Source organism: Macrotis lagotis, chromosome 5 (assembly GCF_037893015.1).
Source record: "Macrotis lagotis isolate mMagLag1 chromosome 5, bilby.v1.9.chrom.fasta, whole genome shotgun sequence".
NCBI classification, from domain to species: Eukaryota; Metazoa; Chordata; class Mammalia; order Peramelemorphia; family Peramelidae; genus Macrotis; species Macrotis lagotis.
Genome location: NC_133662.1, coordinates 124,430,153 through 124,502,241, shown reverse-complemented (window position 1 = coordinate 124,502,241; position 72,089 = coordinate 124,430,153). Strand labels below are relative to the sequence as shown.

The 72,089-nt window shown below is 33.3% G+C and overlaps 1 long non-coding RNA gene across 1 annotated transcript; it reads right to left on the bottom strand.

Moving 5' to 3' along the window:
* Window positions 1-54,301: 54,301 nt before the first annotated feature.
* On the bottom strand, window positions 54,302-71,834 carry LOC141489872 (uncharacterized). Its single transcript, XR_012469015.1, has 3 exons — window positions 71,658-71,834; window positions 63,476-63,541; window positions 54,302-54,530 (listed from the first exon to the last, which is right to left on the bottom strand). It is a non-coding gene; the product is annotated as an uncharacterized LOC141489872 (long non-coding RNA).
* Between the last annotated feature and the right edge of the window lie 255 nt (window positions 71,835-72,089).

Below are 72,089 nucleotides of genomic sequence, written 5' to 3'. Positions count from 1 at the left end.
CATTGTATCCAATTCTTTTCAAATTCCATTTCAAGTTTTAAAATCTGAACTATCTTTACTGTGCAACTTAAAAATAATAGGTCTAAAAAAAGTCCTGCAAAATAGATAACCTTCCCCCACAACAACAAAAACCCCACAAACTTCCAAGAATGATTCCATCTAACAGTTATCTTTTCCCCCATTACATCCTATTATACTGATAATCTCTCATTACCTTTCAGTTTAATCTTTGATTATTCTCTAATCTTCTTGGGCATGTTGTTTTTGCCTCATCAGGAAGATTCTAGGATCCTTGAAAATAAATATCACATCTTCAACTTTATATGTTATTTGCTATAAAAATTTTTAGAATTCATATTGAGCACAAGCAAAGGGACCTGCAGTTGAAGCTATTACTATTGAGGAAGATAAGCAGATAGAGAAATATGATGAACTCCATTATTAAACTCTATTAAATCAATATATGGATGATAATCTATAATAAAAGCACAATGGATGCATGAGAAGAAGCATGAGATATATAAATATCTATAATATCTATATCTATACCTAATCTAATCTATATCTATATCTCCACATCTATCTCTATATCTATCTCTATCTCCATCAAAACTATATCTATATCTATCTATCTATATATGTATGTATATATATGTATAAATATAAACATGAGTCAGGATCAAGAAACAAAAATGATTAAAGGATTGAAAACCATCCAAATCATCATAAATAGTCATATTAAAACATTGTTGATGGGTTTAAGAATTGGTCCAACCATTCTGAATTCAATTTGGAATGATGAACAGAAATGCTAAAATGTTTGGACCCTTTGACCCAGAGATTCTACTGCTATGCAGTAAGGGAGATAAATGACAAAGAGAAATGTTATATACAGTAAAGACAATAAAAGGAAAGAGAACAAATAAGGCAGACTACTAGACCATATCAAGTAAAGATCCCTGCTAGAGACAACATAATTTTGAAGTCATTAAGGCATCAATCTTCAAGGTATAAAATAAAACGATAATTGTGGGTAAGATATCACAGGAGCAGCTAGGTGGCATAGTGAACAGATTTTCCAGCCCTAGGGAAGACATGAGTTCAAAGCTGACATCAGATACTTGATACTTACTAGCTGTGTAACTATTGCCCCACAAAATTAAAAAACATCAATAACTGAAACATCAATTCTGAAAAAAAAGCTATTTGAAGATATTAATAATAACTAATATCACTTTCTATTTGCTTTTACTATGAAATATTTGTGTGAATTAGACATATATGATCTGAATGCATTTTCAATGCAAATATAAGAAAGAACAAGGCAGGCTTCTGTAAACAGGATCATAAAATTGAATACATCTTTACAGCAACACAATTAGCTGAGAATAACATCCCACTTTTCTTATTGCTTATTGGTTCCAAGATAGTATTTGATCAAGTGAAGTGTCAACTGATAGGTTCTCTTTCAAGAAATTATCTTCCATTGGCATGTTAAAATTATTCCAAAAATTCCAAATAATCAAACTGCCTTTAGATGGTAGTATATTTCACCTCACTGTAAACAAAGGATGGATGGCAATCTCTTAGATATGATGTAGAGGTGATCCTTTTCAGGTATAAATGATCTCTGAGAGCTCCTTCAACGATTTCATTCTATGATTCTGTGAAGATTTATTGAAAATATAAAAAAAGATAATTCTGGTGATCATTTTATTAGTAGTATCAAGTAAAATATATAATAATTCAGAGAAATATTTAATGAGAAAATGTCTTTGCTATTATCAAAGAAGATAACCAGTGCAAATTCCAAATGATAGTTGATGGATAATGAGATCTTCCTGAAGCTCTTAGCTTTAAATTATTTTGTTCTGAATATAACAAACTTTGGAACATGAAATATCTTCTGAATGAGATCCACAACATTTTAAAAATTCTTGGATTAGTGACTTACATAAAAAATCCTAATGTACAGACTAAATGAAAAAGAACCCCTGAAACTCAATAATACAATCTTTGATAAATCAAATAACATAAACAAGTTAGAAAGAGCTATTCATCTCTGATGAAATATACCATATGAAATAATGCTCCAGATCATTAATAAGAAGTGAAACACAAAATAATCCTGAGGTTTTAATCTTATATCCTGCAATTTGACAAAGAGGAGAAAAAATAGAAATAGTCAATGTCGGAAGTGTTCTTGAAAGATAATTCAGTAATACATTATTGATGGAGCTAAAAACAAAAAAATTGGATAACATTTTGAAATTGTGCAAATAAAGTGATTCAAATCTCCATGTCCTTTGATCCAGAGATTTCATTGTTAGATTTATATCCTCAAGGAAGTTATTGTTTAAAAGAAAACTCCTAGAATGAGTGAGCTTTCATTTGCATCAGAAATGGCTCAGAGCAGAAATAACATACACACTCAATAGGGTATAGAAATCTATCTTACCCTAGAAATAAAAAAAGGAGAGGAAAGGGAAGGGAGAAAGGGCACAGGGGGAGAGAGGAGGGTGTAGGTGATAGAAGAGAGGGAAGATTGCAGGAGAGGGTAATCAAGATCAAGTAATTACGTATAACAATATAATATATAATATAACAATATAATATAAAAAGGGAAACTGGAAGCCCTTAAAAACAACGGCTTTTTGAGGAGGAACAGGGTGAAAGGGGAGAGAGAAAATAGAAAAATTGGAAATGGTGAAGAATAGAATGGAGGGAAATACAGTTAGCATTAGTAACTGGGGGTGGGGGGAGGATATTGAAGCATCTTCTCTGACAGACTTAGGATAAAGATTGTGATTCATCCCAGAGTGGAGCTAATGTTAACTGAACAAAGACAAAGTACATTTTTTTCTCTCCCTTTATTTTTCTTGAGGTTTCTCTTGCTGTATGGAGGGAAGAGTGACTACACTTACTTTTGCAAGACAAGTGTAGTAAGTAGTAAATGATAATGTAGTAAAGATAAATGTAGTAAATGTAGTAAAGATAAATAGATAAATAAATTTAAAAAATAAAAAAGAAGAAAGCCCTCATATAAACCAAAATATTTGGAGTAGTACTTTTTTTCTGATAGAAAAGAAATATAAAAAAAAAGTCCATTGATTGAGAACTGACTAAATAAATGAATATTCATGAATATAATGGAATAACATCCTGCTGAAAGAAATTACAATGTGACCTATACAAAGAAGTATGTAAAGTTTTATCTGATTTTGTAGAATGAAGTAAAGTCAAGAAATTAGTATATACTGTTTACAATTTACACTGACTACAACAATATTAATGGAAAGTATAAACACAATTTTTAAAAAATTCTAAAATTACAAATAACAGCCATGGGTCCAAAGAAGAAATATGAGAAAATATTTCCTTCTCCTTCCTTTAAAAAGAGGGAAGTCCAAAGTATGCTGCATTGTAATATTTTCAGCTTTTTTCCAATTGAATTAACCAATGTTTCTGTTTTTTTTCCTGTTCTTTTCCTTTTTTACTAAAAATTGGGAGAAATCTAGATATCAATAAAAATTTATTTTATAAAAAACAAATGTCTAGTAGATGAATACTATTTTGTCTTGTTTTTATGGACAACCCACTGAGCTATTCTATCACTATACATATGTGTGTATGTGTATAATATAGTAAATATGATAGGCAATAAATAACTTTTTAAAACAGCAGAATGGTTAGTCATATGGTAGGGGTATTTTGTTTACTGGGAGACCCTTACATAGAAGAAATCACAAGTTGATACTGATTTCTACATCTATTACTAATATTGTGTAACTGCTAACTATTGAATACCATAATTTGAGAATAAAAATTGCAGGCCATAAAAAGGGCCTTAGAGAAGAATATTCATATGTCAGAAATGGCAAAAAAGGAGATCATCCATCAATAGGCTATTCATGTAATGAAAGTTAGAAAATATGAACACCTTGCATGCTGCATTGATACCTTTATAATAGTAAGAATTTTTAAAAATACTAGAGGAAGGCTCTGAGACTATTGAAGGGATATCAACTTATAAAACATTCAAAGGGAGATAGGAACAAGATTATATAGAATGAAACATAATTAAGTTGGATTCTATACCATTAGAGAAATACTCTACTCCTTTTGGGTTGCAAAAGTAATTTTTGACTCAGTAAAGCAAAACGTAATCCTATAGGTTTTCCTTCAGTCAGATAACCTCTAATGGGAGAATTAAAAATCATATGAAATTCCTTGATAGATAAAACAAAAATAACATTGGCAATCATTTTAGTATTACTAAGCAAAACATAAAAGAGTAGTCATAGATTTCCTGCTACAAGATTCAAATGGAAAAGAGATTCCATATAAATGATAAAATACCCTCAAATAGTATTATATGTAGTAGGCATTAAGCTGTTTGCAGCAAACACTTGGATATGACAGTATCTCTTCAGTGACATTCACAGCTACTCAAAAGAGATTGGCATAATAGTCCAAAAAAGAAAGGAGGAGATGAAAATATCTTCTTGTTCAAACTATGGCATGCAATTATTTGAATGCATGGCACTTTGAATTAGTCCATCAATATAGAAATCTGTTTTATTGATGCTGATTGATTGAATAATTAGATAGTGATTGAATATTGTCAAAGAGCTTGGCCAAGAATTCAAGAGGAGGAAAAAAGCATATTAAGCATTTAGAGAGAACTACTTTTAATGACTCCAAATCTTTCTAACACTAAAATGGATCTCTCTTTCACATTAAAATGTTCTTGCTGTTGAATGGTTTCAAATCATGGAATACCACAATTTGCAAAAAAATCAAAACTATGGATAATCCACAATAACCAACAGAGAAATGCATGATGAACACAGCCTAGCACCAATGATACTTTGGTTAGAAGTAATATTAAGCATATCCATCAGAAATGATTGATTGATTATATTTCAAAAGGAAGGGATGGTAGCTGGATAGCCTAGTGCTACAATGATACTCAATAAATTTTAAAGTCCTATAGGATGTCTTCCAGTACACTAGTTTGATCCAAGAACAAGAATAGTATGGGAAGAAAAGCCTTTATTAGAATGGAGTATGCACAATTTTACAAAGTACTCATTAATGAATTCAAAGATACATTGAATTTAATTATAACACCAGGAGAGGAAAAAAAGGAATTTAAAGGGAGATTATTTGCATTCAAGCTAAGAAATATTAGGAAATTGATGAAGGAACTGGAAGTGGAAATGAACATTGAAATCACTGAGAAAGAATGTTTCACTAACATAGGTGTTTTTCCCAACTTACCCTAAATTGCTATTGCTTCAAATGATCTTTCTTGTGCAAGGGGAAATAACTTCCAATCAAATAGGCAAATAGAACTTCCAACTTTTGTCTGGCTGTCATAGATAAAAAGGAGAAAGCACAAAGTAGAAATACAGCTTGTTCCAAGGTTCTAATAAGTCCTGTGATTCCCAGATGGCAAGTTGGCAAAACAAAGCCTGGACAAATCCGCAACAAAGAACAGTATCAATTATGAGTAAAATGGTCTACAAAAGGCCCCTACAGATCTATGATTGACTTCAAACACTAGCTCAGAATACCCTTTAGTAAAACACTTAAACATTGCCTATTTCTTTTTCTACTTTTCAACTAATTCTGTTTTCATTTTCATTGTTTCATTTCAATCACTGACTCATCAAGAAAGAAACTTTATGTCTAATGTCAACATTATTCTAAAGTAAATTGGATAATTCAAATTTGCCCTTTCCCAAGGTTCACCTTGATGCCTTTCCCTTCCAGCTCAGAAAGTGTAAATCAGGTTCAAATAATGAAACCTGCCTCTAAACTACACAGAACAATGACACTGAAGTCTCAAGACACAGGATCAGTATAATTGCTTCTTTTAAAATGGGCTGTCTTTTAGAGATAAGGTGTACTTAATGTTCATGAAATAGGAAAGTACCCCTTGTGAAGCCATAATAAATTGGAATAGTCCCAAAACTTCTCTCCTGGGGTCACTGCTCATCTACCATTTATAAATACAATCATAAGATACCTACAAGACAAAACAGCAGGCCATTATGGCCATCTGCTCAAATATATAGCATATGAAGTACTACTCTCTAGTCTCATCACAACATGATTCCATTCCCCTTTCTAGTCCTTAAAAAAATTAAACTTTTTGTCATTTTTAGGAGTGACAGTCACTAGAAACATTTTTTCAAGTTGTACATTTATGTACAGTCTCAACTCTGTGTTATTATTAAAGAAAGAAAACATGAAATGTCAGTAATGGCTCTTTGAGGTGGTTGTAATAGTCATAGCAGCAACAATAGCAGCAGTTTCAGGAGCTCTTCGCCCAGAAACAGTAGGGAGGGTCAGACAACTAGTCAAAAAAGAAATTGTAAAGGACCTTTTATTGACACTGGGTATAGCTAATGCTAATTGGCAAATTTAATGACCATACACAACTCTGGATCAAAAATTCCACAATGGAGAGGAGCTCTTGTGACCAGTCACAAATGAACATGAGCCCTGATTACCATTTCAAGGCCAAGAGGAATGTTACCAGTTGTGGCTACAGGGGAGTCAAGGACCTGGTCACTGTTTCAGGACCAACTAGAAAGATACTATTTGCAGCTGCTTGGGCCCTTCCTGGGTTAGGACCAGGGTGCAGACCAGAAGAGCAGTATCTCATTTCACAACAACCTGGAAGAATCAAAGGATTGCAAAGGTACCTCTGAAAACATCTGAAAATAACACAAAATATGTTTAAAATTTGGTACAACATCCTTATATTCTCAGGTCAGCAGTTCACCTTTAACATAAAATTCAAAGTTAGGAAATAAGCTGGAAAAAATAATCAAATAACAACAAATGAACTTAACCTTAAAAATGTATTTTTAACATTTTTAAAACATATTTTAATATATTTATATCTCCAAAGGTACATAAAGATATAAACTCAGAAGAAGAGAACAATATGAAAATAGCTACAATCAAAACAACAAAGTAAAATGGAAGACCCAATATGAGCAAGAATTCTGGAAAGAGTTCTGAACAAAATCTCAAAGAATATTAGAGCTAAACTCCAGAGCTCCCAAGAAAAGGAGAAAATATTGTAAGCATTCAGAAATATATATGTGTGTATGTGTATGTATGTGTTTATATAACACACACATACTCACAAACACACACACACACACACACACACACACACACACACACACACACACATTGTTGAGTTTATATCTTATCCAAAAGGGAAATAGGAGAGGAAAGGAATAAAATATATGGTACACAGGGGAGATGAGAAAAGGGAAAGTTCAGTAAGGGAGGCAGTGAGCAGAAGCAAGACAGAATTTTGAGCAACAATAAAAAGAGACAGTAAGATAAACAGAAAAATATAGGTTGGAGGGAGATTCACAGTAACCATAACTGTGAGTATGAATGCAATAAATTCTTCCATTAGGTGAAGTAGATAGCAAAATAGATTATAAACCAGAATTCAACAAAATGATTTTTTTATACTTGAAAATGAAATACACACATAATTAAAATAAAAGGTTGAAATAGACTGGAGTTTAAAAAAAGTCAGGGATTATAATCATGATCTTAGACAAAACAAAAACTAAACAAGATAATCAGGGAAACTACATTTAATTAAAAGGTACCATAGAAAATGATGTAATATCAAAAATGTATTAAAGCAGGTTTCTTAGATAACAGCATTATTTCTCAATTTATAAAAATAAGAGTCGATTCCCCAATTAATAAATTATCAAAAGAAATCAATAGGAAGTTTTCAGAAGATGAAATCAAACCTATCTATAGTCATATGAAAAAATGTTCCAAATGAATATTGATTAGAAAAAGTTACCTCATACCTATCAGAAATGATAGGAAGACATGAGGGAAAATAGATTTGCTTATATGCTATTGGGAGATTTGAAAGCTCATTCAAACATTCTGAAGAACAATTTGGAACTATATCCAACATGCTCTGAAACTGTGCATACCCTTTAATTCAGCTTTACCACCACTAAATCTTAACAAAGATATCAAAGAAAAAAAAGCACTTATATGAACAAAAATATTTATAGTAGTTCTTCATGGGACAAAGAAATAGAAATTGAGGGGATACTTGTCAATTGAAGATTGCTTAAACAAGTTGTGACATACGATAGTGATGGAATACTATTTTGCTATGAGAAATGTCAAGGAGGGGAGTCATTTCAGAAAAAAAGCATGACAAGATCTGTAAGAACTGATATATTGTTATACCAGTTGATATATATTGTTAGTGATCAATAGAAATTTATTATTAGTGAAAAGAACTGGAAGATCATTGTGCACAATATTAGCAATATTGTGATGCTGATTGATTATTAATGACTTGGCTACTCTGATCAATACAATGCTCCAATATAAAATTACAAATGAATCATGATGAAAAAATTGCTATCCACCCCCCAGAGAGATAACTGAAAAACTCTGAGTCCAAATTGAAGCACAATTTTCTCACTTTATTTTCTTACTTCTTTGAAATATGAATAATATGGAAATATGTTTTACATAATTGACATCATATATTGGTTGCTTTCTCCATGAGTGTGGGAAGAATATAGGGAACTTGGAACTCAAAATTTAAGAAGAAAATAATGTTAAAATTAATAAATGATAAAAGATTTTCAATTGAACTTGCAAATTCTTGGGTGTCATTGTCATATTTTACAAATGCGCATAAAGCAATTAAAATCAATTTCCCATAGTTGCCACATTTTAGGTTGAATTCATTACTGATTCCTCTTCTGATGCATTAGAGAGTACTACATTTTTTGAGTAGCACTAGATATTTTGGTTCATTATAAAAAGAATATTCTTTCTGTGGAGACTAAGATTCATCCGTTGAAATATCGGCATTTTTTCTTTTGATCATGAATTAAGAGCTGAAAAGGATGTGATTTCACCTAGTCTAAACTGCTCATTTTACATATAAGAAAATTGAGATGCCCCCCAAAAAATATGTGCCCATGGTCACATGTGTATTATTTGCTAAAATGCATGTTCTGAGGTATGAATGCCTCACAGGCTCTAGATTTCATAAGTAAGAGATGCCTGCATTTTTCTAGTTCTGCACCATAGACGATAATGGTGCTGTTTCTACCATTCTTCCCTCATCAACAAAGCCCTAAAATGTTTTCTTTTTGTTACTTCCATTATAAAGCTTAGATTGCAGTCTTTGCAGAAGTACTATCATTCTTTTCGAAGAAGACAGCTGCTCGACAATAAAAGAAAAACAACCCCCCAGTTTACATTTCTGTAATTCCTTATACATTTTGATCTCTCTCAAAGCAAACATAATTCAAAACCAAACTAATTTACAGTTTCCATTACAACGAAAAAGGTAGTTAGGAAAGGTTTGTTGATTCATACTCATGATATAAAGTTAAAAAAGTAAGTCACAGACAGTGCTTTCTAATGGTTTTTGGCAGAATGTTGAAGAATTTTAGTTATAGAAATCCAGTATTTAGAACCTGACAACCATCATAGCCCTGTGGATTGCAGGGAGCTATGCTTCCTACCAAAAACCAGCTTCTGTGGTTTCCAGGATGATTGCTAGCTCAAGTTTGGAACATAACTTTTGAAAACTAGTATATGTAAGTGGGCAGAAATTCCACAACTGGTTTATAAAACACATCAACACAAAGAACCACAATACCTATGCTTCAAATGAGCAACAAAGAAAAAAAAGGAAGTAAGAGAACTTTGAAAAGAAGAGAAGGGAACATAAAAGATTCTTAGACATAAACTGTTGAAACCAAAATTAGAAACATTAAATCTATACTTACGTTCTCAGTTCATTTCACAAATTTCTTTAAAGGAAAGCTGTAGTCCATTGCCTCAATTCCCCTTTTCCTATTCTTATCGAACTGTGTCTAATTCTAACTTTCTTTCTCTGTTAAATAATCAATACTGATTTCTCCTCAGGGTTAGTGGTCTCCATTTAACCATAAGCAGCTTTGTCCCCTTATTCTTTCCTTGTTCTAGTTATTTAATTCCTTTAATCATCCCTTCCAGCAGCAAATCCCTGCAGTTTTTTTTTTTAACCACTGCTACTTCACTACTATGTACTTCTTCCATTTTACTGTAATTTTCTGGAAATGAGATACCCCCAACAGAAGTATTATTTATTATTCCAATTGTGATCACATCCCTGCTCTACAAAGAGACACAGTGTTACTTCTTGTTTCCTAATGGGATGCTTTTACAGGTGGAGTCTGGACGTAATAGTATTCCTACAGTCTCATTTCTAATTTGTTTCTCTATTCCCACAAGTCTTTCAGACATTACTATTTTCAGCTTGTTCTTTACCAAGGAATATCTTCATTCTAATTATTTTACCCAGATGTATTAGCTTATGTGATTTCAAGCTTAATTTTGACTTCTTATTCATTACTCATGTTTTTTTCTGTCTCCAGTACATTGTGTTTAGATTTTTCCTGTCCTGGTCAGTTTAGGACTATTAGGAAAGTTCGTTCATTTATTAATGCCTTTTTCTTTCTTTCAATGTGTCACCATACCCAACTTTCTGTCCCTAGAAATAGTAACCTGCTTTTGCAGAGCTACTTCACAAACATGTATGGGGTTTTTAACAGATCTCAGTTTATCTTTAACAGCTGTTACAAACATCACTTAAATTTAATTGTGAGCATAAGCCTTAAGAGAGCTCCTTCCCTAGTCAATATCAAGCTTAAGTTATTCTCTCCCTATTAAATACAGGATATAACGTAAAAAAGTCCACGAACTCCCTCCACTATGGAAATTTAACTGTTCTTATGCTTGGATAAAAGGAAATTCTGTTCATAAATAAGTGAAGAAACGGTTGGCCCTCCAGAAAACCAATACTCATTAAAATGCATAAACCTGTCTACACATGCCAGAGAAGCTGAAATTTGTATAATTTAATATTTTGAAAGGACCTTGGTTTCATTAATCTAGTTGCTCTCAATATCAACTAGAATTATACTGCTTCATTTTTCCTCACCTTATAAAGTTTTCTTCTATTTCTTTCCATAAATGTATCATAGATATTTTGCCCAAAGTGCTAAAGACTTTCCTCTGTTTAATATCCTTGGTAACACAGTGTTTCATGATTCTTTGGATTCTTTATAATTCTGACTTCCCTTAGATTCTGTTGCTCCATCATATGCAGTCATATGGTATCTCTCAGAAGACACTAATACTAAGTAAACACTGTGTGAGTCAATTAAATATTATACACAAATCTTATTCTCAAGAAACTATGCAATGTTATATAATATCAACAGAACTATGGAACTAGAGTCCACAAAGAGGGCATAAACCAGTTATGTTTTATTGTGGTTAGGCCACATTCAAAATAGTGTATTTAGCTCTCAGTATTACATTTAGGAAGTTACAATGAGATGTTAAAGCATTTACCAGGATCATAGACTCATAGATTTAGAGTTAAAAGCAATCTAAGATAATCAGAATGGTTTAAGAACTTGAAACCATATCACAAAAGAATCAGTTGAGATTTTTCGCCTGAGTGGAGAAAACTTATGAAAAGTACATGACCAACATCTTCAGAGACTGAAAAGAACTTCAAAAGTATTACATTGTATAATTCTTAAGAATAAAGTGTATTTAATAATCTATTTTTGTATAAGTAATTAGAACAATATCTAATGCAATATATTTGTTTAATAGATTTTTATTGAACTGAATTGGATGAAATTAAAAATCTGGATTTACTCCAACGGGTACTCTTCAATCTAGTGATATTGGGTCTCTTAGCCTTTCCATTAATAAGCACTCCATCTCTCAGTTCTGGATATTTTTCCAGACTATTCCCCATTCTTATACCATTCCAACTGTTTACCGCCCATCTTCTTTTAAGTCTCAACTAAAATTCTAATTTTTACAGAGAGTTTTCCCCAAATTCTCTTAATTCCAGGGTCTTCTTTATATTAATTATCTCTATTTGGCCAGTAAGCAGTTTGTTTTGTGTTTTTTCTTTCCATACTGTCTCCTCAATTAAATTGTTAGCTCTTTGATGGCAGGGATTGTTATTTTCCTCTTTTTGTATACTTTTTGTATTTTTATAGCATAGTAATGATACACAATAGATGCTCAATAAATATTTATTAATTTAGTGATAGACCCTATCCTCAAGGATACTTTCTATTAGAGAAGCTAATATATATATGTGTGTGTGTGTGTGTGTGTGTGTGTGTGTGTGTGTATAGTAGTGAGTTGATCCTGAACAAGGCTGTTGTGCTAGTAGTTTAGATTGAATACTAAAATGTAATGACTCCTAGGTCAATCAAAAGACCTAGGGCTTGTTTTAGAGTGTTTTTTAGTAATTTTTCAGTCAAGTCCAATTCTTTGTGAAGCTTTTTTTCTTGACAAAGATACTAAAGCCATTTTCCATTTCTTTCTCTAGCTAATTTTATTGATGGGGAAACAAAAGTAAGCATAAATAAGTGATTTGCTCAAGGTCACACATCTAGTGAGTATCTGACGTCAGATTTAAACTCAAGATGAGAAGTCTTCCTGACTCCAAGTCCAGCACTCTAGCCATTCTGCCACCTAGTCACCCAAAAGGAGCCATAATATAAAAATAATACTCAACAAGAATATGGCATTCAGTATTCAGTAAAGTTGGGTATACCCCACCCCAGATATTGTGATGCTCATATGATACAAATACCAATTATTGTTATTATATTTTAAAATTGTCATTAATATTAGCCTACAATAACCAGGTTTCCACTGTGGTAATAGTTTCATTACTTTCGTTACTGTGCTTAACAATGTAGAACATTATAGGAATGGAACATTGCTGATGAATGTTTAACAACCAGAATGTCTGAAAATAAGTTTTTAGAATTAATCTTCATTTTCAGCACTTTGTTAAGACTATACTATCAAGAAACCAATAAGTCCATTTATAATTTGAAGTAATTGTTGAAATTTGAGATTTAAATGCTTATTCTGAAAATTTTACAATCTTTCTCAAGACTATTAGAATGGCTCAAGCACACTCCCGCCCCTCCCCCCACATTCTTTCTGAAACGGCTCTCTTCAGCAATGTAATTGGTGTTTACTACATTGTCCTTAAGATGTCTGTCAAGTTTCAACAAATAGATTCCACATAGGACTTCTTTTTATGCTCCTAAGGAAACAGAAAGTTATGGAGTCCACCAGGAAGCTATGTCAACAGTCTTTTTAACTTGAACCCAGATCCCTGAGCTATTCATGTTTTAGGGATACTTTCCTTGCTTTTAGGATGAATAAAAGAATCAACTAAATAAGTATAGAACTTAACAAGGGGAACAGATTATGTTAATTGTTGTAGATACAAATAAAAAAGTTCCTGCTCGCAAGGGGCTCACTTACTAATGGAGGGGACAACACATTTGGAAGGTAACACCTGCAAATCAAATGGAAATGTCTCATGGTCCTTACAATGTAATGTCAAAGCAAATATCAATTCCTATTTAATAGCATTTACACTAGAAAAATAATTTTGGTTTGTGATGTCAAAATATCTGACAGTACTTAACATTATAATTACAGAAATTTCTTATTTTGAAGCTGTGGCTGTAGTACCTGCAGGAGCAGTTGCCTGGCTGCATCTCCAAAGGGGTTATTTTTGCGTAGTGATGGAGGCAAGCATTAGGTTGCTTTCCAAAGGCACTTGAATTCAGAATTTGGGGGCATTTTCTATCAGAGTCTAAGAAGGAATGACAGTCAAGAGATGGTGGTATGACTTTGCCTGGCACATGATGCTTCTTGAGAAATGACATAAGTTGTAACATTCACTAATTGATTCACCTGAAGGCATTTGGAGGCACATTTTTCTCCTCTTTACTTTTTGGGAAAGTGTTACTTTGTCTTCTTCCTCTTCCATGTACTCTATGTATGGTCATTGCCAGTAAGATTCTGGTCAAAGTCCTCCTTAATCAGCTGATCTTTAGAAAATCATCATTTGCACAACTAGTATAGCTTTAAAAAAGGCTTACAAATATTCAAAATAGTGCTAGTTGCCCAATAATGCCAGAAGAAATTACAAAAGCAGACCAGAGGTCTGTGTAACATTCATTAATATAATTAAAATCTTTGAGGGATTGTGGAAAATCATAACAAAATTTGTTTGGTCAAAACATTCATCAGTATTATACACCTGTTTCATGACATCATGAGTTCTAGATAATGCTCTCAAGCTTTCTCAATGAATTGAAGCAAGGCTATGTGATTATTATTAACATTATTATTGTTATCTCATTCTTATTAACATGATGTTTTCAGTGACACTTTCAGTTGCCTTCAATGATCAAGATCAACTACTACACTGATGGTAAATTATTTAATTTGAAAAGACTACAAGCCATGACTAAAGTAAAGGAAGAATTGGTTCATTATTTTTTGTTTGCAAGTGATCATTCACTCAATGCAGCCTTCCAAACTAAGATGTACCAGAGTATAGCTTGATTTGTTGCTGCTTGTGCTAATTTTGGCCTAACAATTAATATCCAAGAAAAGAAAGGTTCAACACCAGCCAGAATAACACCATTCATATGTGGAACCACTGGTTACAACAAATGGAGAAATATTTAATACTGTGGATAAGCTCATTTAGCCTGGCAGTATACTTTCCTGAGATGTACAAATAGATGAGGTTGACACATGTATTGCCAGGGCAAGGTCAGTATTTAGGGAGGCTCTGGAAAACAGTGTGGAAGAGAAGAAGTATTAGATTGACTACCAAACTGAAAGTCTATAGATATGTTGAGCTGATCTCTTTTTGGCATACCTGTTGTACTTGAACAGTATAGCAGTGCCATACCAGGAAACTGAATTGCTTCCATTTGAATTGTCTTAGGAAGAATCTGAAGATCATCTGTTTAGATAAGATATTGGATACTAAGATCTTTTTTTGAATCTTGCCAGGGATTCAAACTCTACTACTGAGAGCACAACTCCAATGTGTTTGTCATTCAGCCCAAATACCAAACACATGCTTATCTAATAAATTTATAAAGAGCTCACATCAAGTCAGTGCTCACACAGAGTTCAGAAGTTATACAAGGATACTTCACTGTCTCTCTCTGAAGTATTCTGGCATTGACTGTAAGACATGGAAGACACTGGCATGAGACGATCTAGTATCTTGTGCCCACATCAAAGAAGACAAAAAAGATGGGTTCTATGAGCAAAGCAAAATTTTAATGATTCAAAGAAAATGTGAAATGTACAAATTTAGAGAAATCTCCATCCCAAATCAAACTGTATTTAAATCTCCCGAGCTCATATTGGTTGGATCATTCAGTCATACATACTTTTAATTAACCCTAATAACCATATAACCTAATAACCATAATGTCATATGGGTACTCTTTGAATATGAAGAATAAAAACAAATAAACTTGCCTCTTGGATCTCCCTCAGAGCCTTTCTGCTTTAACTAGGTTGACTTGTCTGCCTTGACTATAGCCATTGATAGGAATGACTGACAAGAGTTGCTTACCAAGATAATGGCTATGAAGGTTGAACTGAATGTTAGATAATTATCTGAGGAATAATAAGATCTTTTCTAAACTACTTTGGGACCTTAGGCCATCAAAGGCATATATTCAAGAGAAAAGTAGTCATTAAAAGTAGATGATGCCAGACAAAAGATCATGAGAGAAAAATATTTTTTGCTGAACAGAAAGAACAATAATTTTAAAAACCTTTCTAATCACTGAAATTATTTACAACTGAAATGGGCTGCCTCAATGTGTAGTGAGATCATAATTTCTGGAGATTTTCAAATAGAAATAGGGTGACCCCTTGTGAAGGTTGAATTTGAACACACTACTACTACTACTACTACTACTACTACTACTACTACTGTATATGTACAGAATGAATGTGATTACCTCTAAATCCCTTTTGACTTTGATTGACTGTGATATTCTAGCACTGTATGGGAAATAATAACAAGGAGGATTATTTAAATATACACAAAATCATTAATTTAGTGCTGGAAAAATATTTGGCAAGGATCATCTAACACACTGCCTTCATTTTGCAGATGAGGAAAGCAGAAATTGAAGCTCAGAGAGATAAAGACCACCTAGGAAGTAGAGCCTCAGGTCTTCTAATTCAGTGTCCCAAATCCTTTCCACTGTTCATCTGTAAAGGTGAATGGAAGAGGAGGAAGATGAATGCATTGCTTTCAAAGACAGTTTAAGAGAAAAAAATGTGCCTTTACATGGTTTGCTATAAACTCCATCTGAATCAATTAATTCGAAAGAGTATTTGTGGATAACACAAAAAAGATAGTAAATACAAAGTGAAATAAATTTCCTCTTTTTTAATTTTAATCCATTTTTATCACTGACAACAGAGAAACCAACTCATCTGGATTACATTGCTTTCATATCTGTGTGGCAGAATTGTAATGACACCCAAGAGGCAGAAAGTGAACAGGGGCATTTGGACCTAAATAAACAAATACAACACAAATCCGTTTTGAAAGTGACAGAATTTTGAAGGTTCTCATGGATCAGTTACTAAAAAATTTCAAAAAGTAGGAGATCCCAAAAGAAAAAATAAGATATTGATTTTCTTGAATGGTGAAGATAACAGAAACTACTGACGTGTAGAATTATCTTCTCATCTCTACAAAATCTTTTTTGAAAGTGAACTAGGGGCAGCTAGGTGGCGTAGTGGATAAAGCACCAGCCCTGGAGTCAGGAGTACCTGGGTTCAAATCAGACCTCAGACACTTAATAATTACCTAGCTGAGTGGCCTTGGGCAAGCCACTTAACCTCATTGCCTTGCAAAAACTAAAAAAAAAAAATTAAAAAAAAGAAATTGAACTAAACAAGCTTGCATTCTGGACAATGGGAATCTGAGAAGGAAAACAGGAACAGATATTCTTTTAAATCTGATTTTCTATAATAGATCATATTAATACAATTTACAGACAATTGATTGCAAGATAAGATCCCACTCTGTTCATTGTCTGCAGACAATTGTCAACTCTAAAAGTCATTTGACTTGATAAAGAAAAATGAAACATCTGAGACTCTTTTCATATAAAAAGCATCTCAGGCAAATATTTATAAATTACAAGTGTTTATGAATGACAGAACTAGAAAACTAGGAATTTACATCATAGAATAAAAATCAGGAAGACATATATCTATATGTTTATTTAGCTATTCCCCAGTGACATAGAAGTTAATCTGCACTAAGTCCAAATAGAGAGTGTTCCTATTAATCATCAAGTATTTGATGTTCCCGTTTATTGTTGACATGGATTATCCTAGCTTCTGGAACATTAAAAGATGTAGAAGTCCACAGAAATTCATAGGAGAACTATCCACCTCAGATAAAAAAGATGGATGAAAATATTATTTTCCTAGACTATGACAATCAACCAGACCATCAATTCATACAGTTAAATCATTAATATGCACATCTCAATAAACATCTGAGATATACAGCTTAACACAATTAAAATAATTGAAATGGATAACAATTGGAAAATTGCTAATTTTTCATTAATATCAAATTACTCGGTGAAAAATAGAGCTTTTAACAATAATGTGAAATTAGTATCATGGATTTAGAACTAAAAGGAATCTAAGTAGTCAAAAATCTTTAGGGATTCTATGAGATTGTGAGTTAGAGAACACTATGGCTAAATTAATTAATTAAGTTAATTAAAAGTGCAAATACTGAAAAGAAACTAAACTAAACTAAAAGAGAAGGAAGAAAATGAGCATTCATATAGCCTGGTAGGTTCTTGTTATTCCTTATCTAAGAAGTCCAAAATGATATCACTATATTAGAGACAAGTTACAGTGTGTCCAACTCTGGTTGATCAAGGCAGTATGAGCTCCACAAGCTCTACCACAGGTCTGACACAAAGAGTCCAGTTCAACCCTGGGGTGGTTACACTAACCTTACTTACTTACATGTTTCCTTTGAGGTACTACAATTCTGCCTTGCTCATAGAGTATAGCACCCATGCTGGGTACACCTGTGCCAGTGTCTCCCAGGTTGCACAATCATTTCTAAAGTTCTTAAGAGAGATTTTCAGAATGTCCCTGACACACTTCTTCTGACCCCACCCCTGTCTTGAGCACTTGGCCTGTGAGAGTTCTCCATAAAAATAGGCTTTTTGGCAATCATACATATGACAATGTTACCAGTCCATCGTAGCTGCATTCTCCATAGTAAAACTTGAATATTTGGTAGTTTAGCTTGAGAAAGGACTGTAGTGTCTGGTGTCTTCTCCTTATTTTCCAGATTTAATTTAAATGAAAGTGATTCAGTTTCCTGACATGGCACTAGCAGACTGTCCAGGTTTCACAGATATATAGCAATGAGGTGAGCACAATAGCTCTGTAGACCTTCAGTTTGGTAGTCAGTCTATCACCTCTTTTCTCCCACATTTTCTTTCAGAGCCTCCTAAATACTGAGCCAGCTCTGGCAATGAGAGTGTCAATGTCATTGCTGTGCCTCCCTGAAAAGGACACTGCCAAGGTAAATGAACTTGTCCACAGTACTCAAAGCTTCTCCACTTTCTGCAACCAGTGATTCCATATATGGATGGTATAGTACTGACTAATGGAGCACTTGTGTTTTCGTGGCATTAATTGTTAGACCCCAACAATCTCTGTCCAGTGGCCAAATATAAATCAAGATGACTAGAGATGCTCCTGAATGTGAGGCAATCAGGGTTAAGTGACTTGCCCAGGGTCATATAACTAGTAAGAGTGAAGTATCTGAGTCTGGATGAAAATTCTTGTCAACCTGACTCCAAGGACAGTGCTCTATCCACTGCATCACCCAGTTGCCCATGGAAGATCACTAATATTTTAGATGGACCATCTATTGAGAATTAGTTGAAAGACATGAAGAAGATTCATATAACAGAGAACAGTTACAATCTGCTTCAGGAGAGAAATTAGTCATATAGATGAAATCATGGATCTATTATAATGCTATCATTTGCTTATGTATGACAAATCAAGGGAATGTGCAATTGCCAAAAACTTAAACTAGAGTTCTATCATAGAGGTATATATAATAGGAATTTGAATAAATAGGTTACTGTGATTTTTAAAACATACAGAGAGAGAGAGAGAGAGAGAGAGAGAGAGAGAGAGAGAGAGAGAGAGAGAGAGAGAGGATAGAACACCAGCCCTGCAATCAGAAGGGCCTGACTTCAAATATGACCTTAGACACTAAATAGCTATATGACCCTGGACAAGTCATTTAACTTTGCTTCTAAAAAAAATCTATAAGCATATGGGGGAGTTGCCTACTAGTTAACTTAGGTCTTATACCTTTTAGAGAATCTAGATTCTTTCATTTGCATCCCTTCTTCTAATATATATCTTTGCAAAAATATTTCTAATTGTCTTTATTTTCATACTTAATATCAGGCCTCTTTTTTCTTTTCTCTTTTCTTTTTTTTATTTGTGCTACCAATAATCTTTCTCAGTGTTCCAGTGGTTGCTACTCCTATTCATTCTCTCATTATATAAGTGAATCCCTCAAGTGTAAACTGAATATTTCTTTTTTTAACATTCTTCTTGCTCAAAATCTACAATTCAGTGTATTTAATTATGTTAATTCCTACAATATTTTACTTGAGCTTGGAATCCTTTGTTCCATTTTTTATGTTGAATTGCTTGTTTTCATAAAATCAAGTTCCTTTTTTGAAAGATGTTTCTTATCTTACATATCTTTCACATAACTCTTTTCCTTGCCACTTCCACTGCTGCCACCCTGACCAGGCCCTCATTATCCTTAAATGACTACTATAATTTTATATTTTATGGTGTCTTACAAATCTAATAAAAAGTGCTTTTAAGTAAAAAATAAAAAAATAAAAGATTCCAAGAGAGGATGGAAGATTTGCTGAAGTAAAGAGAGAAGAAAACTGCTTATTTTTATCTACCAACCTAAATACCATAAATAACATAGGAAGAAGGATAGCAGTCAACACAACAAATTGTTCACAGAAAACAAGAGGTAAAACACAAGAAAAATACCCTTGACATCTTAAGGCAATAAATGTAACTCCAGGGGTATAACTGAGAATGAGTGGAGATGAGACTCAAAATTGTGTCATAGCTTTGGTAAACTGTTCATAAAGATTATAAATGAAAGGTTTCATCCAAGTCATGCTAGCCATAAAATTACCTTGAAGACATTAAGAAATTGTGCCAAATGAAGCATTAGATCAACATATAAAATAGATGACTGAAAAGAAATCCTCAAGGATAAAAAATATATAAAATGGTAAATAACCAAGTTACTGGTCCATCATCACCACTTGGATCTGGGATTGCACTTGAGTGGCAAAAAACTGAGAGGCTATTATCAAACAGTTTGATATCCACCCCATATAGGGCTGTACTAAGAGCCCCAAAGCTATATTCTCAGCTCATAATTTATTTTCCTTTATGAAATTGGTTTCAAAGAGAAATGGTACAAAAGCTGTTAAAAGTTAGGGCTGCCAGTTGCCCTACTCCAAACCGACTGAAAGTGCTCCACAATTGCCAGCAACTTTTATCTTTCATCTTAAGCCCTACACTAACCCTCACTGGACATGCCAATATATCTTAAAATGCAAAACTAAGAAAAGTTTGGAATGGGAAACAAGGTAGGAAGGATTCATTCATCTGAAGCAAAAAATGATGAAAAAATATAAATTCAAGAAAACCTACTATAATGAGGAAGCTGTGGACTTAAAAACCCTAGGACAAACCTTGAGAAGAAAAGGTAAATTCTAAATTTCTTACAAGATGAAGCTTACAAAACAGACTAGATTAGCTGCAAAGATTCCAAGAGTAGATGGAAGATTTACTAAAGAAAGTCCAATTCTAAAAAAACAAAAATTAAAAAAGTGAATACAGAGTTAAAACAAAAGCTAGAAAATAATGCCAAAATAATAGGAGCATAAAAATAAAATAATAGTACAAGATTCTAGTTTTTTCATAATTTTTTGAAATTTTCAATTTCACTAATTCTTCTGTAATTTTTTTACTATCTCTTCTTTCATCTTTATTTTAGGTTTGTTCATTTTTCTGGCTTTCTAATTTTAAAAAAATCACATTCAGTTCAGGAGTCATCTCTTTTTCTAACTGTTGTATATACTTCTAAAGATAGGATTGGTTCTTTAAGAGTTGCTCTAACTGTATCTCAAAACTTTGTATATATTGCCTCATCATCATTATTGTCTTTCAATTACTAGTTGTTCTTATAATTTATTGACCTACTTATTATTTGGAATTTCATTTTTTAGAATTTAGATTTTTTTTTTGCAAGGCAATGGGGTTAAGTGGCTTGCCCAAGGCCACACAGCTAGGTAATTATTAAGTGTCTGAGGTCAGACTTGAATTCAGGTACTCCTGACTCCAGGGCCGGTGCTCTATCCATTGCGCCACCTAGCTGCCCCGGAATTTCATTTTTTAAAATCACCATTTGAATCTGTCTTATTTACAATGCCTAAACTGATTTCAATTTTGATTGTGTTACTGCCTACAAAATAAGTATTGGCTATTCTTGTCTTTATAATTATTGACAGCATCTCTGTACCCCAATACAAAGCTAATTTTTGAGAAATATTTATATTCTCTAGCGATTCCATTTAGAAGAAGCCACAAGTTTTAGGCTGCAGTTTATCTGTATATTTCCTTGATATCTGACCCAGCAGAAGCCCAGAAGAGTCCTTTAATTTGCTGCTGCTTGTGCCATAACAAGACAACAAAACATCCAGGATACAGCTTAAATGCAAAGAATTCAGAGTATGAAAGGACTATTGTGGTGTGGAATGGTCAAGAACAACACCATAAAGGAACATTTTTTTCAAATAATAAGTGAATTTGCATAGAAAAGATGAAAGGAGGAGGGTAATCAAGATTGGAAAGTAAAATAAAAAGACAAGCAAGAAAAATAAGCATCTTCTTAAGGGAGAATGAATAAAGATGTTCCTGTCTAGAAAAAAATAAATAAAAATATAGCAGAGATAAAGTAGAAAAGGCAATTTGGCATTAATTCATATATAGCCTTGCTTTAGTCTATGGAATTTATCTTAAAGGTATTGGACAGAAATGGAAGGTTTTTACAGAGATTACTTTATGAGTAGTATTAAATATAAAGATAAGAAAGAATTATAATCAAGAAGATTAATTAAGAAATTAACAAGCATGACTAATCACTTCAATTTAGAAGATATTTTTTATTTTGCTATAAACAAAATTATTTTGTTATTTTTCATTAGTTATTGTTATAATGAAATTTGATTATTTTTCAGTTCCTAATCCTTGAGTTCTTTGTCCTTCCTCAGGTACTTTTCCTCAGTCTTTCTAATACTACATATTGAGTGCACCTTCATATTGAGCTCTTTTCTATCTTAATCTTCTTTGGCTTAAGTTGCTTCCTTTAATTCAGTTTCTTTCCTTTTACTTCCAAAGCCAACCACATTTCCTTCACATATCCATCTAATGATTCATCTTAAATCCTTATTCTACCTCAACCTTTTTCCACACACACACACATACACACACACAGAGAGAGAGAGAGAGAGAGAGAGAGAGAGAGAGAGAGAAAGAGATAAAAAAAATCCTTCGGAAGCCAAAAAAAAAAGTAGATTAAAAATATTAATGGAGGGGCGGCTAGGTGGAGCAGTGGATAGAGCACCGGCCCTGGAGTCAGGAGTATCTGAGTTCAAATCCAGCCTCAGACACTTAACAATTACCTAGCTGTATGGCCTTGGGCAAGCCACTTAAACCCATTTGCCTTGGGAAAAAACCTTTAAAAAAAGTAATAATGGATAAACTAAACAAAGAAAATCAATGACTTAAAAATGGAACCTGAAAAATAACAGCAAGCACACAATGAAGAAGAGCATAAAGGAGAAAATTCAGTATACAAGAATTATAATGGAAAAAAGATCAACAAAATTAGAAAAAATATAAATTAGCCAAAATACAAATTTGTGGAAAAAAGGGTCCTAAAAATAAACTAAGGGTCAATGACCTCTAAAAGAAAAATAAATCATGTTGAATTAAAAAGTTTCAATATTACTTTTCAAGAAATCATTTTTAAAACATTTGGAAAGATTGAAACCAAGGAATGAAGAACATATGACATTACCTGAGAGCAACTCCAGTATTAACTTACCCAGAAATATTGTGGCAAAATAAGTGAACTTTTGCTGAGAGACAGGAATTAGAAGTGAATTATTAACTAAGGAAAAGTGATCATAATAATCCAGGAAAACTCATCAGTAAGGGAAGTATAAGGAAAAGTTAGAATACAATAAAAATCAAAAAAAGTCCTGTCAAAAATAATTTATCTTGCCAAGTATCATTAATTATTATTAGAATAGAGAGCATTGGCAGTCTTAGAATTGAAATCACAGTAGAACAAAACAAAAATATCCTTTAGCAAGTAAAGTAAGCTTAAAAGTTTTAAGAGCTAAACAATCTATCTATAGTTTAACTTACTTCAAGTCTCATGGTAGAGATGGGGGAATGCCTTCAGGAAATACAGACTCTAGGATTTGATTTTCAAAAGTAATATATTCAAGAACAAAAGAAAATGAGAATAAAATCATAATGCTTTGAATTAAGAAAAAATGAACCTATGATGTCACATATGAAGGTCACTTAAATATAAAGGCTTCTGATAGAATTGAGACTTAGATATATAATGAATCCCATCTTCATATGGGATGGACAGGGGAAGCTTTACAAACATACACACACACACACGCGCACACACACACACACACACACACACACACACACACACACACTCAATAAAATTAAATTAGCAAGTAGATGGAATTGAAAGTGGGAAGATCTATAACCAAACTTAAGGCTAGTGGATCACAAAGTTTGAAAAACAAAAACAAATAAATCCGTTATAATTTTGGAAGCCTTTTCTGTAAGCTGATGTGAATTACAGTCAAAATTAGTAATTTGGATCTAGGCAAGGAAAAGATAGGAAAGAGATTGAGACTGCATTATAACAAAGTATCTAAAATTCACATATCTTGGGTTTATTTTTTGTTTTTTTAAAATAAAAGGAGATATTTTATGACAAGATTTAAAGATGCAAGTGCAAAATTACAAATTATCACATACATGGATAGAAATGGGGTGAAACCATCTATAAAATGAAGAATGATAGAATGGATAGGAAACAAACCCCAATCATTTACTTTATACAAGAAAATATCTTTTAAGTATATAAATTTATACAGAGTTTAAAATGAAAGACTGGAACAGAATATATTATAACTGAACAGATTTCAAAAAAGTAGGAATGAAAATTGTGATCTCAGATAAAGCAAAGTGTAAAAAGATGTCAAGACAGAAAACAGGAAAGTCATATGATACTTAAAAGTATCATAAATGATGAAATAGTATCATTATTACTTTCTCACACACACATAAACACACACACACACACACACACACACATTTACCCACATAAACTGGATGACAAAATCTAAAGACCCAAAAGAAACCTCTATTTAATTGTAAAACCTAGGTAGAAAGAAAACAATCACAGAATATTTTCAAAGGCCTCTTTCAAACTTGGAAGATCTAAAAAAGAGTTAGATAATAAATTAATGGAAAAACTTACTGAATGTTAGAAAATCTAGATATTATAAACCTATTGTAATTACTTAAAGAGAATTTAAAGATATATGCTTATTACCGATAGAATATAGCACTTTTATATAAATCAATCACCTAAATAAAAGGTTGCCTTTCTTTATAGCTAGATTCAAAAAGACAAAAAAAATTAAAGACAACATTTAAGGTAAATAATTTTTTTACAATAAATTTGTGAGAACAATCAAAGGGACATGAATTTAAATAGAGACCAAATAATTCCATAAATAATAATTCAATCAAAGAACAAATTACAAAATGATAACAATAAAAAAATAAGCTAAAAGTAATGGAACAAAACTAAAATAGCCTTAGAGGAGAATTTCTATCTTTGAGTATGTTAACAAATATATGAAGAAAAAATATTTTTTAAAAGAAAACAAGAAATTCAACAAATTGTCAATACCCAAATGAATTTCAAGAGGAGAAAATTTGAAATTCAAGTAAAAGATAGGTAAATTTTTTAAAATATTGTTGATCCAAGAGTTGTTTTTTAAGACTAAAATAATGTGAAAGATAATAGATCATTTAATTTGAATGAAAATCAAATTATTTAACATTTTAGATAAAGAAAAATAGTTTTAAAAGTTATAAGTACTTCTATTTTCAATTATATTATATGTTCAACAAAATAGAAATTTTAAATTAGACTGAGGTAGCAATAGCATCTATTATGAAGGCTAGAATGGTATTACTTCAATGAGGTTAAGAGAATGCCTTCAAAATTTGATTGGTCCAAAACAAAGAGTATAAAAATGCCAGTTTATAGAGAGTTGATGGTTGTGAGACTATTTTTCTATGATGACTTTTCACTCAAAGAATTGGAACTTGCTTTTTAGTAAATTTTTTAAAAATCTTTTTGCGTAAATTTATTTTTATTAAATTTTAGCTTTTCATTGCATGCAAATCCAGAAACTAAATCATTCAACTTGTCTTGAATAAGTCTGATTCATAACAAAGATGAATGGAAATTTACAAAAATATAAAATACCTGAATACAGAAATAGAGAAAACAAACAACTCAAAATCAGAAAGAGAAATTTAGCAAGAAATGAATTATTTTTTTAAAAATTCCATTCTAGATGGATTTACTAATATACATAAGTCAAGGATTTAGAAGAAAAAGAAGATCTGGTATATTTTTAAATACTTGTAATTTCATTAGTATGGGGAGTTCCCAGAAACCAAATGCCTTTTACCAGTTAATATATTTCACAACTATTTAGCAGTTGGAAATTTAGAAAGTTTATAATTCTTAAAATTAGAAAGCTACCAAGGTCATTTAGATGTTAAATGACTTCTTCAATGTCACACAGTCTATGGCATAGGTAGGATTAGGATCCAGTTCTTTCTGGCTCCTAGGCTACTTCTCATTAGGAACATAATAAATAGTTAAGTTTGTTGAATGGAATTGAATTGAAGATACAAAAAAAGTAAAAGATATGCATTTAGTTGTATAAGCAAAATTAAATGCCAGAAACTGGGGAAAAATTAATGAGAGGAAATAACTCTTAAAAACTCTAGGTTTTAGTATTCAAAAATTACCTTCAAGGAAATAAAAAGAAGATGAAAGAGAAATATATTTGAACCTCTGAATGCCACAAGTGAAAGGCACTTCAATATAGGGGGCTTCTGGTAGAAAGAGACTGAAAAATATAATAAATCCATCTTTTATTAAGTTTGTGGTATGGTGGTTGTGCTGTTCATGGTGGTGGTGGTGAAGTGTGTGTGTGTGTGTGTGTGTGTGTGCACGTGCTGTGTGCATTTTCCTTATTTCATTTTTTTGACTCAAGGCACTTTTGATAAATTTGCAGAAAAAATATAATTGTAATAGCTCAAAGATGATGAGGACAACAGAGTTAGAGCAACAGAAATAGAAAGGAACAGATAAGTACAATAGAAAATAGGGCATAATTTTCAGATCAATCTGAGACCATATTTTAACACATATCTTTCTGATGCCAGTAGTAATGCACTATCTATTCTACCACTTAACATGAGAGTCCTAGCATGTGACAATACCCCCCACATATTGAGTATATTTGTCGATATATGTTATGTGGTCTAGGTTATTTGTAGGTGGGCACTTAGTAATGGGGAAAATCTAATATCACTAGTGATCTTCCTCTTCCACTTTAATAAATTCCTTTGCTAAAGAACTAAATCTTCTGACCATAAAGAGGAAGCACATACAGAAGTCTTTATTACAGTTTATTGGTATATACCCACAGAGCTACCCTCAAGACCCTGTGAGAAGTAGCAGCCGTGCTTCTAAGGATAAAAACAATCAATGATCATATCATTTGCATAGGTGACCATTAAAAGGTGAATTACATAAATTGAAAGAATACTAAAATAAAAGCAAAAAAAAAAGAGAAAAAAGAGAACCTGACTTGGAACCAGCAAAGAAATGAAAATGTAATGAAATGAATGTAAATGTAAAGAAATGAAAATATAAAAGAAATTTTAAAAGTTCTTTCATTTTAAAGGATTATCAATTGTTGCTTTGCTGTTAGATATAGCGAATATGTTAATTAATTTTGCAGAACTGCTTTTATTATACAAGACAATGCTTTCTGGAATGGAGAACAGAATGGAGGTATAAAATATATGGAGAATGGTATATGTGGAAATGACTGACAAGAGAATAGAGAAGAGGGTTTATTTTTTAAAAATTTATTAATTTTTTTTAATGTAACATCATGACATTTGCAGATATCCCACCTTCTTCTTATCCTCCAATTTCTGCATATCAGTGAGGACATTTTAGAGTACATAAAAAAGGGGACCACATAAATTTTAGAAATGGCTCATGGGATTTGCATTCACATTTGATACACAATGTTTCTCATGTAGGAATTTCTATTTTGGGTTTGTTTTTCTTTTAATAAATTTTTCTTCAATAATATTATGAATTGCATGCTGGAGAAGTTCATCTCAGTAGCTAAGGTGAAGAATGGGAAGAGACTGCATAAATTTTTCCAGGTGGAAAGTTTCCTTGGGTAGAAATTAAAAGTCAAGAAGAGAAAAAAAATTTCAAAGTGGATGCAGGCTTTTTTTTCCAAAGCATAACATGATTTCAGTTTTATCTTAAGATTATTACTCAAGGACTTCTGGACAAGATGGTGAAGAGAAGCTACAAAAACAACATGTACCTCAAGGTCTGTCTTCAGAGATCAGGGGTGTGGTTAATGCAGAACATTGCCAGCCAGTGGGGGAGGGGTGAGAGCCAGACTAATCTAAGATCAGCCACAGGGGCTTTCACTGTGGTAACCATTTTACTCTGAGAAACAACAAGAGAATGGAGGTGTAGCTGTGGGACAGTCTGGGACTTACTGGAAGGGCTGGAGCGTAGGTTCCAGCCTCTATCACCACCTACTGACCGGGAGGAGGTATTACATCCAGTGAGAAATGCCTCCAACACCCCACCCCACTAGCCACTCAGTGAGCAAAGCATCCAGCACCCCCTACTGGCCATCTGGATATATTACACTCAGTGAGTAAATCCTCTAGGGAGCTCAATACCAAACCTCTGTGAACCAGTTCCAGCTCTGACACAAGATCTTAGGAAAATGAAGAAAGGCCAGCAGAAAGGGGGGGCATGGAAAAAAAATGCTAGAAGGAAAAGACTCTAATTCAGAGAGACGTACAACCCTTGAGGAGAATATGATCTGGTCTCCAGCATAGAAGGATTTTCTTGAAGAAATGAGGAAGGCGTTTAAAAATCAATTGGAAATTTTGGGAAAAGAAACCCAAGAGAAAATTAATACCTTACAACTCTGAAAACAAATCTTTGGAAAATACAATTGGAAAAATGCAAAAAGAAAATAATTCTCTCAAAACTTCAAATGATCAAAGGGAAACCTCTTACAAAAATAAAAATGACCAATTGGAAAAAGAGTTGCAAAAGGTAAATGAAGAAACTTCTTCCCTAAAAAAAAAAAAAAGAATGGAGTCTATGGAAACCAATGACTTCATGAGACAACAAGAACTGGTTAAACAAAACTAAAAAAAATTTTCTTTAAATAGAAGAAAATGTTAAATACCTCATCAAGAAAACCACTGACCTTGAGAATAGATGGAGGAAAGATAACCTAAAAATTATTGGTCTTACTGAAAACATTGAAAAGGGAAAAAAAGGGCTTTACTTAATATAACAGGACTTAGTGATGGAAAACTGCCCTGATATCATGGAACCAGTGGGCAAAATAAATAGTGAAAAAGTACATCAATCCCCCTCTAGAAAGGGATCCAAAAATGAAAACACCAAGGAATATTGTAGCCAAATTCCAGAAGTATCAGATAAAAGAAAAAATCCTCTAAACAGCCAGAAAGAAATAATTTAAATACCAAGGAGCCATAGTAAGGATTACACAAGACCTGGCAGCATCAACATTAAGGGATCAAAGGGTCTGGAATGCAATATCTCAAGAACCAAGGGAATTTCAAATAAAGTCTATCCAACAAAATGGAGCCTTCTCTTCCAGGGCAAGAGATGGACATTTAATGAAATAGGAAACTTCCAACTTTTCTGATGAAAAGTCAAGAGCTTAATAGTAACGTTGGACTTCAAAGGGGAGACTCAAGAGACACATGAAAAGGTAAAATTATAAAAGGGGGAAGGGGAAAAAACTATTATCAAATAACATGAAACTCACAATATCCCTCCCTAGGAGAAAGACTTTAACGGCTCTTGAGAATTGTAACTCTATTAGAGAGAATTTAATTATCCAGAAGAGATGGATTCACAGCACTTATTTGAGAAACTGGTATCCAATAAGATGAAACTGGATTTTTCCTTACCTGGGAGAAAAAGGTCTAATAATTCTCAATAAGTGTAATTCTAGTAGAGAGAACAGCCAGAAGTGATGTAAACTCATGACCTTTCTGTGACTCAGATAGAATGATTTATAAACAATACCTCCTTAAAAAGGAGGACAGTAAAGAGATGGGACAATGGAGAGGACTGAATGGGGTAAATCTCATTACATTAAGAGGTACAAAGGACTTATTGCACTAGAGGGGAACAAGGGAGGAGGTGAGAACTGCCTGAATCTTACTCTTATCAGGATAGCTTAAAGTAAACATATACACACTCAGTTAAATTAAGAAACTTGTCTTATCTTTAAAGTGTTAAAAGGGAAGAGGGAGGAAAGGGGGAATCAACAGAAGAAATGAAAGGAAGAAGGGGGAAAGGGGTAAGGGGGGGAAGGGGTGGGGGTTTGAATACAGGAGGGAAACACATGGAAGGGGGTTGAATTCAGAAACAAAACACTGGAGAATGTGGGGAAAGGGGGGAAAGGAAGAAAATACAAGCAGAGGGAAGATAACATGGAAAGCAATAAAGAGTAAGGATAACTTTGAATGTGAATGGGATGAACTCTCCCTTAAAACATAAACAAATAGCAGAGTGGATTAAAAAACAGAATCCTACAATATGCTGCTTAAAGGAAACTCATCTGAAGCAAAGAGATACATTTAGAGTAAAGGTAAAAGGATGGAGCAAAATATATTTTGCTTCAGCTAAAAGTGAAAAAAGCAGGGGTAGAAATCCTTATCTCAGACAAAGTAACTGCAAAAATACATGCTATTAAAAGAGATAAGGAAACTACAGCCTCCTAAAAGGTACCATAGACAATAAAGTAATTTCAATATTAAATAGGTATGCACCCAATCAAATAGCATCCAAATAATTAGAGGAGAAGTTGAAGGAGTTACCGGAAGACATAGACAGCAAAACTCTACTAGTGGGAGAACTCAACCTCCCACTCACAGATTTAGGTAAATATAATGATAAAATAAACAAGAAGGAAGTTAAGGAGGTAAACAGATTGTTAGTAAACCTAGACAAGATACAGTTATGGAGGAAACTGAATGGTGATAGAAAGGAATATACTTTCTTTTCTGTAGTACATGACACATAAAATTGACCATGTACTAAGGCGTAAAAACCTAATAATCAATTGCAGAAAGGCAGAAATAGTGAATACATCTTTCTCAGATCATATTGAAATAAAAATCATTTGCAAATTAGGCCAGAGAGATAAAGAACCAAACTTTATTGGAAACTGAATAACCTCATTTTAAAGAATGAGTGGATCAAACAACAAATTATAGAAAGCATTAATTAATTTATCCTAGATAGTGACAATAATTCAACAACATAACAAAATCTATGCGATAAACACAAGGCAGCTCTCAAGGGATATATTATATCTTTAAATGCTTATATGAATAAATTAGAGAAAGAGGAAATCAATGAACTAAATATGCAACTAAAAAAAGAGAAACAACAAATTAAAACCCCCCAGTTAAGTACCAAATTAGAAATTCTAAAAAATTAAAGGAGAAATTAATAAAATAGAAAGCAAGAAAACTATTGTACTAATAAATAAAAGCAAGAGCTGGTTGTATTAAAAAAAACCCAATAAAACTGATAAACATCTGGTCAATTTGTTTTAAAAAGAAGAAAGAAGAAAACCAAATTGCTAGGCTCATAAATGAAAAAGGTGAACTCAACACTCATGAGGAGGAAATTAAAGTAATAATTCAGAATTATTTTGCCCAACTCTATGCCAGTAAATTTGATAACTAATTGAAATGTATGAATGTTTACAAAAATATAAGTTGTCCAGGTTAAATGAAGAGGAAATTAAATAGCTAAATAACCCTATTTCAGAAAAAGAAATTCAACAAGTCATTATAGAACTCCCTAAGAAAAAATCTCCAGAGTCAGATGGATTCTCAATTGAATTCTATCAAACATTTAAGGAACAACTAGTTCAAGTTCTATATAAACTATTTGGAAAAATAAGTGAAAATGGAACTCTAACACTTTCTATGACATCAAAATGGTGCTGATACCTAAACCAGGAAGAGTTAAAACAGAGTTAAAACATCTCCCTAATGAATATAGATGCAAATATCTTAAATAAAATCTTAGCAAAATAATTACAAGTTATCAGTAGGACAATACATTATGACCAAGCAGGATTTATGCCAGGAATGCTGGGTTGGTTCAATATTAGGAAAACTGTCAGTATAATAAATTATATCAGTAGCAAACCTATCAGAAATCATATGATTTTATCAATAGATGCTGAAAAAAGCTTTTGACAAAATACAACACCCATTCCTACTAAAAACTCTAGAGAGTATAGGAATAAATGGGTTGTTCCTTAGAATAATAAACAGTATCTATCTGAGACCGTCAACAATCATTGTATGCAATGAGAATAGGCTAGGGGCATAGCCAATAAGATCAGGGGTGATACAGGGATGCCCATTATTAGCACTACTATTCAGTATCATATTAGAAATGTTGGCTGTAGTAATAAGAGAAGAAAAAGAAATAGAAGGAATTAGAATTGGGAAGGAAGAGACAAAACTCTCACTCTTTGCTGATGACATGATGGTCTACCTAGAGAATCCCAAAATATCATCTTAAAAAAAGTACTAGAAATAATTTGCAATTTTAGTATATGACTAGCAAGATACAGCAGAAAGAACCAGAGAGAGAAATCCCATTCAAATTATCTTCAGACAATATAAAATACCTGGGAGTCTACCTGTCAAGACAGACAGAGAGATTTTTTGAAAACAATTACAAAACACTTATCACATAAATAAAATTAGACTTAAATAACTGAGCAAATAGCTGAGCAAATATAATAAAAATGACAATTCTACCAAAATTAAACACTTGTTTAGTGTCTTACCAATCAAAATTCCAAAAAATTACTCATTAATTAGGAAAAAATTGTGAGTAAAACCATATGGAGAAATAAAAAGTTGAGAATCTCCAGAGATTTAATGAAAAAATGCAAAAGAAGGTGGCTTAGCCCTAGCAGATCTAAAATTATATTATAAATTATCATTCATCAAAACTGACCGGTATTGGCTAAGAAATAGAGTGGTGGATCAGTGGAATAGACCAGGTGCAATAGCAAGAAATGGTTACAGTAATCTGCTGTTTGATAAACCCAAAGAGTCCAGCTACTGAGATAATAGCTTCTAACTTCGATAAAAACTGTTGGGAAAATTGGAAGTTAGTATGGAAGAAACTTAGATTAGACCAACACCTCACACCCTATACCAAGATAAGATCAGAATGGATACAGAATCTAGACATAAAAAACTATATTATAAGCAAACTAGAAGATCAAGGAATAGTTTACCTGTCAAGTCTATGGAAAGGGAAGCAATTTATGAGCAAGGAAGAGATGGAGAACATCATTAAAAATAAACTAGATAAGGGTGGCTAGGTGATACAATGGGTAGAGCACCAGCCTTGGAATCAGGAGTACCTGAGTTCAAATCTGACCTCAGATACTTAATAATTACCTAGCTCTGTGGCCTTGGACAAGCCACTTAACCCCATTGCCTTGCAAAAACAAATAAATAAATAAATAAAATAAACTAGATAATTTTGATTACCTTAAATTAAAATGCTTTTGAATCGACAAAACCACTGTAACCAAGATCAAAAGAAATGTAGCAAATTGGGAAACAATTTTTACAACTAGTGTTTCTGACAAAGGACTCATTTCTAAAATATACAGAGAATTGGGCCAACCTTTTTTTTAAAAAAGGCAAGTCATTCCCCAATTGACAAATGGTCAAAGGTTATGCAAAAGCAATTTACAGATGAGGAAACCAAAGCAATCCATAGTTATATGAAAATTTCTCTAAATAACTAATTATTAGAGAAATACAAATTTAAACATCTCTGAGTTACCACCTCACACCTCTCAGACTGGCCAATATGACCAAAAAAGGACAATGCTAAATGTTGAAAGGGATGTGGGAAATCTGGGACACTAATGCATTGTTGGTGGAGCTGTGAACTCATCCAACTTTTCTGGAGAGCAATTTGGAATTATACCCAAAAGACAATGAAAATGCACATACCCTTTGATCCAGTAATACCACTACTGGGTCTGCACCCTGAAGAGATTATGAAAAAAGGCAAAAACCACACCTATACAAAAATGTTTATAGCAGCTCTGTTTGTGGTAGCAAAGAAATGGAAACTAAGCGAATGTCCATCAATTGGGGAATGGCTTAACAAATTGTGGTATAAGTAGGTGATGGAACACTATTGTTCTATTAGAAACCAGGAGGGATGGGAATTCAGGGAAGCCTGGAAGGATTTGCATGAACTGATGCTGAGTGAGATGAGCAGAACTAGAAAAACATTGTACACCCTAAGAGCAACATGGGAGTAATGATCAACCTTAATGAATTTGCTCATACCAACAGGGTAACAAACAGGCAAAATTTGGGGATATCGGCGATGGATAATGCCATCTGTATCCTGAGAAAGAATTGTGGAAATTGAACAAAGAACAAAGACTTTCCATGCACCTTTAATTTAAAAAAAATTGTCTTATTATGTAATTCTGTTATATCTCATACTATGTTTCTTCCTTAAGGACTTGCTTTCTCTCTCATCACATTCAACTTAAATCAATGCATACTATTGGAATGATGTGGGGACTAAAAAATTGCCTTCTGTGGGGTATGGAGGGAGGAAAGCAAGATTGGGGAAAAGATTGTAAAACAAAATTTTAAAAATCTTCCTAAAATTAAAAAAAGATTATTACTCAAATTTTACTGAGTTTACTGCTTGTTTTATCTAGTTGTTTTCAATTTGTCTTTTGTCTTAGTCTATTATTTTTATTTCTTAAAATGAATTTTAAGATCAGTAGATAAATCCACATTTTCAATGAAAATTAGACCAATAAAGGGGAAAGATTAGAGAATATTTTCATATTACATGATTACATATGAATCTGTGAACTTCTGCCAGTCACTAGTACTGTTATTTTAATTTTCATTTTCAATATTCTTCCATATGTATAGGTATATTTTTTAGTTACAAAGTTTCTTTCCACCCTCCCCAAACTCTCTCCCCTCAGCAGTGAACAGTCAGGTTAGTGTTGTACATATATAATTTAATAAACATTTTACAGATCAGTCATTTTTATATAAGGAATAAGAATTAAGGAAAAGAAATACATAAGAGAAAATTTTTATAAAGTGTTCATCAGATTCTGAAGGGGCTTTTTGTTTGTTTTGTTTTGATTTTCTTCCTTTGGATGGAGATAACATTGTCCATTACCAGTCTAATAGCTGTCCTAGGGCTCTGTACTGCTGAGAGGAGCTGCTTCCATCAAGGTGGATCATCTTACAATGTTGTTGTTATTGTGTACATTGTTCTCTTAGTTCTGCTCCCTTCACTCAGCATCAGATTTTAAGTCATTCCATGCTTCTCTAGAGTTCAACCATTTATGGTTCTTATTGAACAATAATATTCCATAGTATTCATGTACCATAACTTGTTTATCCATTCCCAAATAGATGTGCATACCCTTGATTTCCAATTCTTAGCCACTACAAAAAGAGTTGCTATGAATATTTTGGAACATGACTTTTTGCTGCTCCAGATGAAATTTGTTACTATGTTTTCTAGCTCAGTAAAGTAGTTATTTGGAAGCTTGATTGGTATGGCACTGAATAAGTAATTTCTTCTCGTTATAGGTCTAGAATTGGAATTGCTGGGTTAAAAGGAATGAACAATTTTATTGCTCTTTGGGTATAGTTCCGTTTTCCTCTCCAGAATGGCTGGGTCCATTCACAATTCTACTAGCAATGCATCACTGTCTCAATTCTCCCACAATCTCTCCAACATTGATCACTTACACTTTTTCTAATCTTAGCCATTCTGATAGTGTGAGGTGCTATGTCATAGTTGTTTTAATTTGCATTTCTCTAATCAATAATGACTTGGAGCATTTTTCATATAATTTTATATAGCTTTAATTTCTTCATTTGAAAGCTATCTATTCATATACTTTGACTATTTATCAATTGGGGAATGACTTGTAACCTTGTAAATTTGATGCAATTGTCTATATATTTTAGAAATGAGACCTTTATCAGAACTCCAGTTGTGAAAATTGTTTTCCACCTTTCTGCTTTCCTTCTAATTTTGTCAGTATTGATTAGTGCAAAAATTTTTATTTAAAATAGTCAAACTAATTCATTTTGCAGTTTATAATGCACTATGTTTCTTGTTTGATTATACATTTATCCCCTTTCCCCTTTATCTATGGTGTCGCCTTTTTATGTCTAAATACATTTTGACCTTATTTTGGTATAGGGTGTAAGATGTAGGTCTGTGCCTAGTTTTTGCTATACCATTTTCCAGTTTTCCCAACAATTGTTGTCAAATAATGGGTTCTTATCCCAGAAGCGATATCTTTGGGTTTGTCAAATAATAGATTGATGTGGTCATTTACTGCAGTGTGTTTTGAACCTATCCTGATCCACTGATCCATTATTCTATTTCTTAACCAATACCAGGCAGTTTTGATGACTGCCACTTTACAGTATAGTTTTAGATCTGTTAGAGCTAGGCCACCTTCCTTTAAAGCTTTTTTCATCAGTTCCCTTGCTTTTCTTGACTTTTTTTTTTTGCAAGGCAGTGGGGTAAGTGGCTTGCCCAAGGTCACACAGCTAGTTAATTATTCAGGGTCTGAGGCCAGATTTGAGCTCAAGTACTCCTGACTCTAGGGCTAGTGCTCTATCCACTGTACCACCTAGCCACCCTATTCTTGACTTTTTGCTGCTCCAGATGAAATTTGTTACTATGTTTTCTAGCTCAGTAACGTAGTTATTTGGAAGCTTGATTGGTATGGCACTGAATAAGTAATTTAATATATTGTCATTTTTATTATATTAGCTTGGTCTAAAAATGAACAATTGACATTTTTTCCAATAATATAGATCTGATTTTATTTGGGTAAGAAATGCTTTATAATTGCATTCATACAGTTTCTGGTTTTGTCTTGGGAGGTAGATTCCCAAGTATTTAAAGCTGTCTATAGTTATGTTGAATGAATTTCTCTTTCTATCTCTTGTTCTTGGGGTTTGTTACTCATATATAGAAATGCTGTTGATTTATGTGGGTTTATTTTATATCCTGCTACTTTGTTGAATTTGTTAATTGTTTCAAGGAGTTGAGTTTTTTTTAATTTTATTTATTTAAGGCAATGGGGTTCGGAGTGACTTGCCCAAGGTCACACAGCTGGCAATTATTAAGTATGTGAGGTCAGATTTGAACTCAGGTCCTCCTGACTCCAGGACTGGTGCTCTATTCACTGAGCTACCTTGCTGCACATTCAAGGAGTTTTTTAAATGATTTTCTCAGGTTCTCTAGGTATACCATCCTATCATCTGCAAAGAGTAAAAGCTATGCTTCTTCATTTCCAATTGTGATTCCTCCAATTTCTTTTTCGTTGCTTAATACTAAAGCTAGCATTTCTAATACTATATTGAATAGTAATGGTGATAATGGGCATCCTTGTTTTACCCCTGATTTTATGGGAAGTGCTCTGAGTTTATTCCCAATACAAATAATATTTGTTGATGTTTTATATAGATACTATTTATTATTTTAAGGAAAATTCCATTTATTCCTAAACTCTCTAGTGTTTTTAATAGAAATAGATGTTGTATTTTAACAAAGGCTTTTTCAGCATCTGTTGAGATAATTATATGATTTCTGTAGGTTTTGCTATTGATATGTTTAGTTATATTGAGTGTTTTCCTAATGTTGAACCATCCCTGCTTACCTGGTATAAATCCTACCTGATCATGGTGCATGATCCTAGTAATCACTTGCTGAAGTCTCATTGCTAAAATTTTATTTAAAATTTTTGCATCAATATTAATTAGGGAGATTGTTTTATAATTTTCTTTGTCTGTTTTTGTTCTTCCTGATTTAGGTAGCAGCACCATGTTGGTATCATAAAAGAAATTTGGCAGAACTCCTTTTTTTAAAAAATAATTTATGTAGAGTAGGAATTAATTGTTCCATAAATATTTGATACACATTCACTTGTAAATCCATCTGGACCTGGAGACATTTTCTTAGGAAGTTTACTTTTGGTTTCTTCAATTTCATTTTTTTTGAAATGGGGTCATTTAAGTATTTTATTTCAACTTCTGGTAATCTGGGCAGTGTGTATTTTTTGTAAATATTTATTCATTTCCCTCAGGTTATCCAATTTATTGGCATCCACTTTGGAAAAGTAGCTTTGAATTATCTCTTTTATTTCCTCTGCATTGGTGGTTAGTTCATCCTTTTTGTTTTCAATACTGATAATTTTGTTATTTTTATTTATAAAATCACATTAATCAAAGATTTGTATATTTCACTTTCTATTTCATAAAACCAGCTCTTAGTTTTATTTATGAGTTCAATGGTTTTCTTGCATTCAATTTTATTAATCTCTCCATTGATTTTCAGAATTTCTAATTTGGTATTTAATTGGGAATTTTTAATTTGTTTTTTTCATAACTTTTGTAAGTACCATAACCAATTCATTGATCTCCTCTTTCTCTATATTTTATTCATATAAGCATTTAGAGATATAAAGGTTTCCCTCAAAACTGCCTTTGTTGCATCCCATAAATTTTGCTATGAGGTCTCCTTAGTAACATTTTCTTGGATGTAATTATTGATTATTTCTATTCTTTGCAGTTTGACCCATCCATTATTTAAGATTAAGTTATTTAGTTTCCAATTAGTTTTTGGCACATCTTTCCATGACCATTTATTACATGTCATTCCTATTACATCATTATCTGAGAAGTGTGTATTAATTATTTCTGCCTTTCTCCATTTGATTATAAAGTTTCTGTGCTCTAGTACAAGCTCAATTTTGATACAGGTGCTGCTGTGAACTGCCGAAAAAAAGGTATATTCTTTTTTATCGCCATTAAATTTTCTCCATAGTTCTATCATATCTAAGTTTTCTGAGATTTTATTGACCTTAATTTCCTTCTTGTTTATTTTGTGGTTAGATTTATCTAGTTCTAAAAGAGGGAGGTTGAGATCCCCCATTATTAATGTTTTGCTCTCTGTGTCTCCTTGTAATTCACTCAGCTTTTCCTCAAGGAATTTGGATGCTATACCAGTAGGCACATACATGTTTAGTAATACTATATCTTCATTACCAATGGTGACTTTTCGAAGAGGTAGTTTCCTTCCTTATCTTTTTAATGAGATTTCTTTTACTTTATCTAAGATCAGGAAAATTACCCCTGATTATTTTTTTCTTTAGCTAAGGCATATTATATTTTGTTCCATTCTTTTACCTCTACCCTGTGTGTATCTCTCTACTTCATATGTGTTTCATGGAAACAACATGTTTTAGGAATCCACTTGGCTATCTGCTTCTGTTTTATGGTACAGTTCATCCTATTCACATTTACAGTTAAGATTACTAATTCTGTTTTTCCCTTCATATATCTTTCTCCATTTAAATTTTTCTCTTTCCCTTCCTCTTATTCCTCCTCACTTAAATTTTATTCCCTATCCATTTTTCCTTTAAAATTTAGCTTTCACTTTATTTTCACATAAACCGTCACTTTCTCATTTATCTGTCCCTTCTTCCCTTATCTTTCCCTTTCCCTGTTTCCCTATTTCTTGTCAATTAGGATAGATTTTTAAATCCAAGTAGAAGTCCTTCTCTAGGCCAACTCTATTGAATAGAATTTACTCAGTGTTCACACTCTCCCTTCTTTAGCTATAAAATTATAAATCATTATAACTCTTTATCTGGCATTATTTATTGCTCAAGTACTATTAATCAGGTCTCATGAATCATAGTTTGATAGTTTGATAAGCTCATATTGTTATCAAAATATCATCACAGATTGATTGCTTGATGAGCTGTATTGTTTCAAATTCCATCAAATTATAATTATAATCATTTTTTACCTCACCCCCTTTTCAAATACCCTTTGAAGACACCCAATCCTGAAGAGTCAAAGTATCATCTAAAGCTAAATCATTTCTTGAACTATTTGCACCCCTCCCCCCAGGCCTATTTTCTCTTACACTTCACCCTACTCTTCCACAGTCAACATACTTAAAGCCTTGTTAAGTGAAGCATGGATTAAGTCAAACCTTGCTTTAATTAAATACAAGATTCTTAAAGGGCTCTAAGTACTGGGAGACTCTAGAGGTATTGCTTAGGAACTTTACAAATGATTGTAAGTTATGGGAGATATTGACTTAGGATCCCCCAGTTTATGATGCCCTCATCAAACAAAGTGCTAAGCTTTATCAGCACAGCAGAATTAAAGTAAAGCAAAGGATACTGAGATGCAATTAAAGTTATCACTCCTGCTTTTCCATCAGGACTTTTTGTCTCAAACATTGTGATGTCATCTTGAATCCAACTACACCTATATCCTTTAAGTCCAATCTCTCCAATTATATTTGACTATTTAATTATCCTAAAAGAAGTAAAGTTCTCAAGAATTAGAAGTGTTATATTCCCTTTTAGAATTGTATGCAATTTGATGGTCTTGAATAAAATTTGTTTTGTTTTGTTTTACTTTTTAGTTCCTCTTTTCATTTACCTTTTTAATACAACTCTTCAGGCATGTATTTGGCAACTGAATCCTCTGTTCAGGCTGGTCTTTGTGTCAGGAAATTCTGGAAGTCCTCTATTTTGCTGAACATCTATCTTTTTCCCTGATAGTATATGATAAAATTTGCAGTATAGTAAATTCTGGATTGTGATCCCAGATCCTTGGCCCTCCAATATATGGTATTCCAGGTCTTCCAGTCCTTCAGTGTTGAGGTTGATGGATCCTATTTGGGTCTGATTGTGCTTACTTTGTACTTGAATTGTTTTCATTTTGCTGCTTGAAATATTCTCTCCTTTATTTGAGAGTTCTGGAATTTGATTATTACAGTCCTTGGAGTTTTTATCTCAGGTCTCTTTCTAGAGAGGTTCTGTGGATTCTTTCTTTTTTTTAGGTTTTTGGAAAGTAAATGAGGTTAAGTGGCTTGCTCAAGGTCACAGAGCTAGGTAATTATTAAGTGCCTGAGGCCAGATTTGAACTCCTGACTCCAGAGCCAGTGATCTATTCACTACAGCACCTAGATGCCCCCTGTTGATTCTTTCAATGCTTTTATTGTTTTCCTGTTCTATCAGATTTGGACAGTTTTCTCTAATAATTTTCTGGATGGTGTTTTCCAGGTTCTTTTTTTGATTTAGTCTTTCTTGTACCACAATGATTTGTAGATTGTCTCTCCTGGATCTATTTTCTAGGTCATTTGTTTTCCCTAAAAAACACTTTACATTTTCTCTAATTTTTCCTACCTTTTTCTTTTCCTTAATGGAAACTTGTAGTCTTGTGATTCATTGGTTTCTGTTTCTTCAATTCAAATTTAAAGGGTATTTTCTTTAATTATCTTTTATGTTTCCTATCTAAACATATTGAATTCTTTAGTCAATTCTTCATAATTTTCCTGCATGATTTTTATTTCTTTTTTTCATTTTTCTTCTTCCTCTTTTGTTCTTGAACTCTTTTTTAAGCTCTTCAATGAGCTTTTAGATTTGAGTCCAAATCATAGACTATTTTGAGACTTCCCCTGTTAGTGATTTTTCACTGATTTCTTCTTTAGACCTCTTATTTTTGTCTATAAAGTAGTTTTCTATAATGAATGATTGTTTAGGTTTTTTGCTCATTTTTGCTATTTTAGTTCTGTTTCTGGGGTACAAGGAGTATAGATCTAAGCTTTTAGTTTTTTTTCCCTGGGCCTGGGGTCTGATCCCTGACTTGTAATTAACCAAGATGTTGTTTATGTAGTCTAGGCCTTTCCTTTGCAGAGGTTTGTTTTCTCCTCTATGTCCAGCTTTTGACTTAGCAGTGGTTTGTTCCCAACCTAGTACTGTCTTTTATACCTGTGTTCCCAGGGTTCAGACTTTGCTTGGCTTTAAGACCCACCCTGCTGACTTGCTATCTAGTTGCAAGACTTCTGTTGTTTTCAAGCTGTCAGGACCTGGCTTGCACTGCAACTAAAATCCTCCATCTAGTCTTCCCACTCTCTGGTCTCCTGGGCTTTACTTCCCCTTTTCCCCCAAAGTGACAGATCTTCCCTGAAGATCCTCCTCAATGTCCACCATTGAGAACTTTTTGAATCTTCTCTTTTTCTTCAAGGGATCTGTGGTTTGAATCTGAGCCAAGGCTTCATTTATCTTTGGTAGGGAAAAGCTCCGGGACTATACTAGCTTCACTCTGCCATCGTGGCATCGTGGCTCTACCCTGGAAGTCTCCTCTAGCCACTAATTCTTAACTCCTCCTGAAGATTATATATATATATATATATATATATATATATATATATACATATATATATATATGTATATATATATATGTATGTATATTTATGTATATATGTATATACATATATATCAGATTTAGAAAAGTATTAAATACTTCTTCCTGACTTTAGTTTCTTAATAAGTTTTTTTTTCTGAAAAATTCCAGTTTTGTGTAGCAATGTTGAGGTCAAATGTTAATCAGAGTTATTCAGCCATTCTAATTTCCTCTCACAGATGCCCATCAATTGGGGAATGGCTGAACAACTTATGCTATATGAACATTATGGAATACTATTGTTCTTTAAGAAACCATAAATAGTCAAACTTTAGAGAAACACGTAATGAATTATAGGAACTGATGCTGAGAGAAGGAAGCACAAGCAAGAGAATACTGTAAACAGGAATAACAACATTGTGAGTTGATCAACATTGATAGATACAGCTCTTCTCAGCAGTTCTGAGAGACCAGCTATGGACAATGTTATCCCCAAAGAAAAACAAAACAAAACAATACAAAAACTATAGAATTTGAATAAATTCTGAACTCACTTTTTATGTATTTCTTTCCTATATCATGAATTTCTTTCTTTTTCCTTAATCCTAATTCCCCATACTGAAAATGGCCAATCTGTAAATATATTAAACATAAATTCACATATATAACATTCACTTGACTGTTGACAGGAGGGAGGTAGGAAGGGTGGGTAGAAGGAAATCATATAACCTAGAAATATGCATAGGCATGCGGATGAATGTTGAATAGTTTTCATAACATGTAATTAGAAAAATAAAATACAATATCAATTGGAAAAAAAAATTTCCCTTCACCATACAACTAACTCAGTATTCAGATGGGTTTGTAAATACAAATACACTTTTATTCTGAAAAATAATATAAGAATATCCTAGTTTCCTTTATCACTTTTTAAGAATGAATGCCCAGGGCAGGTAGGTGGTATAGTGGATAAAGCACTGGCCCTGGAGTCAGGAGTACCTGGGTTCAAATACAGTCTCAGACACTTAATAATTACCTAGCTGTGTGGCCTTGGGCAAGCCATGTAACCCTGTTTGCCTTACAAAAAACTAAAAAAAAAACTTAATGCCCAGTCATATTCAACACTACTTACAAAACACCTCAGTTTAAGGTCTATGTCTTTTTTCTTCTCTAAAAGTCTTTCCCTCCCAGTTGTTTTTTCCCCAATTGTAGTCACTATAAGTACTACTACTACTACTACTATTAGTAGTACTTCAGTTATCAAAGAGAGTCACACCAACCAACTAATGATTAGAGGCATGAGTAGCAAAATTATGTTTATTATATTTAGGGGTATGTTGTTGTACAGGCATCCTTCTTGTGGGGGCTGTCCAGCATCCCTGCTGGTTTGGTGAAAAGTTGAGGAGAAGCAATCCATTTATTTTTTCCTGGGGTCAGAATATTTAAAGGAAAAAATCACAAAGAATTTAATCAAAGATGCAGGCTTTTGTGAATTTCTCCTTCTGGCTAGTCACATACATTTTGTGCATTCTTTCCCACATCCTATATCTACAGAAGTTGTGTAGGCTAACTCATTTCTAGTCTCTGCACCTGCATAACTCTACATGATAATTTCAGGCATATTTTCTTCCCAAGTCTCATAGTCTCATTCTTGTACTTTGGATACTCCCTCTGTTATCATGGTACTTATCTGGCATTGCATTAATTTTCAGGGTTCATGTAGAACTATTGTGGAGCAATCTTTGAGCATGATTTACACAGAAACAGGTACCCATTAAGGTATGGCCTGGATCGCAGACCACACTCTACTCCAGTCCTTGACACCTTCTCACTTACCTTCACTGGAATCCTTCTACCCCATAACCTGATTAATGGGGATCAGGAATTTTGTAGATGATCTGGCTGCTCTAGGAGTCTCTTGGCTTTGAATTGGTTTCACTTCCTTCAATAAGACTAAGGTGCCTCAGCACAACAGTAACTTCGAACAAGCACCACTATGTGACATCTGGAGACATCATGTGACTACTTGGTGCATTCTAACCAGTGTTTCAATGAGCTAATCATCAGTACAGTCTTTCTCTTCAAATTTCCATCTTTGAGTTTTGAACCACTTATCGTTGTGATAAAAGCTTTAAGAATAGGAATGTCAGCTTACCATTCATAGGACTATACTGCTCTGCTGTCAGTCTACTCCCTAGACCACGATCTCACCAGATGTTTCCAGAACCATGAAGTTTTCCAAGGCATAGGTCCCTCTTTTGGGGCCAACACATTTCAGGGTACCCCTACCTTTCACAAAGAAAAGAGAATTCTTCCCAGAGTACCCTCTGGCTTCTCCAGGATCATTTGCCTTACCACAATGGTACCAGATTGACTCCCTTTCAATTGACTAAAAGCAATGGACTCTATCATACATCCCTTCAGAACAATCTCTTCAGCCTATCTCTCAGAACTGACTGACCCATGTTCAATTGCTATTCACATGGAAACCTTCTCCACTTCAGCCTTCCATTTCTCATTTTTAGAACCAGTGTTTGACATATATAAGACAAAGTAAACCTTTAAAAGAATTTCTCATTACTCCATGAGAAAAAGTTTTCATAATCCTTTGAAGTAGTTCTGGAACAAAAAAGAAGTAGAATATTACCAGCTTGGATTCTGAAGTCTGTGGAGAAAAAGTAAATAGTTCAGCAGTAAAGTTTTAATGCTGACATACTTTGTCCCTGGCAAAACAAAGAAAGTTGGCTAACAAAGTCTTCATAGTTGCATCTCCCTGTGCTTCTACTCACATAAATCCATTGTACCTTTCTCCAACTTCTACTCACCCCATTAGGAGTTAGATTTCTCTTCTAATATCTTTCCTAGATTGTGAACTGACTTTTAAAGGTCATACAGAATCAAAGTTTATTCTTCTTTATTCTTTGTTATTGATTTTTTCCTAAATCACAACTCAAACAAGGGAATAATCTCATTTCATTGGGAATCATCTATCTGTACTGCCTTTTTTACACTTTAACTCTTTATTATCTAGTCTCTTTTCTTTGTGAAAAAATAACTCTCTTGTGTCTTTGCTGAACTGAGGGGAAAAAATATTAGTTCACATCTTTACTAGTGTAGTAAAAAGGTTTTATTGATCTAATATTTTAGATAAAATAACAAGAAATTGACCCAGTTCTCTGGAAAGAATAAACACTTGGAAGAAATGGAGGTTTAGAATATCTAGGAAAATCTGACTACAGAAATACATTTCTAACCAATTTTTTTTTCTCTCAGGGAGCTGTTGCAGTATTTCCTGCTGTGACTTCTTTACATGATGTTTCCACTAATCTTTCTAAGTTTGATTTTTTCTTTCTTTTTAAAATTGTTGTTATCACTTCTGGGGTGGAAACAAGATGGTAGTGAGGAAACTAGCATGCTCCTGGAGGTTTTCCCTACACAATGTTAAATGAAACCTACAGAAAGCTACAGAACTCACCAAAAGAAAAAGGATCAAAACAAGTTGTCAACTGTAGATATTGTGGAGAATCTTCAGTGAAGTTCCATCTCTTTGGGGGGAGGGAAACATAAAGTAAAGCCCAGCCAGGCAGGAGAGTGGGGAGAAAGCAGAAGCTTTTTAACCAAGTGCAGCCTAGGTCCTAGTAGCTAGACAGAAGCACAGGTACTAGCAGTTAGATAGCAGTCAGCAGGGACAGTCTCATCCCCAGATAATGTCTGAAACCTATGAACACAAAAACAGAACTGGTATGGGAACAAATAGCTACAAAAGCAGAACCTGGACATAAAGGAGGAAATAAACCTCTGTGTAGCCAACTCCTGGGATAATAGGCAATAATTTGGCCAACAATAAGCCAAGGATCAGATATCAGTCAGCCCTTGCACAAAAAGCTCAATATCATACTCCCTATATCCTAGGAGTAGAGTTCAACAATAAAAATGAGCAAAAATTTAAAAAGTTAACTATAGAAAGCTATTGTGCAGATAGAGGTGCCATCTCAGAAGAATAAAGCCGTGACAAATTATCTACATGGGAAGTTTCAAACAAGTCTATAATTGGACTGAAATGGAAAACTTCATAAAATAACTTAAAACAAATTTTAAAAAACAAAGAAGAGGGGAAGAAGAACAATGGAAAAAAAAAAGAAATGAGAATCATGCAGGACAATTATGAAAAATTGGCCAATGAAATCAATTCTTTTAAAAGTAAAAGTAGCCACGTGGAAAAAGAATGCAACTCTTCAAAAAATAAAATTGACCAACCAAAAAATCAATGCAATTCATCTAAAATTCAAATCAACTAACTGGAAAGGAATACATTCAGCAAAATGTAAAATTAATCAACTGGAAAAGAAAACACAAAAGCTAACTGAAGAAAATAAAACCCTAAAAATTGAACAAAGAGAAACTAATGAATCTTTGATACAACAAGATTTCATCAAACCAACTCAAAAGGCTGAAAAAATGGAAGAAACTGCAAAGTACCTTTTTAGAAAAAATAAACAACCTGGAAAATAGACCCAAAAGTGATAATTTATGAATTACTGATCTACCAAGAAACTTAGATCAGAAAAAGAGCTTGGAAAATATCTTTCAGGAAGTTATAAGGAAAAATTGTTTCATTATACTAGATCAAGAAGCCAAATTGGCCTTAGAAAGAATACACAGAACACCTTCAGAAAGAGACCCCAGGATAAAAACTCCAACAACATGGCCAAATTTCAGAATTCCAAATAAAGGAGAAAATATTACAAGCAGTCAAAAAAGAGCAATGTAAATACAAATGGATCAAAAATAGAATTACACAAGACTTTTCAGTGTCATCATTAAAGGATTGGAGGGTCTGGAATACAATATTTTGGAGGCTAAAGGACTTTGGGTTACAACCAAGAGTTTACTACCCTGAAAAATTCAGCATTTTCTGTCAGGAAGTTTTAGGACTTCCAAAAATTGCCTGATAAAAAGACCAGAAGTGATCAGAGAATTGGATCTTCAAAAACAAGACTCAAGAGATGCACAAAAAAAGTAAATGGAAAGAGAAAAAAAGTGTTAGTCAAGAACATTAAAATGCATAATCCCTTACAAGGGAAGATAACACTGCTAATACTTTTTAAAAAAATTTTGCAAGGCAATAGGGTTAAATGACTTGCTCAAGGTCACAGAGCTAAGCAAGTATTAAGTGCCTGTAGTCACATTTGAATTCAGGTCCTCCTGACTCCAGGGCTGGTGGTCTATCCACTGCATCACCTAGCTGCCCCCAACACTGTTAACTCTAGAGAACTGTATTTCTCTTAGGATAATTAAAGAGTTGAATCCAATTGAAGAGATTATACTTAGAGGAAAAGGGTATATGGTTAGTTCTTATCCTTCTATGAAAGAAGACCAAAATGATAACACTATATCTGATACAGATTACAGAGTTTCTGACTATGACAGATTGGATCAATACAAGCTCAGAATGCTCTCTCACACCTCTTGCACAAATAGTCCAGGTGACTGGGGTGTTTATTCTAAACTTATGTGCATCATGTTTCCTTTGAGCTACTTTAATTCTATGTTGCTCACAGAGCTCAATAAGATAGTATGTGAGTGTTATTGGAGTAGTACTATTCTATAAGAAACCATGAATGGTGGGACTCTAGAGGAGCAAGGAAGGAATTACAGGAACTGATGCTGAGCACAGGGAACAAAACCAAAAGGGCATTGTACACATTAACCACAACATTGTGAGTTGATCAGCTTTGATGGTTGAATCTCCTCTCAGCAGTTCAGAAAGCTAGAACCACCCTGGGAGAACTATTATCTATAATGTCATTCACACCCAAATGAAGAAAAACAAAACAAAATAAACTAAAGAATCTGAACACTATGTTCACTTTTTAAAAATTTCTCTTATGTTACTCTTTCCTATCTCATGGTTTTCTTTCTTTTCCCTTTGTCCCAATTCCTCATATAGAAAATGACTAATATGTAAACTTTTTTATTTCTTAAAGGAATTTTATTTTTTTTAATTTTAGAAAGGTTTTATTGATTTTGAGTTTTACAATTTTCCCCCAATCTTGTTTTCCTCCACCCCATGCCCCCACCAAAGGCAGTTTCTTAGTCTTCACATCATTCCCATAGTATGCATTGATCTAAGTTGAATGTGATGAGAGAGAAATAATATCCTTAAGGAAGAAAGATATAATATGAGATATAGAAGAATTACTAACCTTTTAAACACAAAAGTACATATACAAAGTTCACTTGACTTTTCACCCCTGAGGAGAGGGGAGTGGGAAAAAGAAAACTGTGTAACATATAAATATATATGTGGATGAATGTTGAAAAATATAATAGGAAAAATAAAATATCAATAAAAAATCAGATCACATATGAAATTTAAAACTCAGAATGTAAAATCACAAATGGAATTATATCACATCACGTATGGAATTTACAACTCAAAATAAAAGGTCATAAGTAGAAAAAATTAAAAATAAATAAAATTCTTATCAAGGCAAAACTCCCTGGATAGAGTCGGATATATATTAGAAACAAAGATGATATCAAAATAAATTATAGCAATATGAATAAGATTTAAAATAAAATGCTTTTTACTCATAAATAATAACAACTTGGGTTGTTGAATTACACTTGTTTGGAGAAATTTTAATTTATTCAGTAAAATAGAGATCTGTCTATCAATCAACAAGACTTTACTAACTGTTTGCCATCTGTCAGGTACACTGCTAGGCATAGCCTACAATCAAAATGAATGAAATCATTCCTATGAGAGAAGACAATGTATCCATATATAAGTATAGGGATAAGAGCTAAACCTGTGATTTAATTAGTTTAGGGTATTCCCAGATGAAAAAATTATGTCTATCAATGCTTCAATTAATAGTCAGAGAGTTACCTAAAATTCTGACTTTTAAGTTACTTGCTTTGCCAGGATCTCTCTGTTATGCAGCACTGCCTCTCTCATGTATAAGTATATACTGAATAAATATAAAGAGGATAAATAAAAAGAAATTGGAGGGGAGCACTGGTAGTAGGGGAAAGCATGGAAGATTTTATACAGAAAGTGAACTGAGTTTTGCTATACAAATACAAATACAAATACAAATATAAAAGGCATTACATCCTTGCTCCTAAGAATGAGTCTGATCTGTCTTCAATTCAGGAAAGCAAGAAAGGTGTCAAGAAGGATTTGTAAAACACCTATTATGTGCTACATGGCTGAGATTCAATAGTCAAAGAAAGACAAGAAAAATTGAGAAAGAAAAAGAAAGTAATCCCTGATTTCAAGGATCTTCCAGTCAGATGAGGGACACAACATGCAACTGACTATAAACAAATAAATTATATACAGAATAAATTGAAGATAATCACAGAGAGAAGACACTGGCCATAAGGAGACCAGAGCAAAATACTTTGGAATTCTCCAAGGAATACTATTAGATGCTTTCCTTTTTCTTTTTAAACCTAGGCCTCTCTTTTCACACAGTGCAGAGAACAGCTGTCTCATTCTATTAGGGTCCTGGAAATTGATGGAAAGCAGACAAGGTGCTTCTTTCCCTATTCTGAGGATAGTGTTACTCAGCAACAAGGAAAAATTGAACTTCATAATCCTCTTCAATCTTAGTAGCTGGTATATTTTTCTTTAAGTACAGTGCTTACTCAAACAATTTTCTCCTTTTATATTTCTAAATGTCTCTCAATAGCTCAGTAAATATTTTTGGCACAGAGTGCCATGCTTCTTCCCTTTCACTCTCTCCCACACAGACTGTACCTATTAATTTTGACAATCATTATGAGAATCGTCCCACTACATTTCAATTATGTGCACTAAAGCATAATCTCCTTTCTCCATTATTGCTTCATGCTTATTTTTCCAAGTTTTTTTTTTAATTTGGGTATAAAAATGTACTCAAGCTAAGTCATTCCCTTTCCAACCTTAGTCCATTATTATCAATTTTCAAATCAATTCCAGAGTCAATTTTAGTGAATTCCATAAGCTGCAGCAAAATTTCAGTGTTTCCTCAAATTTTTCCTCAAATCTCTCAGTGTAGTTTGAGACATGCTTCGACTCTGACTACATACTATCTATCTCAATGGAAAAATATTCAAGAGAAATAAGTAAATACAGCAATTTTTAAGACTGGGAAAAGAAAAGTTTTCTTCTTACCTCTTTGGTAAATTTCACTTTTTTGACTTAGTATCATATGTAACCCTCATTACTAAATAACCCTCTGCAGAACAGGTGAAATGCAAATGTGGTTGTCATCATTAATAAAAATTCTTGGGAAAATTCAGGAAGCAAGAGACCAAATTAAACCACTTCTATATTAGGAAAAGTTGGTTAAGTTTGTAAGCAAACAATTAGTTAAGGAAAACCCTTAAGAGAAGATGCCTCTCTACATGAGTTCTTTGAGAAGAAAAAAATTATGATGTTCAAAATATGTTTGAACTCTAATAAAAAAAATCTGTAAAAGAACCATAGACATTTTTTTTTAAATTGAATTCTCTTAGGATCAGGAAATATTTTTTAAGTTTGCTTTTTTGGGGTTTTTTTTTTTTTTTTAGTTTTTGCAAGGCAATGGGGTTAAGTGGCTTGCCCAAGGCCACACAGCTAGGTAATTATTAAGTGTCTGAGGTCAGATTTGAACTCAGGTACTCCTGACTCCAGGGCTGGTGCTCTATCTACTGCATCACCTAGCCACCCCCAGGGAATTTTTTTAAAGCAAGTTGTAAATTTACCTGAGGGGATAGACTCTTTTAAAATGTTTTTAGTCAGCCAAAATCTAACTTCTCACCTTCCCACAACTCTCCCAAAAGGAGAAAGAAAAATAAAATCAATATTATATACATATAGAAAGCAAAATACAATCCCATATTTGTCATGTCATAGAAAGTTGGAAAGAGACAAATCAATAGACACAGGAATATTTATGGATATAAATATGGAATATGTGTGTATGTGACTCTTCATTCTGAGTGGGTAGTACGATTGATCAAGTCCTTGGGAATAAACGATCATTGCAATGATTAGTGTTCCTAAATCTTTCAAAATTATTTGTATTTACTAATTGTATACATTTTTCTGGTTTTACTCGCTTCTCATAAATAGTTCATAAAATCTTCTTAGATTTTTCTGAAATTAACATCTTCATCATTCCCATAAGACATAACTTATTGAGACATTACTTAAGTGAAGGACATCTCATCAACTTCCAAATCTTTGCCACTCTAAAAAGAACTTCTAGCATCATTTTTGTGCATCCTTAGTTAGAGCTTTGTTTGCTTTGAACTAATGACCCCCCTTATGTCTTTCTTTTATTTCCCTAATTCCTCCCTTCTTTTCCTACCTTCTATTTCTCTATTGAGTGTTATATATTTCTATCTATATGTTTTTCTAAAGCCCAGATATGTAAGAATTTGCCCTAATTCAAAGAATTCTTTTCCTCATTTTACATTTTTTGAGACTGATGAATATAACAGTTTCATCCAAATATCCTCTAATTATATTCCTTCTATGATCCCTGATAATAGGATTCAAAAGAGACATATGCATTATATGTTCATAATACAAAGCAAATAATTTATCATTAATCCCATATGATGTAACACATATTTACCTTTTATTTATGTTTCTCTTTAAAAGCAAACCCCAGGAATATTATAGCCAAGTTCCAGAACTCCCAAGTCAAAGAGAAAATATTACAAGCAGCCAGAAGGACACAATTCAAATACTGTGGAGCTGCAATTGGGATCTCACAGGACTTAGTAGCAACTACATTAAAAGCTCGTAGGGCTTGGAATATAATATTCCAAAAGGCAGAAGAGCTTAGAATGCAACCAAGAATCAACTACAAAGCAAAACTGAATGTCCTCTTCCAGGGAAAAAAGATGTACTTTCAATGAACCAGGGGAATTTCAAATGTTCCTATGGGAATGGCCAGAGCTGAACAGAAGGTTTGATCTTCAAATACAGGACTCAGGTGAAGCATAGAGATTGGAGGAGAAGGGGAAAATATGAGGGACTTAATGATGATGAACTGCATGTATTCCTGTATAGAAAAATGAGACTGATAATACTCATATGAACCTTCTCAATTAACAGAGCAGGTAGAAGGAGATTTTTATAGATGAAGCACAGGAGAAAGCTGAATTTGAAGATAAAATATAGTGTAAAAATGGAGTCAATAGAAACAAGGAAAATATAATGGGAGAAAGAAAATGGAGAGGGGGAATAGGCCAAGATATTGCATATAGTAAGATTTTTCTTTATTACAATGAGCTATTGCAATGATATGGAAGGGGGGAAGGCAAAGGGGAATGAGGGAATCTTCACTCTCATCAGAGGTCGCTGGGAGAGGAAACAGCATATATATTCAATGGGGTATAGACATCTGGAGTAAGAGGGTGGGGCAGGGGGAAGGGGTGAGGATGTGAATTAAGGAGGAGAGGATGGACCATGGGGGAAGAGTGGTCAGATTTAACACATTTTCCTTTTTACTTCTTGCAAGGGGCTGGGATTGGATGGCCTGTCTGGGACCATAGGGCCAGGTGGATGCTGGGCCTAAGGGGTGGCATGGGGGCTTAAGGCCTCTTGGCCCCAGGGCCTAGGATCTGTCTGCACCACTCAGATACCCCACAGCAGAGTCAGAGTGAAAGGAGAGAGAAAATATAGAATATGGTAGTGGAGAAATACGAAAGGAGGCAGTTGCGATCAGCAATGGCAACAGTGGAAAAATATGGAAGTAACTTTTGTGATGGACTTATCCTAAAAAATTTGATCTACCCACAACAGAGCTTGTGGTGTTGGAACACAGCACATTTATTATTATTATTATTATTTTTGGGGGGTGCAGGGCAAATGGGGCTGGGTGGCCTGCCTGGGGCCACATAGCCGGGTGATCATTGGATGTCTGAGGTTGGATTTAGACCTGGGTGGTCCTGGCTCAAGGGCCAGTGCTCTATCTACCACCCAGACATCCCTACTGTTATTACTATTTTATTTTATTTTGAGTCTTATTTTTTGTCTTTTTTTTGGTTTATGCAGGGCACTGGGGTTGGGGTGGCTTGCATGTCACACAGCAGGATGATTGTTGGGTGTATGGGACCAGATATGGGCTCGGGTACTCCTGGCTCCAGGGCTGGTGTTCCATCCACTGTGCCACCTGACCATACCTACAATTATTACTATTATTTTTTAATTTTAATTTTTTTTCTCTCCCCCTTACTTTATCACTCAAGCGAGTCTATATTTTTCTGGGGGAGGGGGCATTTTGCTTACTATTAAACAAGAATATTTTATTAATGCATAAAATCATTATTGTACAAAATAAATAAATGTTAAATTTAAAAAATATATATAATGTTACTGTTCTTCAGTGTCTTGAGCCCTGGAAAGAATGGGTAGGTCCCAGGCAAAGGACATGCTCCTAGCAGCAAAACAATGGATCCCTGCCCTAGTCTGAATATTTAAATCTTTGCTGTCCATAATCCACAAGTCCTTAATTATCTCATTTTTGCCCTTTGAATTATACCCCTCATCCTTATATTTTTAATTACTTCATCTCTTTCTGAGGGGCCTTAAATTAACATTGACTCCCCTCCCCATTTCACTGTTCAGAGTTCCATTCTAATACCACAAAGAAATCACTTGAGACCCACCTATAAGCCTCCTATTCCCATCCCATTGTTCAGGGTTGTCACCACTACTTGAAACCCACCCATATTCACAACCATTTTCTACCTTACTAAATTGACCCCTCAAGACATGGTTGATCTATGTATTGCCCACTTCTTAATTCTTCCCTAGCAACACCCTAACTCCTCCCCTATATAAAGGCTGACCTTATCCCTGTTGGCTGCTGTTATCAACTCAGTTGCAGTACAGTTTCAACTGTCCTAACTTTCTTAGTTTTATTTACTTTCTTAGGAAATTCCAGCAGTTTTCCTAAGAAATCTAGCCCAGTTACAACATTATTGTAACTGTCCCTAATTTCTTTTCTTTATGCTTCTCTCATTCTTTATGTGACTTTCCCTTTGCTATCTGTTGCTGATCAGCCTGGCTACTGTGCTCTTATAACTGTCCTTATTTTTCTCCTTTTATTTGCTAAAATCTCTAGTTGTTGCTTTTCCCCTTCTAGCAATCAAACCAGATGCAATAAACATGCAATATTACAAGTCTTTATTCTCTCTTTTTCTTTCTCTCTTAGTTTTTGCTAGGTTTCATTAAGAAATCTAGCCCTTTAATATTGCTTAATTTCTTAACTTCTTTACTTGACTCTTTTAAATCACAGAAATGTGTAACATACTTTCATGTCCCTATACCTTTGAATAAGGAGAGGTTCTGCATGGAATTCATTCAAGATTTTCTAAAGAACCCAGCACTCTTTCTCTCTTTCATCATACTGACTCCTGTACTTACATTTCAAAGTTATCATCTAGTTCTGATGCTTTCATAGAGAAATGTTCTATTTCATTAAGCTCCAGATGTAGTTTTACTGGAAGCCAAACCACATAGTAGCTGCTTATTTCATGATTTGCTCCTTTCTCAGCATGAAGTCTAGGCCCTGTGACTGCTCATCACATTGAAATATCATCCTCCAGATATAGAACTCTTCAGTAAGTCATGGATCTGTGACCTGGAAATGGGTGAAAAACAGAGTTGCTAGTTTGTATATATGCATGCACCCTGGATAAATGTTGGTTCTGATGTTTTTTTCTTTCTCTTCTTCCCTGGTTCATAGCATCTTCTGAAGCATAATGCTCTTCATGTTTAGTTTTATTTTGTTTTTTTCCAGGACATATCATATTCCCAGTGTCTGTAGAATACACTATCTCCCTAAACTAACCTGTAAAAATGATTCATTGTGATTTTTTCATAGAATTTATGATGAGGATTTATTCTAGTGTATTTTTCAAGATCTTTTTGGTAGTATTTTGATGAACTTGCTTTATTTAAAATTTTACCTCCTCCATATCAAATGTACCAGAAGTATTATACAAAGCAGAAGTTTAACAAGTATTTGTTGAATGCTTGACCAGAAACAAAAATTGATTCATAGAGAAGTTGAAATAGAGGAATAAATAGCTATTTCTCTGATTACAGAAGTTTAAACAGTGGGAGGATTGCCCATTATGAGTATTGTGCATATTTTTATTTAGCATTTTTAATAAATCACTAGACTAAAAGAATAGCTCTACACTATGCCTAAGGATGATTTCCTAACTTTAAGATTACTAGCAAAAAAAAATGTATGTCTTTGTCTTCCTTTGAGATGGTGGCCCACTTTTGAGGAAGGTGATGCCCCCATGTATCGTCTCTTCCTTCTAAACTTTTCCATATTGCTCATTCTTTCAAGGTAGTTTATGTCATTGATTCAAATGCAGTTGCTACTACTCCCTTCCATCCACCTTTACTCTTTATTTCCCTTAGCTTCTGCTAATCACAGCAAAGCATGTGTCCCCTCCCCAAAAAAAGGTAGAAATACTTCACGAAAAAAAATGATATAGGAATTCAAAGAGTCTGAGAGGAATTCAAAGCTATGTCAGGTAACTGGACAGCAGAAAACTGTAACTCAGAGAAGGAAGGAAAGATAAGGAAACATTAAACTACTGAAACTATTTAATTGGATCAAAATAATATATGGTGACCAAAAAGAGATTTTAATATATTATCAATGATTATTTTATATGTAATAAGCACCATAGAAGTTATCATCAAATTAGAAGCTATTTCATCACATTAGAGGCTATAATTACTGTATATAACATTATTTTGTTACTCCCTTTTCCAAGAAGTTTTGCTTTATTCTTCCCTCAACCCACCTCTAATTTATCTTTCCTTAAAGACTATGCTGAATTTTATTCTCTATTTCTTGGATCTTCTTTCTTCCTTTTTTTAAATTTGTGTCCCTTTTAAGTGTAAAATTTTTTGAATAGTTTATTTGAACTTCAAAAATCTTATTTTCATATAATTGTCCACATAGATCTTACTCCTATCCACCCTGTTTCTATTTGCCTCCCTCATTCTTAGAATTATCAATTAATAAAACTACTAATATCAGATGAAAGCTATATCCTATGGTAGGAATCATTCTATGAAATTAAGAGAACTGTCAATTTCCTATTCTTTGACATTATGAAAAGATTTTCTAGGAATATCTTTGTAATTTTTTTTTGCATAGTTTCAAAATGACTCAAAATGAGAATTACCGAACTAGTTTGGAGGCACATCAACAATGCAGTAATTTAGTTTTCCTATTATCTTTCCAGTATTTTCCATTTTTTGTCAATTTTGTCAACCTGATAGGTGTAAGATAATAGTTAAGTTGTTAATTTCATTTATTTTATTTTTAATGTTTTAAAGTATTTTTCCCATGGGGCTTTTGAAAGTTTAGATATTTTACTTTGAAAATAATAATAATCTAAGGGATGATGGAATAACATATGGTGAATATAAAGAGATTTTAATATATTATCAATGATTATTTTGCATGTAATAAGTACCGTAGAACATATCAACAAATCAACTATAACTTAGCTATTCTGATCAATAAAATGATTCAAACAATTCCAAATAACTCATGATGAAAAATGCTATCCGCCTCCAGAGAGAACTGATGAATTCTTACTGCAAATTGAAGTATTACTTTTTTCCACTTTATTTTTCTTGCCTTTTTTCTTTTCTTTATTTTAATGATTTTTTTTCATAATTCTGTTGCTTCTCATTTCTTTTGTCCAATTTTTCTTCTACCTTTCTTTGTTGTGTTTTTTTTTTTTTTTTGGCAAGGCAATAGGGTTAAGTGACTTGTCCAGGGTAAAGCAACTAGTTAATTATTAGGTGTCTGAGGTAAGATTTGAACTCAAGTCCTGACTCCAGGGCCTGTGCTTTATCCACTGCGCCACCTAGCCGCCCCTTCTTGTTTTCTTAATAGGGAGATCAGAATACACAAAAAGGAGTGAGAGAAAATTCAAACTTAAAAATATAATGATATTTTAGAAAAGAAACCATAAGGTATTATTCTTTTATTTGTATTTATCAAGATCAGCTTCTAATCACAAGATCATTTTATTCTATTTTGGGTCTATTTCTGGTTCCAATTAAAGTTCATTGTCCTTCATAGAATAAGTTCACAGTGTCCTGGACTCTTTTTGAGGTTTCAGTCATTCCTTCTTCAGTCTTTATGATATACTCTATTAGTCTAACTGCAAAGTTTTAATTCAGATTTACACATCTGAACATTTGGTTTTTCAGTTTTTTTGTTTCCTAATATTCACAGTCATGTGTCTCTGCTTCCCTACTCATTCATTTACCCGTTGCCTTTCCAATGAAGTATAGACATCTGAAAGAGAATTCTGGTCATGCTTAATGACCTCTCACCAAACGTTTTGGCAACACAACCCAAAGCCTTTCCAAAAGGAAACAGTGCTGACCTCATCTAGTCTCTTTTCCCTTAGTCATGAAATTTATTTTCCCTCTAAAGTGAAGTTTGAGACTATGTGCTAGGCAACCCATGATTTTTGTCTTTCTTCTCTCCAGTTGTTAACATATGTGTTGCAGTGAATATAAATAAATTAGTAAGGTTCAAATCTGGTCTCAGACACTTAATAATTACCTAGCCATGTGGCCTTGGGCAAGCCACTTAACTCCATTTGCCTTGCAAAAAAAAATTAGTAAGGAGTAAGTAAATTAGGAAGAATGGAAGTAAATAAAATAAAAAGGAGTAAGTAAAACTTAATTTCAAAACTTACTTTAAAGACTTATAAGCTGCATGATCCTAGACTAGTCACTTAACTTCTCTTATCCTTCCTTAGTTTCATTCTTTGTAAAAGAAGGATAATAATAGCATGCACATAATATCATAGTTATTCAGAGAATTAAATAATTTTATATAGAGAACATCATTTATATATCTGAAATTGCTTTATAAATGTTAAATGTCATCATTTAATCTAACTTAGGTAGTTAATGTCTGCCACTTCTTGTAGAGTAAGGGCAATTCAGTATGAACCCAGTAGATATCTCTACAACAAAATGTTCTCATCACAAACCTGTGAATTTACTGGCATTTGCAATGTACAGAGTACAAAGAAGGGTTAGTAAGTTGGAGTCCTAAGTATTTAAGTTCTCTGAAATATTTTCATGAGGCTTTTTCTATGTGGAGTTTCTGTTTTCTTATCTTTGAACTTCAACTTTAGTTCATCTATATCTGTCTTGTAATTCTTTATTGTTGGAAAATTTGGACAACTATTCTTCCATTTTTCCAATCACATGATCTCAACTATTTTCTCCTGTCCTTTTATAATCTGAAGAGTATATAATATTTCTCAGGCTATCCATTGTTTTCAAATAAATGTCTGACCCATCATCTTTTCTGGTGATGTTAGCTTAATGATATGCTTTTAAATTTTTTTTATTATTTATTTATTCTTGACATGCTCTTTTTACATTTTGAGTTCCAAATTCTCTTCCTCCCTACAGACAAGTGATATATCAGTTATACATGTCAAATCAAGCAAAACATATTTCCATAGTAGCCATGCTGCAATAAAGCTAAAAAGTGTGAAAAAACACATCTATTTGCACTAGGAATTCATCAGTTATCCTCTGGAGGTAAATACCATTTTTCATGACATCTATGGAATTATCTTGGATTATTTTATTGAGCAGAATAGCTAAATCCTTCACAGTTGATTTTATGATATCTGTATGATGCTTCTTACATGCAAATAAACACTGGTAACATACTACAGTTTATTTATGCTTACCATATAATTATTCTATCATCCTTTGGATTATTGCTCTTGGGTTAATCATTCTTAATGAGCTTTCATAATTTGTCAGGGAGAGGAATATTAAGATGTCCTTCCTTTCCTGATATCCTTGGAAAGTAACTAATTTTGCCATGTATCCTGGTTTCCTGTGTAAAATTAACAGAAGCTTTTCTGGTGACTCTCTAATGGTTTTCCAACCCCCTCTGGAAATATATATCTAACAAGGAATATGATTAAGTAACCTTGTGTTAAATATGCATGGTCAGCAACATAATTACCATATGAAATTCCTTTGAAATCTAAATTATTAAATCTAGATTCATGAGGGAAGTAAATAAATTTCATCCCCTTTCTCATATTATTCTAGAACTTTAGATATTTGGACTCAATCAGAACTTTTATTAATTAACACTAGCCATTATTTTTATAACCTAAAGAATTATAAAAATATTCTCTCCTATAATGTTAGAGATCCCACATATGACTGAGGAAAATATATTCTAATATTTTTATTAAGCAAGGACCCAAGAAATTAAGGGTTACTGAAACAAGTCTTTAATTTGCATTAACAATCAATTCTTAAATTCAATTAAATGCAACAAGCATATATTAAGTGATAACCATATGTAAGATATTGTTTGTTTATTAGATTCTAATGTTTATTATATTAAATAATTTAGGTCAATTGTGTTAATTTAATTAACTTAGCAGTTTACTTAAATATCAGATAATATTCATTGCATTTGAAACAAATAAAATCATCATTTAAATAATTTTAAGATTCATATTTTATTAATGGAGATAAAAATTCCTCCAATTGTTCTAAATTGAAGGAGAGGACTTTTTTGTGTGTGGGGGGTGGAGGATTAGACTTTTAAGTCATACTTTTCCTCCTCTTCTTTTTCCTACATTGAGTCTATCTATTCATTTTGACATTGTTGACATACCTGCTATTTTCTTTTGTTTATAGAGAGCTAAAATTTTCACATGCTTTCAGAGAGTATATAGATTCCTTAAGATTGATTCATTTCTTTATATTGATGCATGGTGTTCCCCATATACATAAAAATTATATTTAACAATTATTTCTCAAATAGCATGGTTTCCCAAGTATCAAAGGGAAGAAATGGGGATCTGGAAAGATACTCATCTTTTGGGGCAGCTAGGTGGTGCAGTGGATAGAGCACTGGCTCTGGAGTCAGGAGTACCCGAGTTCAAATCCGGCCTCAGATGCTTAATAATTACCTAGCTCTGTGGCCTTGGGCAAGCCACTTCACCCCCATTTGCCTTGGAAAAACTAAAAAAAAAAAAAGATACTCATCTTTCTTTATCCAAAGGAAAAAATAAATTGATAGATCTGTGTCAAAAATATTTTTCAAGAAAAAAAATGAGTCAAGAAACTACCTTTATATTTTGGAATATAAATTTCTATTAGAGTTTGGATAAGATAACTACTTGTCACTGATATTTCCTTCTTAAAATTACCCCCCTCAGAGGCACTTAAATAGAGGTATTGACTCAAAAGTCAGCAAGTATCAATACCTAAATTCATACCTTATGGATAAACAGTAGCCATGAGTGAAACATTATACATTTTGTAGCATATAACAAGGTCTAGAGGACATGCAAGGAAGGTAGATAGCTACTTATTATCCATCTAATCCATTTTCGGGAATCTCTTTAAAATGAGATATGATTTTCTGGTTTGCATTATTCATTTGATACTGCTCAATAGAGTTAAACATCAGTTTCTCTGGAACATAGGGGAGACAGGTTGATCATACTTAGTCACTGGATTACAGATTAATAGAACTTTTAAAGTCTTTGAGTTCAACCTTTACCTGAGTAGTAATAATCTTTACAAATTTCCTATCCACATAAACACTTGAAGTGATAGGAAAGCCATTATCTCCCTGAGACATGCTTTCCAACTCTACCTTTAAGAAAGCTTTCTTTACTTGTAGCCAAAAACTCTCTCTGTGGCCTCTGCTCTGTAGATCTCTACTCTGTTATGGGTCCAAGATGAACAAGTTTAATACTTCACTGGTATAACAACCCTGCTGTATTATGTCTCCCAATTACTATTTATCCTTAATGATTCCAGTTCTTCAAATATCTGTCTGGTGTTTAGATCATGATCTGGTCCTTAACATTGTTATGCCCTTAATTGCAATCATATGTAGGATCCACTGAATCTTCTGCTGTTTGATAGATATGGGGACAAAGGGAGCTCACTGACATAGAAGAAAGTTATCATTTCTCCCCATTTAGATGTGATGCTAACATCTGTACTTTCACTTGGCATCATTTGATTAGTGTTATTATTCCTTTAATTCTATGTTTCACCATTTGACAATCATGCATTATTAAATTCACTTTTAATCACTGTGATCATACCCATAAGCTATAGGGGATCATGTTGACATTTAAATTTTAAAAATTTTCAGATATTCAATGAAATAATTTGTTGAATATCACAGTCTAATTTTCATCACCACAGAAATGGCATAATCTACAGAGAGGGTCACAGAGATTTATGATGTTATCTAATATAATTCTCAGAGTTATTGTTTCTGAAATCTTAATCTCAGAATTTTCAAGTTACCTTCTTACAAAGAAATAAAATATGACACATACAATCCAGTCTCCCACAGGGAAGGAGGCTATTTATTTCTCCAAATATATAAGAGAGATAAAGCTAAAGAGAAGGTAAAAAAAAATCTTTGAAAGACAAGATTATTTCTTCTTTCCAAATGAATAAACTGCATTTCCTTTTAATGTTAATTTAAATGTTAATTATTCCTCTCTTTGTCAAGTAGCTATTCACTAGAAGATTGACTAATACTTTATGGAGTTATATAAGAACACTTTCACCACTCTTTTTCCAGGCCTACTTTGACTATCCAGCCTACCAAGAATTATTAAGTAAAACACATGGAATATGACTTTCTCAAACATGTCTGTTTCCTGGAATACCAATATATTTGTTTATTTTTAGCTTCTCTAAGACCTCAGGGGTCTATCATGAAGGAGGAGAAGCAACTAATCTGCAGCAGGAGATTTTGCTTATCTTGCAGATAACAGCAAAAGATTAACACACACAAATTTAAACTGATTTTTTTTCAAGATTATAAGTTCAGAAGATCCTGAGTTGTCAGCCAGACAATTTTAGATTAACTTCCAAAGCTTATCCAAAAATAAAAAGCAAATCTTCCTAATGTTGGCCTTCTAAAAAATATATTTTCTTCTTCATTTTTGCCACATCAAGGAAATGATCAATCCAACTGGGAAACCACTCTGTATTCAGTATGTGCACCAAAAACCATATGTTATAAAAGGAGCAACTGATAGCTTGGATGATGTGATCTAAAAGAAGTTCATTTGAGAAAGAACCATCCTTTCTCATCAATAATTGGTATACATGTTCTCTCCTCTTTGTTCCAAGTAGAGTATGATAACAAAGGTGCTACTTTTATAGGTTGAAGTGCAATATCAGGCCATCCTCTTTCCAGAGTTGAGGAAGGCTTCTGCTTTTTTTCCTTTAGGCTTAGATACTGCTGCAATTTCAAATCACTTTTAATCTCCCAATATCTAGTAATTCCTCCAGCTGTAGCTTCCTTATATTGAGGTTGTTCGTTCCTTTCCCTATAAGTAGGATTTTCCCTAAAAATCATTCACAACATTCTTGAAATATGTTCACCTTTTGGTGTGGAAGATCTATGTCAGAACTCTGCTATAATCTCAGTTCTTGGAATCAATATCAGGATTCCCCTGTAGCACAACTCACTAGTAGTAACCCCCAATTCAATAAATTTTAATTTCTCCCAATTGTCCCAAGATCAAATATAGAGCCTCTTAGCATGTAAAGCTTTTCCATTGTTCCTTGAGTCCTTGTCCTTTCTGATTCTCTGACTTCTTTATCCATCTTGGTTCATCATCCTGGTTTCCTCTAATGATCTTAATATAAAGTCTCACATTTGCTACTCTATTTGCCCCAGAAAATCTCTTCACTCCTTCACTCTTTTCATAATAGAAGATGCTTCATCTCCTGCTTATTTCATTTTAAGGAAGGACCTCCAAGCCCTACATACAGACATGCATTTTTTGTTGGACTCTAGCTCCTGAGTCCAGATTTCTTTCTTCATCATGGTCCTTCATAGAAATCCCCATTGTTCTTCTCATCTTTGTTTTATTTGACTTCTTCCTCAATTAAATAAAAAGTTCCTCAAAAATGAAAGTTTCTTTTCTTTTGATTTCTATAAATGATTAAATGCTTGTTGACTTTGACTCTTCACATCAAAATGTCTTTTGCCATTCCTTCACTTTATTTTTCAACCATCCTCGCATAGTTAACGATTACTCTCAAAACATACTTCATCTTCCATCTCTATACCTTTTCCCCATGTTTATAATACTCTGTCTCTTTACCTTCTGACTTCTAGAGTTCCTGAATTTCTTTGAGATTTAGCACATGAGCCATCTACTCCAGGAGACCTTTTCTGGTCCCATCAATTATTAGTGCCATTCCCACTGATTGCCCTTATTCTGCCTTTATCTTATAAATTCTGATTTATATCCATCAACCCATGAGGGCAGGGTTGTTTTTTTTTTTTTGCTTTTAACTGCATCCCCAGAACTTAGCATCATGTCTTACTAATATTTAATACTTAAATGTTTATTGATTAATAGCTTATTTGATTGACTAGGAATTGTGTGGAGCTTACACAAAAAGAGTAAAAAAAGTTTATATAAAAGGAATAAGAAGGGTTGGCAGTGATGAACTGGGAAGAGGTAAAACAATTGGACTCACCCTGCAACTTTGATTGCCAGCAGGATAAGTGAATCTTGAAATGTTTTCTTGCATTAGTCTGCCAACCTTGAAAGAGACATAATGTATAAGTGAATCAGGAAATTTCAACCCAGTGACCCCAAACACTTTAGGTCTTTTACTTTACTTTCATTTAATTTCATTTACATTTTACTTTTACTTCAATGGAATAAAATTTAGTTTAACTAAAAGTAAATTAAATAAATTCATAAAATGAACATGGGGACCATGTTAAGAAAGGAAAGCAAAATTGGGAAATTAAGTAAATACAGACACTAGAGTCATTTGTATTTTTATTTTGAGAGGAATTAATACATAGTCTAATAGAAATTCCATACAACAACTGAGAAAATATAAAGGTTAGGAAGGATAGGAACAGCCAGGGGCACAAATGTCTCCACAGTTGAATACACTGATTCACCTTGAACTTAGACTGTTACCTAGTGGTTCAACTAAATACAGTAGCTATTCTAGTCACAAACTATATGAAACTGAGGGGGGGGACATTTTTCATGTGTTGAGGGGAGAGAGTAAAGGAAGATAGTACATGATATGCAAATATTTTATAATTACTTAAAGTATTCAATAAAAATATTAAATAACAATAAAAGTTACTAAATTAACAAAATATAATTCAATTTTTAATATTCTCAGTTTGGAGGAGTTCAGACATAGGGATCGTATTTCAGGGAAGTGTGACTGTATATACATTTATACACATACATAAATATTCTTACCAATATTTGACCAATAATTTGAGTATGTATTTAAAACATACAAAGAGGTGTATAGCACACAATAGGCATTTAATAAATGTTTGCTGATTAGTCATTTGGTTTTTCTTCTTTTCTGCTGTTGACTTTTGCTGGAAGAAGTAGCACAACAAAACTGATTTTTGTTATCTAGTCTCAGCCAGGACCACTTTACTAGAAGTCAATCTTTTTAATCTCCAATTTATTCTTTCCCATTTCTTAGAGAGATTGTTCCAAATGTTTTCTTCTCTTTTCAAACCTCCCTCATTACTCTACCTTCTCCTTTTAGCATAAGACTGTACTGCACACTTTTCTGAGAAAACAGATACTATTCCAACTGAGTTCTTATTTTCCCCCTATTCTTCATCTCAAAACCCCTTGTCAACAATTCCCATTCTCTCCTCCTTTGCCTCAGTGTCTGATGAAGGGCTCACCTTTCTATTAGCCAAGGCCCTTTGTATGTCTACAAGATTACCTCACAATCATTTATCCTGTCAAATCTATAATTGTTTCCTATGAATTAACCCCTTCCAGCTGGTTAGAAATATATTCCAATCTCTCCTATTTTAAAGTAACTTCATTTAACCTTACTCTGTCCATGAGCTATTGCTCTATATCTTTGGTCCTTTTGTTTTAGCCAACCTCCCAGAAAAAGATGGACCTCTCCAAGTTCTTTCCTCTAACTTATACCTTACTTCTCAACTCATTAGTAACTGGAATTTTTTTCTTTTGGATAATTCCATTTTATTGAAAATTGAAAAATTGTATTTCTGGTGCAGAGCCAAGATGGAGGCATAAAGCTAACGTGCTCCTGGAACTTTTCCATACCAAAAATAAATGAAAACTCTAATCTGACATTCAAAATACAGGTCCTACCAAGAAAAAGAGAAGATTCAAAGAAATTGTAGACATCATGGAGGATCTTCAATGAAGTTCTGTCTCTTTAGGAGAAAGGGGAAGTAAAATCCAGGAGGTGGGAAGGCAGGAAAGCCAGCAGGAGGCTTTTAGCCACAGTGCATTCCAGATACAGACAGTTTAGCAGAAGTCCCAGCAGCTAGATAGCAAGCCAGCAGGATGAACTTTAAACCCAAACAAAGTTTAAACCCTGAGGTCACCAGGGTAAAAGACAGAAACAAACCACTGTTAAGTCAGAACCTGGACCTAAAGGGGGGTGGGGGAAGAACCTCTGCAAAGGCAAGAACTGGACTGCATAGGAAACATCTTGGCCAATGACAAGCCAAACCAAGGATCAGACCCCAGCAAAAAAAAAAAGAAAAAGAAAAAAAAAGCAAGCTTGGATGCTTGGATCTATACTCCCTACACCCCAGGAGCAGAGCTAAAACAACAAAGATGAGGAAAAAGCTAAATGAGTGCTCACTGTGGAAAACTACTTTTCAGATAAAGATGACAACACTGCCATGTCTGAAGAAGAAAGCAGTGAAAAATCACTCACAGGGTATTTATCAAAACAGTCTATAAATTGAATGCAAATACAAAAGCTCATCAAAGAGCTTTAAAAAAATTTAAAAAACAGGGCGGCTAGGTGGCACAGTGGATAAAGCACCAGCCCTGGAATCAGGAGTACCTGGGTTCAAATCTGGTCTCAGACACTTAATAATTTCCTAGCTGTATGGCCTTGGGCAAGCCACTTAACCCCATTTGCCTTGCAAAACATTAAAAAACAAACAAAACAAATTTAAAAACCAAAAGAAGAGAGTAAGAAAAGAGAGGGAAAAAATGAAATGAAAGTCATGCAAGGAAAATTATAAAAAATTGACCAAAGAAATCAACTATGTTACAAGTAAAAATAATCAGTTGGAAAAGGAAACACAGAAGTTAATTGAAGAAAATAAAACTCTAAAAATTAGAATTGAACAAACAGAAGCCAATGAATCTATAAGACTACAAGATACCATCAAACAAAAATAAAAAGGCTAAAAAAAATGTAAAGTTACTTTTAGGGAAAACAAATGACCTGGAAAATAGATCCAAAAGAGACAATCTGTGAATCATTGGACTACTAGAAAGTCTAGACAAAAAAAAAAGAACCTGGAAAACTGGAAAACATCATAGGGCCACTTAATCCCATTAGCCTTGCAAAAAAACCTTAAAAAATGGGAACAGAATTTAGACCTAAAGAGCAAAATCATAGATAAATTAATAGACCAAGAAACACTCTATGGAAAAGGGAAAAACTTGTGACCAAACAAGAATTAGAGCACATTATAAGCTGCAAAATGAATGATTTTTTAATAAATCAAATTAATTTTTTTTTCCACTAATAAAATCAATGCTACCAAAATTTAGAAGGAAAGCAGAAAGCTGGGAAACAATCTTTAGTTCTGATAAAGATCTCATTTCTAAATCATAGAAAATTGCATCAAATTTATAAGATCACAAGTTATTCCCCAATTGATAAATGGTCAAAGGATATGAAAAGTTTTCAAATGAAGAAATTAAATCTATATATAATCATGTGAAAAAATGTTCCAAATCATTATTGATTAGAGAACTGCAAATTAAAACAACAATGAGGTATCACCTCACACTATCATATTGGCCAAGATGGAAAAAAAGGAAAATGATCAATGTTGGAGAGGTTATACTAGGATTGGAACTTGTGTTGGTGGAGTTGTGAAGGGATCCAACCTTTCTGGAGAGCAGTATGGAATTAAGCCCAAACAGCAATAATTATTCATACCCTTTGTCCCAGCAATTCCAATTCTAGGTCTATATCCAGAAGAAATTTCATATATATATATGAAGGAAAAAGCCCAAAATATTCATAGCAGCTCTTTTTTATAGTGGCAACAAATTAGAAATTGAGGTTATATCCATCAAATGGGGATTGGCTAAACATATTATGGTATATGAATACTATGAAATATTGTTCTATTAGAAACTATAAATGGACAAATTCTAGAGAAGAATGGAATGACTTATGGGATCTGATGCTGAGGGAATGGAGAAGAACCAAGAGAACAATGTAAACATCAACAACAACACTGTGAGATGAACAATAATGGAACTGAACAATGATAGAGCAAAGAATCTTGAAGGAAGCAGTTCCTCTCAGCAGTTTGGAAATCTAGGACAACTGTATTTGACCAGCTATGAAATATGTTATCCCCAAACAGAGGAAGAAAAGCAAAACAAAACAAAACACATAAAAAAAAACCCCAACCCTTATGAATCTGATAAACACTTTATAATAATTATCTCTTAAGTGTCTTTCCTTTAATCCTAATTTCTCATACTGAAAATAACTAATCTGTAAACATGTTTATCAAATTATGTATGTACAATACTAACCTGACTGTTTATGACTGAGGGGAGGGGGGTGAAAAAGGAAGGTGGAAGGAAACTTTGTAACTTAAAAATAGGCATGTGCATATGGATGAAAATAAATTACAAAAAAAGAAAAAAGAAAAAAATGGCAAATCAGATATATTCCCTTTTATTTGACTTCCCCCTCCTCCTATCATTTTGATTTTTTTCAAGGCCTTTCATAAGATTTTCCACAAGCAACATGATCATTCTTATCATTAAGGTGAAGAAGTTTACAAGATGTCACAGAACAATATCTAAGAACTGTGTACTCTAATAATGGGCCTATATGGCCCATTATTACCAATTATTAGTAAAATGCATTATCCAAAATGACTGCTCTGCTCTTACTTGTCTCTTCATTTTATTATCTTCATTTTTGAGAAAATTACTTATATTCATTACTCTTTTAACTGATAGAAATATCTTCTGTGGGATAGCTGACCTTTCCCTGCATTAGCTTGTAACATTAACAAATCTTTTTACTAACTTAAATCCCAAACATTGCTCAATGAGTAATTTCACCTTAATGCTCCAAAGTTACCAAAGTTCTATTAATTGTCAAATATTATGACCTTTTTCAGTCCTTTTCAATAAATTTCAGTAGTTTCTATTATTTCTAGCTTAAAGCAGTATACGACTTGATTCCATCCCACTTTTCCAGTTCTTGCTGATGTATATTCCTCATATATAACACTACATCTCCCATTTCTATGTCTTTTCTTTATCTGTCCCTTGTTCCAGTAATTCACTTCATCCTGATCACAACTTCTTAAAATCCCTGCCTTTAAAACTCATCTCATGTCTTCTTCTCCATGAAACTTTTACTGAATCCTGTTCCCAGGTTGCTAGCACTTTCACTCCCTTTCAGGAAAAAAGTTATTTACTTATTTATCTAGTGGATCTATAAATTCAGTAATAAAGGGTGCTCTAGTTGAAGAAATTCCACTACTAATGTCCCTACTAAGACATTAAAGCCTTAGTAAGTTATCTGGGACATTGAGATGCTGTTACCCAGAGTCACAGAACCATAAGCTGTCAAAGTTGAGACTCGAACCAAAATTTTCCTGATGCAGAAAATATTTCTCAATAATGTGATACTACCTCTCTTATTTTGCAAATGTATGTATGTATGTTTGTATGTGTATATGGGGACATTTATTTTTATGCCACACAATCCTAAATCTTTACAGAGTCAATTAGTGAAGAGTTAAAGGATTACATTGCTGAGTGATGGCCTAGTTAAGATTAAATAACATTAATTTGTAATCAACACAATAAATACTGTTAAATGACTTTCTCCATCATATAACAATTAACTGCTTTTACTGGGCAATCTATGATATTCTAGACTTCTACTATGTACTTTTAGCACAGAACAATTATATGTGGTACACGGCTGAATGTCCCTTTATAAATATCATGGTTTTCCATGAATCATACTCTTACCTAGGAGTGCTCTGACCAAAAGAATATAAATTTTGATCTTTGATCACTGAAACCTCATAAGATATCTTGGGATTTATAGGTTAGATTTCGTTTTTAAGGACTATGGCTTAAACCCAAAACACTCTGGCTTTCGTTGATTGATCAAAGATAGATCCCAAGTCCAAGCCTCAGTTAGGGCTCTGATGGCTCAGGGTGAGTATGAATGGCAATTGGGTTTTTTTTTGTCAGAAACCCTGAGTCTTCTCCTCCCTGATTAATTTTGATTTTTTTTTTGGCTTGGAGTTTTTATGTTGTTGGGGGTTTTTTGACTAGGTAAAAAACACCTCATTTCTTACCTAGCCTTTATCACTGAATGGGTGTTTTATTCAATCAAACAAAGACCTGGGAAAGACTTTAAGTTAAAAAGGCCAGCATCTCCCATTGCATCTGGGGCCATCTCCAGTCTTCCTGATCTACATCTTACTACTAGTCTCAGATGGCTTTAGAGGAGAAAGTGAAACTGGTGACTTTGCACAGCCCATTCTGACTTAAATCTATTCACTTGCAAGTAATATTATCATTTTCCAGAAAGGATTGGTTTCCTATGCATTTAAGATATTATAAATAGAATTATAGAGGATTGTATATTAAATATTCCCCTCCATCCCATGCCACATACTCAGGCAACGTTTCCTTAGTAGTTAGGGCTGAATGGCTAAATATGTATATGTATGAATATACATATATTCTCTGTGACCCTGGTCAAGTCACCAATCTTTTAGCACCTCTAAGAAATTTTAATAGGCATTAAGTTGTATAATTATTTCTAATTTAGTTGATGTGTTTCCTAGACTAATAAAATGCTACAAGTGAAGATAGATAGATAAATAGGTACATACATACATATATATTCATTTACAGATTCATAGTTAGATAAATTCTAAATCTCCAATGTTTTACATTGAGTAGGCACTCAAAAAATGCTTATTAGATTGCATTGTTCATTTTTATTGCTATTTAATTTTTTATTTTTATTTATTTTTTATAACTATATTGTATCTTTCTGATTAGATTTTTTTTTTTTAGATTTTTCAAGGCAATGGGGTTAAGTGGCTTGCCCAAGGCCACACAGCTAGGTAATTAACAAGTGTCAATTAGATTTTCAACTACTTGAGTGCAGGAACAATTTCACATGATTAATATTTTCCATAGAACCTATAATCATACATTGTAACTACTCCAGATGTATTTGGCAACTCGAATTAAAGAGAGAGATGAGAGAAACAAGAGAGAGAGAGAGAGAGAAAGAGAGAGAGAGAGAGAGATCGGAATTACTTGCAACAATGTAGAATCTCAGATTTCCCAGTTTAAAAAGAAGACATTACTAGAGAATATGATGCATTTAGAGGAAAACAACTTATCTGACACTCAGTCACTCAGTTGCTACTTGTGACATAGTGACCACACATACTGGGAATTTTGTTCAGAAGACAATGAAGAAAAATAAGAATATGGTCTTCATTTGCAGGTCTGAGAACTCAACCTCAGAAATAAAACAACCAATGAAGATGAAATATTAAAGGAACTGAACCAGTCAAAAAAATTTCCTTCTATGGGACCTTATCTACCTAATCACCCAAGCCTAAAACCTTAGTCATTTTGTATTCTTCCTTCTTCTAAAGCATCCAAGTCTAGCTCTTACTCTCATTCACTACATATCTTACATCTCTCTTTGTCACTGATCACATCCCCACTACCCCAATTCAAGTTTTCATCACCTCTTAACAAGACTACTATAGTCAATCAATAAATAAACAAACATTTATTACATACCTACTATGTGCCAGACACAGAGGATAGAAATGAAAAGAATGAAATAATCCTTATTTGCAAAGAACTTACATCTAATAGGAGTATGGGTACTATATAAATATCTCTAAAATCACTAGAAAGTAAATACAAATAAACAGACACACACAAAGGAGTTAAATGTAAGAGTGCTTGAGAAAGAAAACACAATCACCTGGGAGATAGGAAAACCTTTATGCAAATATGTTTAAAAAATATAATTAAAGGCAGAGAATGCCATTGTGAAGTGGAGATCCATGTGGGACAAAGACATCATGTGTAAAGAATAGAGAGTTCAATTTCTCTACATCATGAAGTAGCATTCAAGAAGTTGTAGTATTCAGTGAGATTAGATGAATGAAGATAAACTGGGGGCAGGTTCTATAAGGCTTTAACAGCTAAGCAGAGGAATTTATATGTAGTGTAAATGGGCTCTGCGTTCACTCTCCAAACCCTCTTTCCAACCAGTAAATAAGATCCATAGATGAAGATTACTCCTCCCCCTCACAGTTATAGTGGGTACAATGAAGGATTCAAAAAATGAGGATTTTTATACTACTACTATTACCCATTATCCTCTATCCACTGGGGGAGAGGGAGCATATTTCTTCCACTACCATTCATCCATTTATATATCCTTATCATCATGTAGTTTATTGCCCAAATGGTTTATCCTCAATATCAATTAGCTAATTATCACCAATTAGCTTTTATAAAGGGATATTCACTGAGAAGAGATAGAAAAACCAAAGTAGTCAATCTAGACCTAGATCCTCATCAAACCAGGTCACAGTCTGTTCTCTATTTACCTATTTGATCCCTGCACCATGTTCTCTTCCATCTGTGATATAATCAATGGATGAGTTGCTTCCTCACATCCAGGAAAGGAGTCTCAGCTTCTGGATCAATCCACTGCTGGGTGAAAGCAAGAAGGTTACACCTCAGATCTGAATCTTTACTGGGCATTGCTGTTGACTTGCAGTTCAGTTTACTACATACTCTATTTGCTCTAGTTCTGTTTTTCCCCAATATTTTAAATCTCATAAGAGTATAAACTTACTCATTTATCCCCACTAGGAGATTTATTTGTTTGTTTGTTCATTTATTTATTTCAGATCACCACTTTGTGAACTGGAGGTGAAAAGAGTACAGGCATATGAAGTTTGCTGTGTGAGAAAAAGAAGTCAGTTTCTCTGAACTATGTTGTATTTTTCAGTGGCAGCAGGATTGTCACTTAATTT